This window comes from Alligator mississippiensis, chromosome 7 (genome assembly GCF_030867095.1).
Source record: "Alligator mississippiensis isolate rAllMis1 chromosome 7, rAllMis1, whole genome shotgun sequence".
Taxonomy (NCBI): Eukaryota; Metazoa; Chordata; order Crocodylia; family Alligatoridae; genus Alligator; species Alligator mississippiensis.
Genome location: NC_081830.1, coordinates 48,582,597 through 48,654,685, shown reverse-complemented (window position 1 = coordinate 48,654,685; position 72,089 = coordinate 48,582,597). Strand labels below are relative to the sequence as shown.

Here is a 72,089-nt window from a genome sequence, read left to right as displayed (position 1 = left end):
GGAAGAGCTGTCTGTCATACAGCCCACACACCTTGCCACTAATTGCCCATGCAGCCAATCAGTGGTTGGGGCAGGGGTGGGAGCCATCTTGTTGTGCAGGCAGCTCTTTCCCTTTGCCCCCCAGTGGGCTATGCAGCTGGACCACAGCAGCCACAAGGTTCACTGGCTCCCCATAGGGAGGCAGCATTTTATTTTCGGTAATTTTTTTTCAGGGAGGCCCCCAAAAGTTGAAGCCTGCACTTTTATACAGAGCCCAACCAAAATCACAGTTTCTGTGAAAATTGTGAAATCATTATTTCAATAGGTTCCAATCTATAAATAGAAGACACTACCATTCACCATCTTTTTTCCAGTATCTGTGCTCTACCCTGGAACGCAGATTTTTACATTTAAGGTAAAACAGTGCCTAACTTCTAAATACATAGGCACCTTGATTGTAAAGTGACATAGGAGACAAAGACCCTTCAGAAGTGAGTTAGGCACTTAGGCTCCCAAGTCTCCCTCGAAGCTGATAGCAGACTAGCAGTCACATTTTCAGAAGGAGGTTCTCCCCACTTCCACTTCCTTTAAACCAGTTGACTAATGAGTGGAAAAGCAGAATTCTGACTCACCTGTCCCTGAGTTCTAGTCTCAGGGATCTATAGCTAAAGACCAAAAAATATGGACAAGTTTAGTTAGCAGTTACACCTTAGCTCCTGAAGCTCTGTTTTATTCCTTAAAACCAGTTGCTTCTATAGCTGCAGTAATCAATCTTTTACACAAATTATAGCTAGAGTTTTAAAGGTATTTAGATTCCTAAAGACACAGATCAGGGGTATTGGGATTTTCGGAAGCATCTATGTACTAATTCTTTATGCACTGAGCTGCTATTGAAAATCTCACTAGTTATCTCTCCATCTTTAACCCCCAAACAGCTTTGCAAATCTTACCTCCAAATTCTGCAAATAACAATGATTTTATAAAGATACACCTATATCCACATGCAGAGAGAGCTCAGTGAGGAGCTTTTCCCAAACAAGGAGCATAAACATTAAAAAAAAAAAAAAAAAAAAAAAGAAAAGAAACCAAACAATCCTTTGTGCCTCATAAAGCTTTCCAAAGAAATTAACTGTCCTATAATCCTACTGGCAGAAAGCAAGTGCAAGGTCCACACAGTGTTCCAAAGCACAGTAACAAAGAGTAACTGGTCTTTCTCTTCCCCTAACCCATCCCAGGTTCTTGAACTTTTGTCCCTCATTAGAAACATAAAATGCTACAAAAACGGTTACATTTGTCAGATTTCTTGTAATATGCAAGTGGAATTTGAAATCAGTTTAGAGTGAGTAAAGTCAATTGGAAATATTCCATGCAGAGAAATGAGTAAGAAAAGAATTCTCCAAATTCCCTTTGACTAATTCTAGCAACATTACAACATACATATTCCTGATTTGCAGCATTTTCTCCTCTATTTTGGGCCCAGGCTAGCACATTAGCCTGGTACAAAACTGGCTAGGAAAACATCAATGGGTTTTAAAACTGATACAGACAACGGGTATGAATAAGTATTATATTTGGATTACTTTAACCTTGTTTAGAGTGATCTAAATGCCTGGATGTGTAAGTGTTTACAGGGCTTAGGCCACCCTAACAACGGCATGCCCCTTCTGAACTTAGTTCTCATCAGATGAGAATTAATTTTAGATCAGCATGTGTTAATGAATGCTTGCATACATTTTTTACACAGCACAAGGGCTGGGAAAACTCAGGCACTCTCCACAGTCCTGGAGCTGTGCTGTTTTTATCTTCCCCAACCCCCGCCCCTGCCTTCCAACTTGATCAGGCTATTTTTATTTTGCCCCAGCTAGCGCCCCCACTCCAGACCCACCAACCCCCCTCCCACAGACCTGACCCTAGATCCACCAGCCCCTCACCCACACCTCACACTTACTTGTTTCCAGGTCCCTGCACCTCCTCCTGGAAAGCAGCAAACACTTTCAAGTAGAGATCCCAATTCAGGTTTAGGTGGCTTAGACTAAGCTCCCCAAACCTGAGCCAGGTCCTCTGAATGCTTGTTCATACCAGTGTGTTCTGATCTTGGAAACACCATGCAAGTAGTCCTACTTACATGAGTAGCCTTTCTGACTTCAATAACATTCCTTATTTGAGTTGAAAGATTGCATGAGTGAGCAAATATTACTGGATTCAGACCCTGTCATTACTGAAGTAACAGACAAAACTTATATTGACTTCTACGCCTACAGTTTAAAAATAAAATAACCTAATGCATCCTTTAACAAAATACTGCATGTATTAATGTATATTAGTACAGTATAGCTAGATGCTGTGGTAGGAGCAGTATATGAATATTATTATTATTATTATTATTATTATTATTAATAAAGCTTATTTAGTGGGTGTCATTCAAATAACATGTACCACTTCATGGGCACTGCAGTCCCAAAATTACAATATGATATTCAAAGTTCTTGAAGATGTTCCTTGAGTTGTAAATCAACAACAAACCAAACAAATGAGTTGCTGTAAAAGGACACAAGTCAAGGACAAAGAGAGTCATTGCCATTTCAATCTACTGCTCATGAGTAATTTTCTTCTGTGTCTTCTAACTAGTCAGGCAAAAAATTATTGAATATGTAGTTTTTTTCTGCATACACTAAATAGTTTCTTATACAAATGCAGACCTAATTGCTATGACAGATAACGTGGAGATACTATGCAGCAAATTGAAGTGAGGGGGAAAGATTTTTTTTTTAAGATAATTAGAAATTATCCAAATCCCATGAAGTGTCAAAATACTTAGAGAACCCAGAGCAATTTCTAAAGAATGAATGCAAAATTCTAATGTATGTAGGCTGTAGTGTGAATATTTTTACCATTGATTTGCTATTTTCTAAACTACACTGTTACTTAATGGTATTTGACTCCAGAATAAAACCACAGTGAAAAATGTATGCTATCTTGGGTTATTTATAGCATTTTTTCAGAGGGCAAGGCAAAAGGTAAAACAAAACAAGTCTTCATTTATGCTTTTTAGATCTATTTTGTACCCTCTACAGTTTTATTTATGAATATAGTAGCCCACTCCTCTCCCCGTAATGATTCACACAATAAATTGGTACCTTTACATTTAATATCTTGACTATAATATACAATCACTTCTATGAGGAAATTCCTTGATGGCCTTCTTTGGGGATTTTAATTCAGAAATACAGCTAAAAAGCACCAAAAATACCTTCATTTTATTGCAATCACTTCCTATTTTCCCTTTTTTATTACTGAAGGGAGGAGTTTGTTTTTTCAGCGTTCCTTGTTCGACTTTGTATTTGGAATAGAAGGAAAATCAATCAAAATCTCCCTCCCTCCAAAGCAGGGAATGGAGAGAGCTGGAAATGGGGAGCCAGCAGTGCTAAAATACCCACCAGCGCTACTTAAGAATCTTCTGCAAGTGGTATGTCAGGTAGTTTTCATTCTCTCTCTCTCTCATTAAAGCTATCTGACACACACACACACACACACATATATATATCCTTTTGTTTGAAATTAGTGTAAACATTCAGAGGGGTTCTACCAGTCACATAGCATGTATTTTGCTGTATGAGCAATATTAAAACTCACCCATTTATATTCTGGTTTTAAACATGACTTTTACTTTCCCTTTTTAGCTATGAGGTTTCAGAAATATTCCAATACCACTTTGTTCTATTTGACTTCCTCGTTAAAACAGATTAGCAAAGTTTTCTTGTACAAACACTTTCAGTTATGAGGTAATGAAGATATGTTTCTGTGTGGATGCCATAATCAGAGTCTTCAATGGACACAAAGTCTTTTTGCCACAGGGAAAAGTGGTCCCTTACAACTACTCTTTTACAGGAAGGACTCGTGGTTTCTATAGTATGTGGTTACAGACCACCAGTGTAGAAACATTCTTCTTGTCTAGCCTTGTAATTTTTTTCCAGGTACTCTGTACATAAAGCTGTTTAATTTCAGTTGCCCTAAGGGTTTCTTGCTTGCTAACTAATAGGAACATTGATGTTACACAGTTTTAGTGCAATGCAGTATGATAAACCAGCAAGATTCTGCTAAGAAAGAAACTACTGGCTTTGTCTTTAACAGCCCATATTTCATAATCTTCAGCTATACATCAGCAAGGCAATTTTTTTCTTCAACATATATTTTTACTGTTATAAAAATACTGTTACTTCCCTTATAAAACCAATGGTAGTCAGAAAGTCTTTATATTTTCAGGAAAATACACATATTTTTTGTATTTTGTGAATTTTCTTCAATTAAAACAAATGGAATGTTCTTAAACACAAACAATAGGTATTTTTATAATAAAAATCAGCAATCAATATAGATATTCAGCTGCTATAAATCCTAGAGCACCATGAAATCCAGATGATTTCTTTGCCTTGCTAAAGTCCTGGCTCCATGTCATAGCTATATTAGGAATAGACCAACAGATCAGTATGTGTATTTTCAGTTCATGAAATCCATCCAGAGACCTTACAACCAGATATGGTTCATCTCCAAATTCTATTTACCCCAAGTGACAAAGTTTGGAAAGCTGTTGGACAAGCTTTTTGGGCATTAAATGCCTTTCTGCAGGCAATCTCAAGAAGGTGACTTGATGCCCAAAAGCTTTTCCAACAGCTCTCCCAACCAAACAATTGGTCCAGTAAAAGACATGACGAGAAATCCTTGTCCCTTGGACATTTCCTGAACCATCACAGAGACAACAGCATTCCAAAATTTGGAAAGTTCATGTAAAAGGCTCCAGTTTTTAGATATTTCACTTTTTATCACATACACCTGTTTGGGACAGTTTAAATTTCAGACCACATGCTTATCTGTATACAGTGGCAGTCCCAGAGGGGATGCAGTAGTGTGGTCACATCCCTCTACTCCCTACCCCCGTCATTTGGTTACTTGCTGCTTGCACAGTGAGATCTCAGAGCTCACTGGCATATTAGCTTAGCTCTTGCTGTGAGCTCTGTATGGACTGTGAGTTTTACAAGGTTGGCACAGAGTTTGCCTGGATCCCTTGGTTTCAAACAGCTCTGGAGCCCAGGGGGTCAGCATTGCTGCTGCTCACTCTTCCCCTCTCTCCTCCTCCATCCTCCCACTGAATTCAGCAGCAGGGGAAAGAAATGAGTAGGCAGCATCAATGCTCAATCTTCTACATTGCTTTGAAGCCCACCAGCTTTCCCCTCTCCCCTTTTGCCTAGCTGCTGAATTTTTTGGAAGATGAGGAGGGGAGAACAAACAGCAGCAGTGCTTATGCCCTGGGTTCTAGAGCTGCTTGAAAACAAGAACTTCTGACAGACACTGTGCTAACCAACAGGAGATCTGCTGACATGCTGGTGAACTCAGGGAGCTGACTGGCATCCAGGATCACAGCAAGGGGTTCTGCCCACACCCCCTTTGGCACTATGGCACATACACAATGAGCTGTCTTCACTGTGCATACACCACATTGCCAAAGGGCATGTGGCTACACCCCCACTACTGCAATTCTGGATACCCATGTTTGGATATTATCCATTTAAATCATTTAATAATTACGTCTATCTTTCTTCATGCATCAATCCAGTCAGGGAAAAACCTATCTTAAAAGCTACGCAACAAGGTTGTCTTGTTTGGAGTACTCCTAGGTGTCAGGCATGTGGTTCAGGCTATCTGTAGTGGGGCTTGGGTCAAGGGCTGGGTGGACCTCTCCCTGGTGCCCTTTCACTCTCCATCTCTCTGGATTTGGAGTCTCTCCCTTTTCCTTGCTTGCCATGTCTTCAGTGTTGTTTTAAGAGAAAAGAGTTCAGAGGCTGCCCAATGTCCCAGGGGATCACTGATGTGGCCTTCTTCTTATCCTCACATCAACTCTGGTAACTTAGCCCTGATGGCTACCCACAACCTCCAACTGCCCTTCTAACCACACCTCTATGCCTCACAGGTGTTAACAGCTCATTATTCTGTGGGAGGAGCTCTCGATCACAGTTCAGTATCTTGTCTCATCTAGCTTCTGGCCTTACCTCTTAGGGCTTTGGTCTGCTTCTTCCCAGGTCCAGATTTCCCTTTAAGGGTTTGGCTCTCACCCCTCAAGGCTCTGGTCTTACCATCCCTGGCTTCTTTCTCTTCACCCTTCAAGGGTTCTAGTCTGAGTCCTAAGGCCCTGATAACACCCCTCTAGGGCCCAGCTGTGCCTCTCAAGGCCTCTGGCTGTGCCTTTGGACTGCAGCCTTCCTCAGCTGGTTTCTGAGTTTTGAGTCCAAGCCTTGACAGGGCTTGCAATCTTCATATGCCCTTCTGTGACCTCCTGCTCCCCTGCCAGTCCCAATCCCAGTCCTCCAATTTATAACTGTAACAGAAAAGTCAGCCTCAGGTCATAAATAAAATTAAGTTCTCAGGCTGCAGAAGAAAGTGCCACTCCTACCAACTCTCAATTCCTTACTGATAATCACCCCAGTGTTGGGGTCTCCCTCAACCATCATAGTGTGGCACTCCTTCCCTGGCAGCCTACAGAGGTTCACCCGAGGCTCACACTTTGAGTTTGTATTTAGCTGAAGCTCTGCTCCCCTGGTGTTGTGACCTCCTGGCTACCACAAGTACTTCTTCTTAGGCTAACTGACTGATGTTCAGAGTTGCTACCAGCTGCTGGAGCAGGAGCTAATGCTCTGTTCCCTGATACTACTGTGGTGCAGCTAGTTTTGCAGTAGGCAGACCACGATCCTAAGTAGTCTCTGCCCCATTGAACTATTTCAGCACCACTAGCTCTGCAGTAAGCACTGTCCCAGCCTTAGATGCTCAAGTAGCCTGTTTTTCTGTTACTCTTAGCAAGCAACCTGGCCCTCTGAGGGGTCTCTTAACTGCTAGGTCCCTCTCAATAATAATTGGGACTCCCTGACTTCCTGTTCCTCTATTTATGAAGTGCTCTGATTCATCTGTTTCACCTTATGTTCCAAACATTTCTCTGATCATCTGATAGTGTCTCTGTGTATGTCTGGCATTCCTAATTTTAGGATCTAAATCTCTTCAAATTATTGTGCTTCTCTGTAGATTATTGCTCTTCTTGACCTGCTGCTCACAAACAGGGAAGAATTGGTGGGGAATGTAATAGCTGGCAACTTGGGCAGCAGTGACTATGAGATGATTGAGTTCTTGGCTGGCTTCCTGAGGAAAGGAAGGGTGGAGAGCAGCAAAGGACCCTGGACTTCAGAAAAGCAGACTTGAGCTCACTCAGGGAACTCATGGGCAGGATCCCCTGAGAAGCCAGACTGAGGGGGAGAAGAGTCCAGGAGAGCTGGCTTCAAAGAAGCTTTACTGAAAGTGCAGAAACAAACTATACCGATGTTCAGGAAGACTAACAAGGATGGCAGAAGACCAGTTTGGCTTATCAGGGAACTCTTCAGTAAAGTAAATCACAAAAAGGAAGATTATAAGTAGTGGAAACTTGGACAAAAATCTAGGGAAGAATATAAGAGCATTGCTCAGGCATGCAGTGATGAAGTCAGAAAGGCCAAAGCCAATTGGAGTTGCAGCTTGCAAGAAATGTGAAGGGTAATGAGAAGGGTTTCTACAGGTATGTTGGTAACAAGAGGAGGATCAGGGAAAGTGTGGGTCCCTTACTGAATGGGGAAGGCAACCTTGTGACAGAGCATACAGAAAAGACTGAAGCACTCAATGCCTTTTTTTGCCTCAGTCTTCACAGGCAAGGTCTGCTCCCAGACTTCTGCACTGGAAAGCACAGTTTGGGGAGGAGATGAGTAACCAACAATGCCAACAGGTTAAGGATTACTTAGAAAAGCTGGACGTGTACAAATCTATGGGGCCAGACAGGATGCACCCAAGGGTGCTGAGGGAATTGAGCAATGTGATTGTAGAGTGACTGGCCTTTATCTTTGAAAACTCATGGTGATCAGGAGAGATTCTGGATGATTGGAAAAAGGCAAACATAGTGCTCATATTTAAGAAAAGGAACAAGGAAAATCCAGGGAACTACAAACCAGTCAGCCTCACCTCAGTCCCTGGAAAAATCAAGGAGCAGATCTTCAAGGAAGCCATTTCTAAGCACTTGGCCGAGAAGGTGATTAGGAACAGTCAACATGGATTTACCAGGGGCAAGTCATGCCTGACCAACCTGATTGCCTTCTATGACAAGGTGACTGGCTCTCTGTATGCAGGGGGGCTGGTGGATGTGTACCTTGATTTTCGCAAGGTTTTTGATATGGTCTATAACAGCATTCTTGCAGGCAAGCTAAGGAAGTATGTGCTGGATGAATAAACTATAAGGTGGATAGAAAACTTGCTGGAGCATTAAGTTTAGATAGTAGTAATCAATAGCTTGATGTCTAGTTGGTAGCCAGTATCAAGTTGAGTGTCCCCAGGGTTGGTCCTGGGGCTGGTTGTGTTCAATGTCTTTATCAATGACTTGGAAGATGTCATAGACTACACCCTCAGCAAGTTTGAAGTAGTAGATATGCTGGAGGATATAGGTAGATATGCTAGGATTCAGAGTGACTTAGACAAATTGGAAGATTGGGTCAAAGGAAATCTCATGAGGTTCAACAAAGACAAGTGCAAAGTCCTGCACTTAGTATGGAACAATCCCATGCACCAGTAGAGGTTGGGGAGCTGACTGACTGGGCAGTAGCTCTGCAGAAAAGGACCTGGGGGTTACAGTCTGTTAAGCTGAATATGAGCTGGCAGTGTGCCCTTGTTGCCAAGTAGGCTAATGGCACACTGGGTTGCATTGGTAGGTGTGTTGCCAGGAGGTCAAGATAAGTGATTATTCCTCTCTATTCAACACTGGTGAGGCCACCTCTGGACTACTGTGCTCAGTTTTGGGCTCTCCACTACAGAAAGGATGTGGACAAACTGGAGAGAGCCCAGTGGAGGGCAACAAAATGGTGAGGGGACTGGGGGACATGACTTATGAGGAAAGACTGAGGAAACTGGTCTTATTTACTCTAGAGAAGAGAAGACTTGGGGGGGTGGGGGGACAAGATTTAATAGTAGCCTTCAACTACCTGAAGGCAGATTGAAAAGAGGATGGAGCTAGACTGTTCTCAGTGGTGACCGATGACAGAACAAGGAGCAATGGTCTCAAGTTGCAGCAAAGGAAGTTTAGGTTAGATACTAGGAAGACTTTTCTCACTAGAAGGGTAGTAAAACACTGGAACAGGTTACCCAGAGAGGTGGTGGGAGGTCTATCCTCAAAGGTTTTTAAAACCCAGCTAAACAAAACTTTGGCTGGGATGATCTAGTTGGGGATGGTCCTGCTCTGAACAGGAGATTGGACTAGATGACCTCCTGAGGTCCCTTCCACCCCTAACCTTCTGTGATTCTATTGTTTGCATCACTGTAGATGGTCATACAGAGCTAAGTGATAAACTTGAGATAGTTACATTGCTTGCAACCAATATCTTACACTTAATTTGGAGTCAAAATATTGGCCTGATGGGACAATGTTAACATGTATCCAAATATTCACTGACATTTATGTTCAATGCACCATTTTTTCTTATTTAGATTCATATTTGTTCTCACAAATAATTGGATATACAGTAAATTCTTTAGACTAGTATATAAAAATGTTTGCCATTAGATCATATTTCCTGCCATAAATATTTGCTTTACAACATAATTACTGATTCTTTTAATGAAAATTAAATGGAGTTGTGGTTATTATCTATGTCTGGAAAGGAAATATATTAGCTTCTACAGTTCAGACCATTAGGTATTTAATAAGATATTTGGGGACATTTGAACAATAATTCTGTAAGTCAATATGGTCCAGTGGCCTAAACTGGACTGATAAGCATTAGACCTAAGTTATACTCTGACTGTGTTCCTAATCTGCTATGTGACCTGAGACCAGATATTTTTACCCTTTGTTCCACAGCTTCCCAACCTGCAAAATGGAAAGAATGATGCTGACCTCCTTCAGAAAATGATCTGCAGCTGAATAGTCCTATTCAAAAGCATTGAGAGCTATCATTGCAAGAATAGTAATAAAATATTATTATGAAGATATTTCCTCACAAGGTAGATATCTTGTCTCTCTTTTTTCTGTGTACTAAGGTTCTGATCCTACCCCAGTGATGAAATCAATGTAAACTTTGTTACTGAGTGTACGTGGAGCAGGACTGATCTCTAAATACAACTCACTGAAATTTACTTGCAAATTATTCTTCCCACTATTGAATAAAAAGCATAGTAGTAGTTAAATAAGAGAATATGGTAATAATATTACATAACAGAGCCTGCTGGATATGTTCTTGTGGAATTCACACAGGGAAAATGGTAAAGATGATATTTGCCAATCAGTATGTAGAGGGAGTTTATATAAAGTACATAAAACCACTTCAGATACATAACCATAAATCTTTTTTAACAACAAGAGGAGGGAGACTCAAATGTAAAATTAAAGACACCTTTTTTAGAGACCTGAAGTAAGATTGACTTATCTTTTCTTAACCATGGGTTTTACATAGTTCTAACTAGATTATTAAAAATAACAGGCCTGAATATTTAAGTATGTTTTTCTCTCTTTTTTAAATGCAGCCTATATCTTGATTAATGGAATACTTCTTGCTTAATGAAACATTGCTGGAGTTCTTCGCAGAAACATGTCACGTTAATAAGAAGATGCTTTTAATACAGATTTTTAAATGTTTTCATAGATGACGTTCATATAGATCTTAGTCTTGCATGATCCATTTATATTCATGGATTAAAAATGACAGCATATCCTTTCCATGGTAGGCTGTCTCATGTGTCTACCCACAATGACTGCAAAGCATAGTCAGGCAGTTCTCAGAGTAGAACAATCTACAGATAAAATGACCTATTAATGCAATAGGTTATATGCCACCGAAGACAGCATATAAATATTTTATAATGCGGAGTACCTGAAAAGGCATCTTTGCTTTTATTATATATTGTCTCATGCCAAGGATAGCAGAGATGATAAGGACACTGATTCTGCAGGAGTGTGTGTGCGCGCATGCATGTGCATAATATACATACACATTATATATATAACAAAGATAAAGAAATGTAGTCAGTCCTGTGTTAATAAATCTCATTCTATAGTGAATTTGTTGGCAAGAAAGTATTTTCCCAATAAGAGTTCTGCAGGAGATAAATTCTTCATGATGGAAAGTAGGCTAACACCTTGGAATTCTGTTTACATATGACCTTATTTTTTTCCCTTTTGCTTAACTGCTATCCTGCCACTTTAGTCCAAATTGGTTATATAAACTCCAGTCCCAAAGAGAAGCCAGTGCAAAGCATTTAAATTCCTAAACAAACAGCATGGAGTCAATGTAAAAATTACCTTTCTGATTTGAGAACTTCTTTGAAAATTCAACATGACACATATAAAATCTTTATTGTCTGCTGCAAAGCAGTTCAGAGCTAGCTCTGTAATCCCTGTGTGGAGCCTAAAGTGCACACAGGAAACTGGATTCAATTTTTCACTTAATTCCAGAAGTTATCCATTATCCTCCTTCACTGAGTAAAAAACGTTACTTTTCCTTGACATACTCCTCAGTATGCAGAGCTAAAATTGGGGTTCGGTCACAAAAGTCCTGCCAGAAGACATTATATTATCTAATTAAAGCTGAATGCATTATTGTAGAAGTCATATTTAAACTATGAATGACATGAGTCAAAAATCTTTTCTTGAAATAAGCCTAAATGATACATGTACCCCAGTACAGTTTAGTGTTCTGCTAATGCCCCAGTGTATGAGATAACAGAATTAATCATCATAATGGTATGCATTCAATTGTTTCACAAGTGTCATAATATTTTATGACTTAATAAGGGATCTGCCTTGTAGCAATACAGGAAGAATAAATCTCACCAAATCAGCATCCATGTTTTGTTTTTCTTTCCCCTCTGTTTTCTTTTAGAGAGAAAGAAAATCTCAGCCCATAGGGTTTTATTCATCAATAACAATTAAAATGAAACCTGACAGAAAAGGTAGATCTTTAATATCAATAACATAAAACACAACATCGCTAATGAAGATATATTAGTGTATTGATTGGTTGTGCAAGAAAGTTTATGCTTGTTTTGTTTCCATTTGCTATTATGTATGAACTGGCATTGCATTGCTTCAGCTACACATATTCCAAAATCTCTCTCTCCCCCTTCCTGCCCCACATTTGGACTTTACTGATATATAATAAGTATATGAAGAATAAATACCTAGTTTATAGAATTTCAGCTCCCTTTAACAAAGAGGACCAAGCACTGGCAAGTTCAGTGATTTCTCTCAGCCACTATAAACTTGACAGTTTTTTAATTGATCTTTTAAACAAACTCTTATTTTTCAGCTATCAAAATATCTGCATATTCTACTGAAGAGAGTGACAGTAAAAACAATTGACCTTGAAACAGTAATTTTAAAAAATCATAGATCATGCAAATCTATTCTAATGTGGCTAATGCACGCAAGCCTAAGAGTTGGTTCTGCAAAGGAAGTGGTCCTGACTTCTCAATTCTCAGAATAGATCTGGCTGGGTCACAGGCTAGCTTAGAGCAGGGGATGGAGCCTCCCAGTAATAACCTCTAAGGCTAGGTAGAGACATTACACATAAACTAGGCTAAGTGATCAGAAATTGATCTAAACCAGTAAGCACATAGGGCATGTCCACACATGCAAGCACGTGCGCTAGCAGCAGCTCAAATAGAAGCGGTGCTAATTTGAGCCAGGGCTTTTTGCTTCAGCACACGTGCTCAGACATGCACTTTGGTGTGGAGCAAATTGTTCCACTTGGGGCAAAATAACCCTGCCTGGCTCCTCCCAGATCTGCAGCCAGGGGGAGCTAGAGCCCAGGGCCAGCACCTGTGCTGTCCCCAGCAGAATAAAAAGCTGCCCTGTCCTGGCCCCAGCAGTATAAAAAGCCACCCTGGCAAGTAGCTTAGGGTTACTCACTCTCAGGAGGCTCTGGGGCCCAACCAATTGGTACCTGGGGACACTACCCCTTCTGCCAGCTGGACTGCCGAAGCAGCCCTGGGAGTTCCCTGCCCCCTCTACCCACTGCAGCGGTCTGGCAGTGGGGGCTGCTGCCTGGCTGTGACCTGCTGTGCACCTGCCAGACCTGGATGGGGACTGCATAGCCAGTAGACGCATCTGCCCCTCTGGGCCAGCTGCCAGTGGACTGTGGTTGCAGGGTTGGCCTCTGTGCAGAACTACTGCCATGTGTGCCCCCTGCCCAGCCATCTGGGCAGCTATCGCCCAGATGTTCTGGGTGTGGTGGCCTGCTTTGAACTGTCAAACCATGTGCTCCTGGCCCCATTTGGCCAGGAGGTCAGTCCAAGGTGCCAGCTCTGAGCAGGCAGAGACCTGCCACTGGCCGCCCTAGCAGGAATTCTGGTGTTCCCTGTTGGAAAACTGAAAAATCCCTGATAAAAATATCCCAAAGTCACTCTGTAAAATACCCCCAAATCCATGTTTCTCCACAAGTAAAACAAAAGACCACTATAAAGAGAGAGAGAGAGAGAGAGACAGTGAGACAGAGGCAGCGATCAGTTGGACAATGTTTTATTCATATATCTTACAGTGTTAAAGCAAGTTTCTTTTCATAATAATAAAGTGAACTCTAAGTTCAGCCATGGCCCTGTGCTTAGGCACAGCCCCACAGAGCCTGACCCTGGTTTCTGCACACTCACACAGGAGCCCCCATGCTCAGGCACAGACCCACAGAGCCTGACTCTGGCTCCTGCACACCACATCTCAGTGACCAGAGCCAGACACCCTACCATCAGGATCCCAGTATGGACTTTCCCCCACACCTGGTGTGGGTGGCTCACCTCTGGTGGATCAGGAAGAACAGCAGAACTGGGCCTCCATAGAGGCACCCATGTGACCTTCACAGCTCGGTCACTGCTGGCAGGTATCCAGGCCATGGGCACCTGGGGTGCTGCAAATCTTTTTTTCACCTGCAGCTACAGGGTCCCAGAGTAATAGGGTGGTGGGTGTAGGAGTGTGCTTGCCCATGCCTGGCAGCCAATCAGGGGTGGCCTGGGTGCTCAGCTGCATTTAGCACTCCCCAGCAGCTTGGAGAGCATGCAGGGCATACTGGGAGGCATGCAGGAGTGTCTCCAGCCTGCAGGTATTGGCCAGTGCAGGCAACCAAAAGGAAAACATGTATACTGTTTGCTATCACTCTAATCTAGACTGCTTACAAAAAACCACGTAACTTAGATCGAATCTGCCTTGGGCTTTATGAATGCTTGTACATAGCCTAAAAGAATATCATGTCAGCTGAGTGTCTGTTCCTGCCCCTTTTGTCTTTCCTATCCTACGCCAACACAAAGAGATAAAGGGTTGCTATGTCAGTTTTGTGCCAGTTGAGAAAACATCCAGGGGGAAGCAGATTTTCACTCAGTGGAATTCAGACATTTTCAACCCTATTGCTATAACAGAGTTGCAGAGAGAAGTCAGAGCAGGGCAGAGCATTTGGATTGTTAACTTTATTATATGGATGTCCTTGAGTCAGCCCCATTAGAACAGCCTTGTAAGGGACATGATTCACAGATACTTACCTGTAGCCTTTACAAATGAACTATCTGCAACAAACCTATAACTGGTTACCCCAGCTCTATCTACTCAGAGGGTAAGAGTTGGAAACTGAAATACTAGGAATAAATAGCATAAGCTAGTCTGAACTAGATAAGATTTAATGTATACATGTCTTTCTGATTTGGCCCAGATTTTTCACTTGGCCTTATTCTATTGAAGTAGGTCAGCTGCAAAGTTTGCATCACGATCCAGCTCTTGACTTTCCCGATTTCATAGGACCTAGGATCCAAATTTCAGTACTGGCTTACTTCTTGAAAAAATATCAAGTTTTTCTTTAACTATGAACAGCTGCCTTTAATAGCATTGCCAACGACAAATTACTGGATTTGTACCTTTATAGGAACAAAAGGAAAAAGAATAAATGATCATTTTTGGTTAACTTTCTTATCTTGTTATTGAAGTCCACAGAGAAAAAGAAGGAACAGGAGAAAGAGCAAGAGAACCTTTTAATTATAATATGTTTTCTTCCATGTTGGCTGCTTAGAATCTTAATGCCTGTAGGCTAGTAGAGAATTAGCATGAGAGATTTTTCTATATCCCAAATCAAAAACAAAAAAAAACTAGAGCTCAATGCTCTATTCAAAACTTCAGCACATAAACAATTTCACACTACAGCGTAAGTGTTTTTTATTATTTTAAAACTATATGTATTTCACTTCAAGTATATCCAAATCTGATCTACTAAATCTCCACATTTCATCAGTTACATCTGCTAATCCCATTACAGGTGGATCCAAGATTTTTTAGTTTTAAGCCAGCCAAGCACTCAATCATATGCTTAAATCTAAGTGTGTACTTGACTTCTCTGAAAATATTATGCTCATTTCAACGGGGCTGAGCTACCTAGAGTTTTTTGAAAATCCTAGAATAAACAAGGACTGTACTAAACTAGTGCTGGTACAGGAGACTGTTTTTCTCTGACCTGAAGTGCATGGAAACAAACAAAAGATTAAATTGTTGCAATTGATTGTAGACATCATTTGTATTTAATTAGTAAGAAAATAGCTTTGTGCAGAACAGCTTGGAAACTCTTAGTAAGAGGTGTGAAGGTGAATTCAATAAGTCTACCTTTACGTATTGTTCTCTAAAAATGGTCTGAGACTTACATTTCTGTCTACATTTTTTTTTAAAAGGTAAACTTTGGGTCTGAGAAGGAAAGAAATCTCAGAGACAATCCAATACAGAACAGATAAGGGTTTCTGAAATAGATACCTATGTTCTTTTGTCCATGTTCATGTAACTCATAATACTTCAAATTTAGTCTACACTTAACAGAATGAGAATGCTGCGCACAGGATGCCCTCCTTGAATCAACTTTCCTTGAAAGATCAGTTGAAGGGTGACTGCCAGCCTTAACAGACCACTTCAGTTATTTTGTCCATTGACATGAAAAAGATTAAATGTTTACATAAATATTTCATTAATATTTGTTTCCTTTTTTACCACATGGCATGGGGACCCATGACAACTTTTTACAAACTAAACAGTTTTATATTAACTTGAAACTAGAAGCCAGGAGAGGAAAAACATTGGATTCTAAGGGAGAAAATGTTAGAGTTAAAAAAAAAATTACATCTTTTTTTGGAGGATGAGATCCTTTCAGGACCATTTTAAGCTAGAACTGGTCAAAACTGCACTGTCATTTCACAAAAAGATAACATTTAAAAATGTATTTCAAAATGTTTTTCTTTCAAAAATGTCATTTAAAATGTTTAAACAGTTTGTGTTACTACTACTAACAGGTCAGGGAATGTTGTAAAAGTAATAATACAAACAAAATAAAAGTTTTGAAGAAAAAAAAATCAGATTTTCAAAGTATTTGAAAAACAAATATTTTCTTAACCAGTTTTTATTGGGAAATATTTTGACCGGGAATATTCATTGTAATAGTTATGATTTCACAAAACACATTAGACTTTTTCCCCTATACCAGTGAAAAACACTGAGGTGGAGGGGAATGTTTGTGGCCTATTTTCCATAGGGGGGAAAAACCCAGCACAACTTCATACCAGGTACATGAAAACTGAGCTAAACAAATTCTTTAAAGGCCAAATATCCAGAGATGCAGCTTTTTAAAAAAATACAATTTATATACACACACACAAATAAACACACTGTTCAAACCTTATAAAATATATTCCATACATAAAGAAGCTAAAACACGTGGCAGATATACTGAATTACTGTGAAAGAATTAGCATTATAGCTTCATAAGAAAAAAAAAAAAAAGAGGTAACTGGCAAAGATCACTCAATATAAAGATTTCAGATTTCCATTTTGTGAGTTTTAGGGTCTCACATGAATAAGTCTATTTAAAAAAGTGTAAAAACTATTCCCTTGCCCCTTACTTCTATTATGTATATACTTTGTATGTTTATTCTGTGTTATTTGCAAGCATCAGTCATATTTGTGGACAAAAGATTTACCTTAGCCCTACAGATGGCACCAAAATAGGAAGGGAAATAGGAAAACATAAGAAGCACAGATCTCCCTTATTTTACAATGCCAGTCAATTAATTATTTTCCCTGATATCAATGGAGCATTAAATCTGTAACTAATTCCATATGTGCGAAAGCTATACAGATCAGACATGTAGAGGGATGTTGTAGAATATATCAAAACCATAGCAAATTGTGCAAGTTTGCTGAAGTGAGCCACTGCAGGCAATCAGAATATGAAAATGAAATCCATTTACTATGGGCCAAATCCTGCTTATCCTTCGAGTAGTAATTACTTGTATATGAGTAGGACTGAGAGGCTTTCACCTTATTTTGCCTTGCAATATACACATTTATATAAAGAGGAGCAGTCCTTGACCTAAAGATCTTCCAATTTCAGCAGAACCCTTTCATGATCAAAAGGTTTGAAAAAATTCAGCACTGACACTACTGGGGCAGTGTTTCCTTAGATGAAAAAAAAAAATAACAAAAACCCAAAGACCAGAGAGGAAGTACAGAAAAAGCAAGGAAAGAAATTTAAACAGTGGGTTAAATCTTTGCATTATTCATAGATTGTAAGACTGGAAGAGATCTTCCTGTTCATTGGCCTGCTCTTCTGCATAAAACATGGAAAAGAACCTCATCCAATAATTCCTGCACTAAGCTCATAACTTATGGTTGAGATATAATAGTGTCTCTCTTTAGACTGTCTTAATTTAAGGACTGCAAGTGATGTAGAATCCACCATAACCCTAGGTAAATTGTTCAGATGATTGATTACCTGCATTATTAGACCTGTTCTCCATGACCAATATAGCCCACTTATCCATCAGGATTAGTTCTCTTCTTCCATCCCTTCAATGCCACTCCCTAGCAAATTGATTTGCTTATAAGTTATATATTTATTTGACTATCATTCACCTGGTATCACCTTAACCTATCTGAATAGCACCTAACTTAGAGAGGCCCCTGTCTGTATTGATACCTCAGGGCACTATTGTAATCATGCACTGATGAGAATAGCTAATGAAATCACTTGTTTTCTGTCCATCCTATCTCTCCAGATTTTTCCTGTGCTTGTGACTTTTTCAGTGCTGCCCATCCATTAATAGCTGCTGCTACAGAATTGCTCACCACTCCTCAAGTTTTCATACAAGTCCTCTAAGTGGTGGTTCCATTTCCCCCACTAACTGAGGCATGTTCTCTCTTTTCCATCTCAGGAACAATACATTATCAAGCTCTCTGGACCAGGTCCTTCATTGGTATGAATCAATACAGAACAATTACATTCATTGCTTCTAAACCAGTTTGGGTTGACTGAAACCTTCTGTCTTTACCAGTCATGTGGTAAACCTATAGATTTAAGTTCACTACAAAAACCTGAGTATCCTTGTATCCCAAGGTCGATACAACAGGCCTTCCTTTAGAACAGTCAAATAAATTTCTTTAGCTGTCTTCTGGTGTACTTCGGCTCTGTAAGTCAAATAACTGAGGAAGGCTCATAAAAATAAGTAAACAAACATAAAAGACTGGATCTGAGTGCTATTGTATTTCAGAGCTGGCTCAGTGCTCCTGTTAAAGGCTGCTGCAGACATATACAAAGAATCATATGAATAATGCTGGAGCCATCTACCTACAGCACGGAAATGTGATCTTTTCTGCTTAAATGTGGTTGAAATTTGTTGGAACTGGAAAATAGATTATTCTTTCCTTAAAAGGACATCGTCTCATGCATTCTGCCTTTTTTGTTACAGGGCTAGACAGAGAGGGGGAGGGAATATTTTGCCTTTGCTTAATAGTTTTAACATACTCCTTTCTGATGAAGATGAAAAACTTAAGGTTTCAAAAATGGAGCATAGAAGAAAATGTAGATGTGTAACTAACAGAGGGAAAAGGAAAGTGGGTGACCCAGCTAGATACTAACTGATACTTAGGTGTTGTATTAGTACAGTACAAAAGCCTGATGCCTTTAATTCATGAATTGAGGTAGTTTTGCTTTGTTTCAGGTTATTGAGTTTTGCTTTGTTTCAGGTTATTGATGCTGTTTTTAATTTTCTCTGAACAGGAGTTTGCTTGTTTATTTGGGTGGGGATTTTCTTCTTAAAATAACAATCTGGACTTCAGATGATTCACAACAAAGCTGCACACTGGCAAAAAGGGGTTCTTCAAAAAGAGATCAGTCTGAGAAAAGATATTTTAGTAAGTTAGTAACCACTTTCAACAGTTACAGACTCAGGGTTGAAAGATCCCTTTGAATTATCTGCTAAAGGAATAGGTTGGGATCCTTTATAACTTGAGAATACATATTAAGATAAGTTGCTTGACGAGGACAAGCTAAACTTGCTGTCTTGAGAGAAAACAGGGACAATAGAAAATGTTGAAACTGAGGAGTGGGGGGGGGGGGAATTCTTTGCATCTGCTAAAAAAAACACTACCTAATTCTATATATACTTTGAATTTGTTTTCCACAGACAGGGGAGATGTTGGTGTCCTGACCTAAAAATACACTCAATTTTTGTAATACGAAAAAAGATTAAAGAAATTTAAGTTTTGTCTGCTGATTGGCTACAGAGCATACTGAGTAGGTAGCTAAAAGTAAGATGTCTCAACTTAAACTCTAAACTAAGCCTTCCTCAAACTGAATCTAAATTTATTACCCAGCACTTATTGATTAACACCTTTATGCATCATGACTATTTCCACATACTTTAGATGTCTAGGAACATTTTGAAGCTGTTCCTTTGGATAGATTTTGAATTTGAAAAATATTATTTGAGATGGATGGCATGGGACAGGTCATATAGTATTGCTCTGATGTGTTTAATTGACTGAACCTACATCACTCTTTATTTGGCCTGTCAGAGGAAGAGTCTGTATTCCAGCTCAACTCAACTCTGTGATCCAGCTGGAAAAGGCAGAAAACATTAAGTCATTTTTCTCCTAGCTACTGTTTGTGACAAGCACTGGTCTAATTACATTATCACCTGCTGCAATTCACCTTGTTAGCCAGAGCTGTTTTATTTAATGATTTGACCTAAATAAATATATTCCACTTTTACAAGGCAAAATTGTGGTTTTTTTGAGATCATGAATTCTGTTTTCACATTGGAGCAGAAGTCTAGGCTGTGTATTCTTGCCAGGGGCTTGCACTTATTGCACCTCCTGGAATTCCCTCAGTTGGTGGGAACTGTTTCATTATTTAATATATAGCTTCAAAGTCAAAACTAAGTTTACAAGTGACATGACTTCCTTTTATCCCATACTTTATTTTACTGTGAACAGTAGCTAGAAACACTTCATAATCTTTGGGGTAACAAGAGATGAAAGAAGGATGAAGGGAAAGGCAAGATCCATGTTACCATCTCTGGCCTAACAATAGTGTAACACTGTAGAGCAGTAAGAAGCGTTCTGTACTGTTTGTTTCAGGGGTCTCTTGCAGGGTCTTCAGTTTCTCATGCTATTTACTGGTAAGTTCTTCTCCCTCCCAATATCCATAGTGTGAACTGATTTAATTTATTCAAGCCAGTGTAAATCTGAATCTTAAAAGTTTAGCAAGAGTCAAATATGAGAAAGCAGGTTAAGTAGAAGACAGAAACCTGAGGCCTTTCAAATTTCAAAAATAGGATCATATGTACTCTTCCCAGCAATAAAAACAAGTATCCATAGTAGATGATTACAGTTGGAAGAGAGCACCTAATAGTTAAAAAAAAATGGATGCATCTACACACACGCTTTACTGTGGAGTTGACTAATTAGTCACCCTTTACACACACACTAGCATTAGGGTTCATTACATCAATTAACTCCACCAAAATGCACATGCAAGGGCTGGATAGGGCATCAGGGTGCTAAAGTTTGGGGGTTGCCTGCCACCTAGTCCCTCACTTTAGCACCCTCATGCCCCATCCAGCCCCTCTGCCACCTAATGCTGCCACCCAGAGCCTAAGACTGACCTCCTGGGCCCCCTGCCAGCCCAGGGCTGCACCACCCTGTTCAAACTTCTGTGGTCCCAGGAGCCCGGGTAGATGCTGAGCCTGGGAGTTTATCCTGGTGCCTTAATGGCATGTGTAGATGTACCCAGTGACCTCTTCAGGGGTCTAACTGCTTGGCTTTACCAAATAAAAAAGGTATGCCTCACAAAAGTATGATGCAGAGAAAAGGACTGCATCAAGAGCTATTAGTAAGTAGGCAGGCAGTAAGGAACTGTTTTGCTTATCTTGAAGAAACACCTAGATTTTGAGAAGATGTGTTACTGTTATTATAACTAGGCCTAGCCTGAATAGAATAGATATCTGGGTGCGTATGACACAGTGTAAAGGAGTTACACTTATAGAAAGCTAAAAAGCTGTTTCTTGTTGCCATACCACAACATCAAAGGCTAGTTTTGCAAACATATAAAATTGAAATGAAGCATCCTCCACCAATAATTTGAGAATTTTGCCTCTTCCAAAAAAAAAAGTGTGCTTACGTGTGTGTATTTATTTGTACATATTCCTGATATATATAAATTGTGTCTGTCTGTAGATAGATATTTATGCACGCGCACGTACACACACACACAATGTTTTGTTTTGTTTTGTTTTTTGGAAGAGGCAAAATGTATCATGTACATCTATATAGTGTATATATACTAGGAGCATGTACAAATACACACAAACTTCCCCCGCCACCACTTTTTTTTTTGAAAGAGACAAAATTCTCAACTTTATTGGTGGAGGATGTTTAGGTTATGTATATACACACACCTACACCAGGAACATATACAAAAATATCAGAGGCATTGCTTGAAATGGGGCACTCCAACTTACTCATGATTTCTACAGTTAGCTTCCAGTATGCAGGAAAACTAACATTTTCAGAATACTCTATGACCTGTACCAAATGTAGCAGCTGGCATGAATATAGAAAAGTACATAATTGTATTGAAGGTGAACTGCACAGCCCCACACAAATAATTTTTTTAAACTGTTTAGAACTCAAATCAGCTAAGCACCACAAATAGATTTAGCAATTAAAAATTAATACAGTTTGAAAGTTTAAATAAAAATCAGGTTTTGCACTTACCTACCAAGACCCGGATTCACAATGTTTTTTTAAAAACTTACACAAAATGTGATAGTAGATACTTAAGGCCTCAAAACACCAATTTCTGAATTAAAGCATTTTAAGTAGCTATCAAGATGTCATCCACATCAGCAGGAAAACAGAATGCAGAAGTCCAGACAGAGGTTATGATTTGGGTTTGCTGTTTCATGAAAAATGTTGAGGTGTCTGCATTTTTGTTCTACAGTGGAATGAAAGTGAAATATTTATTGTGAAATAAGGTGATAAAAACATTGAAGTGACTAACACACCCAATAGACCACTGGGTAATTCCTAGACATACCCAAGAAAAACACTGAGGATGGATGTGCAAGATGACAGATTCAAGATCTTGCTCTACTCTACCTGGAACAGGAACCAGAAAATGGATCTCTAAATCCAAGTGCTGTTGGCTGGCTAATCACTGGTCTGTGGGCTACTCCAGGCTTTTTTGCTTTCCTGCAAGTCACAGAGAAATTACATCCCAGACTTAAGAAGTCAATACATTTTCACAAAATATTTTGGTCTTGATGGAAAAGAGTCTAATTAAATAGTTGCTTTTTTTTTAAACCAGGTTTTTTCAGAAGCATAATTCAACCTTCAGCACATAGAATTGCTTGCATCATTAAGGGCTGCAGGAGCTTTCCATTGGCAGGTGCTACGAATGAAGGGACTGATTTTCAGATTATTTGTTTTAAAACAGAAGGGCTTAATCATGGCTCCAGTGAGGCTGAGCCACACTGATCAGAATTGTCAGAATCAGTTGGCTATCAACACCAACAAAAGATGAATTACATCTGAAAGCTTCCTGTTCAAGGAACCACATTACGAAGTGTTTAAAAAAACCTGTAGTAAGCAACTCCCACAGCAAGGGTGCAGAGAAGCTCTGGCTACATTATGCTTCCACCCTGCCTAACTTTTCTTTCTAATTAAGCCACATAGGACTAACCACATGTAATCTAGTTCTGTCTGTATTCGGGATCATTGGACCATCATCTCTATTTATTCCAGATTGGGATATAAAACAACTGGAACAAAATATATGAGGCTTCCCCATTCACTTTCAGGGAACCCATTTAAAAGAGTATATATTCAATCTTAATCACTTTCCAGAGACACAAGCAGCTTCTGTGCACCTCAAAATCCAATGGTACAGAGGTATAAAGAGTATATAGTCCACTTCCTTAATTGAGAGTGTTAATTTATCCTATGGAGTTCTCACAATCTTTTTAAAGCCAATACAACTACACAGAATAGCAAATATTACAGGCATACGATTCATCACTTGATTGTATCTTTAAAAGTATTCTGTCTAATATTTAATACAAGTGGTTGCTTATTATTCAAGATATTATTAGCATATATGCATTTAGCCAATTACTAGCTGTCAAAACCCAATGATTTTAGTGCCTCGGCACGGTGGAATTTTCCCGCCACATGAGAGTCTCTGTGCACAGCAAAAGTTTTCTGTTGCAACAGAAAACTCCGGTGCAAGAGAGTTCCCGCCATTCGTATGCAAATTTGTGTCCCACTATTGGCCAGTTCTAAATTATTCCTACGTGGCGGCTAGCAATTGGCTTGTTAGCCACATAAAATTCTGTGCAACTTCTGCCCAAGTCGGAGAACTTTGAGCACGCTGCAGAGTGACTTTGAAGATTCCTGACTCGTGGCTGAGCTGATTGATAGGCTGATCAACTATCAATTTTCCTCCCCGTCGCTGAGCGCCATCCCTTGACGTACCCTTTTCCTGCATGCCTAGTTCGTTTACGGATTCGCTGGCCTGGGTCTTGCCAGCTGGAGCAACTCGTGTAATTATTTAAGCGATCGGCCCACCTGCGTCACGGCTACTAGCAGTGTAAGTAAAGCTTTTTTGCAACCAATACGTTTTGTCTGCCTCTCCATTCACCAGCCCACCCAATAACCGAGCAATTTCTAGATCACGTCAAGTCGGCTCCGGCCGTCTGAGACAAGGTGACGAGAATGGGATTTAAGGGCACGGTGATGGAGACGAACCTAATTGGGTGCTGCCCTTGGTGCACCGGGATCCGCCGCGTGGAAAATGCAAACAATCTATGGGCGCATATCGCCTACTACCAGGCGGTAGAAGGGGATGAACGAAATATTGACGGCTACTTCTCTGTAAAGAAAGCAGAAGCGGTCATAAAAGAGTGGAGAACAAAGCTATCCCTTGGGGAGTTCGAGTGTATAATGGGGAGCGACCGGGTCTACTATCGACCCCCGGAGGAAACATCGACCATATCCCTAGCTGGGGTGAAGGCGCAGAAGGCAGAAAAGCTGACCCCCGCTCAGGAGTTTGCTCAATGCACCCGATACCTGAGGGAAGGAGGGGAACCCACCCCAACAGACTGGTTCAACTCTCCGGATTTGGTGCCTGGGTTGCGGGGTCATGAGCTTCTCGTTCAGCTCCGGGAGGACCTGGAGACCAAGGGCCGTCACGTGCCCAGGTGGGGTTTAACCAAGTGGAAAAAGGGAAAAATGATGAATGTGTTGTTCCATTCAGTAGCGGGTCTACTAAGGGAATATGCAAATTTAGAGGTTCAACTGCATACGGCAGGCAAGGAGTCGCTGGAGCGGACGGCAGAGAACTCCAAAGCGACGCTTATCAATAGTGCCGGCCGCATGATGCCGCTGATAGAAAATGGCGCCGAAAGAAACGTGAGCCATCTGGAGAACCCGGAAAAGAGGAGCGGAGCTTTGGAAGAACCGGCGGGGATCCGCCTAGCGACCCCGCCCCCTGAGGTGACGTCGTACCCAATGGCCCCGCCTCCTTGCCACGGGGAGGGGGCAATGGGAGGAGGGATGTATCCAACGCTCCCACCTGCTGAATTTAACTCTCTCTCTGCCGCAGCTCACCCAATAGCTGTGATGAAGCGTGTTGTGGATGAAGAAGGTACCACATGTACCACTGTTACCTCTCGCACATGCACCCGACCAGAAATACAGGAACTTTGCAGAGAATCTAAAATAAAACCAGAAGAGACTTTGGCCATGTGGCTGGGGCGATTGATAGTAGAATTCAGATCTGACATCTTAGACAAGGAAGAAGCAAGTGCCCTGACCCGACAAGCGGCGTGGAGCGGAGGGCGTGCTACTGATCTGAACGTGGTCACGGACAGTGCACACTGACCCATCCCTCTCCCGGCGCTTGTAGTGGGACAGGTAACCCACAAATTCCATGCCTGGCATGAGGGTCGCCCGCAGAAGGCCACTGCGGAACAACTCCTCTTGGCCATAATTGGAGTGTCATACCTTTCATGGAACCCAAGAGCGAATCCCATGAGGCTAACGGCAGCCCAGCGCAAGGAAAGATGGGCTCATCGTCACTTATCAGATCCCGGAGCAATTCCAACGCCTCTGGAAGCTATAGACGCCTGTGTAGAGGTATATGAAGGGACAAATGCTCTTACGCTCCGACTCTTTCTGAACCCAATGGCGGGTCAGCCGGTAGGAAATCTCTTAGGCCATCTTCCACGACTGCAGGCGCTCATGAACCAAAGTGAAGGAACTTCTACTGATGTAAAAGACCGATCTTCGGCGTATCCAGTCAAAGCACCGAGACCAAGACACCAAGAACTTAACCCCCGGCGAGAGCTATGGTGGTCACTTCAAAGAACATTGGAGGAAAGGAATATGTTCGGATTCCTCCTTGGCCACTCCAGACTTTCAAAGCATCAGTTGCGTATTTTGGGAAAAAAGAGCCAACATCGTCTAGCCGACACACTGGGATTCAAATTCGGGGACCAACCAAAAAATGAGTAATGGCTGTCGGCTCCGCCGACGGCCTTCTCCAACTCAAACATGACCCCACTGACCCTCATCCTTACGCCAAACTTACTGTCTATGACCCTGCTGATCTAGCTGACCAACAACAAGTACTCTTCCTCCTCGATACTGGAGCTCAGGTTAATGTAATTACCTCAACGATACCCCACCAGAAAACCACCAAAATGATTAAGGTACAAGGACTTAACGCTATTGCAGTCACAACAAAAGTCAAATTCTTAGTCCAAGGTCATCGATACACTCTAGAGGCCGTGCTAGGGGGCATCAACATTCTAGGAATCCCGGGGATTAAAGCGCTTGACCTTAAAGAACAAGTGCTACAAGTGTTACTCATTATTACCATTATTATTCCAGAACAGGATTGGCATCGACCAACGCTTCATAATACCTCTACCTGGTGGTATCGACCAATCCCAACCAAGGGTCCCCTAAAAAAGTCCCTTACTGACCTCCTGCGGCGACTCGAGCAACGAGGTTGTATTAAAACTGTAACTGCTAGCACCTACCTGTCACCAGGATGGGGAGTCGCGAAACCTGGAAAACCCAACAAAGCCTGGTTAGTCGTCGATTATAGGGAGGTCAACAAAAGATGTCAAGTACTTCAACAACCTAATCCTTCTACCTTACCACGATGCATGTTTGAGATGGCACAATTCCAGCGAAGTAAGTGGATCGGGGTCACACTGGACTTAAAAAACATGTTCTTTTCAATTCCGATAACTGACCCTGAAGGAGTACTAAATATGTGCATTGATGGCACTATGTACAGATGGACGGTTTGCCCGCAAGGGTATTGCAACGCTCCGTCGCTGGCTACTGGTGCCATGAACAATACCCTGAAGAATTTTCAAGCTTCGCATTCTCTTCCCCCAGAGGAGGAATTAAGAATCTGGAGTTATGTCGATGACATTGCTATCATGGGTCGTGATAGTTCCGTAGTTACTAGTATAGTCAACCAACTAGTTGCTCACCTTCAAAGTGAGGGATGGACGATCAACGAGGAAAAGTCGTGCCTACATCCTGTAGATGACATCACGTTCCTCGGCACCCGATATATTGGTTCCATCCGCCACGGAATCTCACATGATGGTCCTAACATCGATCCATTAAAGACATTCCTCCCTGTTACTAAGAGACACTTCCAACAGCTTTTAGGTCATTTAAACTGGTACCGGCATTATGTTAAACCCAGTCATTTGGTGCTTCTTACTAAATTACAGTGACAGATCTGTGACAAATCCCGAAAATCCATGCCTTGGACGGAAGGAGATCAGCGAAACCTGCTTCGCCTGCTAGCCACGGTTAAAAACACACAGCTCCACGCCATCGATCTGAGTGAGCCGTTAACCATAACCCTTGGGTTCACCACAAACCACGTGTGGGCTGTTGTGCACAACCCTTGCGATGAGCTAGTATACACTGCCCATAAGATGCTTCAGGTGGCACAACATCAGTATGGAGCTATAGGGAAAATCCTCCTAGCTGGACAACTAGTGGAGCCACTAGCAAGGGGGCATGGGACATTACGTGCTCCCAGTGCCACATTGTTACCCTTGCTGGATGCGGAAAAAGTCAACCCGCATTTTCAGGGGGAGCCTAAAACGTGGAATACGTTGGTGCTTACTCACCATTACAACTGGCACTGCTGGAAGTTTGAAGATACAACGCCTAATCCTAGCCCAGGAGATGAGAAAAAGGTCCCTACACTGTATGGAACCTCTGCCCCGGCATGGATGGCTTCAGATGGAACCTCCTGACATGGCGGAGGCTATGGGTACTATTGCAAGGCTTGTCACGATAAGGAAATATTTCAAGCTACCCGGATGACAACTCAGCCCAAAAATGTGAATTGTTAGGATTCCTCAAGGTACTGGAGCATTGTCTGACACATCATGACGATACGCTCCCAGTTCCAATTATTGCAATCGACTCGTAGTACATTTACAAAATTCTTACTGGTACATCCCTTCCTACCAAAAATTTGAATGATTGGCAAGACATCTGGAAAACGTTAACTAAATTTGCATGGCTCCCGTTGGTTAGGCACACTAAGTCACACCGTCCGGATACTGATCCAGTACATGAGGTCATCGATAAACTCTTAGAAGACCCAATCCGGACCGATGTAGTTTTGCCTATCACATCTACCTCCGGTCCTGAAGTAAACTCATTCCTCGCGTGGCTTCATGAAAATTGGGGCCACCCGGGACTGCGAGCTTGCCATCAACGTTGACGCCACACCATTACGGAGCCGGCCTCTTATGGAGTTCGGCGCGATTGGGAAAAGGTAGCTCAGGCCTGTGAGATATGTGCTAAGGAGAAGTGTCATCGAACCAAACATCAGCTCAGAGCTTTCGACTCTTCGCAGTTCCAGGCAGGAAAAATCTGGCAGGTAGATCTGCTACGACTCCTCCCAGGGTCTAAGCCGCCAAATAAAGGATTAGTCGTTGTCGACTTGGGAACAAGACAGTTACAAGTCATTCCCTTACGGAAAAGCAATGCCACTGCTGTTGTTTCTGCTTTAACTGCTGTATTTGCCACCTGGCAACCTCCTTATGAGATTCAGTCTGATGGGGGACCCCGGTTTAACTCTAACGCTCTAGACAAATTTGCTCGTCTTCACAATGTAGCATGGCATCTACATCTGCTGTACCACCCGCAGTCCAATGGCGTTGTAGAAAGACATATAGGCCTGTACAAAGAACAACTTCATCTCAGAGGAGGAGGGACGTTTAAAAACTGGACTAAATTCAATCATGATGTTCTCATCTCACTGAACACCGCAAAACCGTTATGGGATGAAGCTAATGTCAAAAAACCTCTACCTTGGGAACCTAAGTTCCAACCAGATGAGTTAGTGTGGGTCTCAATACTGCACCCCCGCCAAGCTCACCCGCAAGTTCACAAGGGAACAGTTCAATGGTCGGGACAGTATCCTAATACTTATTCTGTACTATTAGAGGAAAAGCCCGATCGTCCCCCTATTATCATTCATCACAACTGGATGACTAGTCATTCCGACGTTCACCTAGTATCTTTATAGTAAATTAAATTATGATTTTCTTTTGTTTTGTTTTGTTGATGTTTTCTTTCTTTACAGGCCTAACCTCAACAAAGCAGTAATCTACAACCGCTCGATTGTGAGATCCATCGAGCACCAAACTGCGGTTCCTTCAAGTCAATGGAGTGACGGCCATGGAGGGGGCACCGAGGCAGCGAATGTCCGTCGGGTCAGAACTCACTCTGGCATTGCTCCTCTCTCATTTCTGCTGCAGTGTGTTAGTTAGACCTATTGTTGATCCGTACGTAACAGCAGTTTGGGGGAAGAATGTCACATTAAAGTGTATAATTGACATGAATGAAACCATAATACAAGTTTCATGGGAAAAGATATATGATAAAAGTGCACAAACTATTGTTGTGCATCATCATATAGGGTCTCTATTCAAAGAAAATACCACGGGAGGGTGTTGTCTAGAAGTTCTTCGCCCATTGATGCGATGATTACTCTGCATAATGTGAGTTTCTATGATGAAAGAAAGTATATATGCAAGGCAGTTACATTCCCATTAGGAAATACAGTCATTAACAACTATAACTGTACTGGTTGAGCCCACTGTAAGTTTTACCAAGGGGCCAAATTCTCTAATAGTTGATGGAAAGTGGGCAGTGGCAGCCACTTGTACAGCAGCCACTGGGAAACCCGCTGCAAATATAAGTTGGGAAGGAGACTTTGGTGAAATGGAGTGTAGTTCAATCTCCTTTCCAAATAGAACGGTAACAGTTATAAGCCAATATAAGATCATTCCCACTAAATTTGCGAGGGGAAGGCGTATAACTTGTATTGTGAAACACCCAGCTTTAAACCAGGAAATAAGATACTTTTACGTACTAGACATTCAATATGCCCCTGAAGTATCAATAACTGGTTATGACGGAAATTGGGTTTTCGGCGGAAAAACTGTTCAGCTTAAGTACAATGTTAATTCCAATCCACCACCTATAAAAGTCACCTGGACCAGGCTAGATGAACAGTGGCCTACGGGTTTAGTGTCCATGAGTGATAAGCTATATTTTAACGGCCCGTTAATCTACGAGTACACTGGAACCTATATTTGTAGGGTGACAAATTCCATTGGTCAAAGAAGCGATCAACAAACTATCCATATATTAGATCTTTCTATCATTACTACAAAATTACCCACGGTTCCACGGTATCCTTTAACTAATAGCACTACAAGTTTGACATCAATCTTAACCTGGACAGCGATGCAGGAAGGCAATTGGGGTACCATTATTGGTAGTCCAATGGGTGGAGCTTTCTTTCTAGTATTTGTAAGCATTTTAGTTGGAGTTATTTGTTATGGAAGAAGGCGAATGTTCCGTGGCAACTATGTCATTGAGGACCACACTCCGTCGACTGACATAGAGGAAGAGTCTCAAGTAGATGTTTCCCAGTCAATTGATAATTAATAATTATTGTTATCAGTTCAAGCTGTTATATGTTTAAGTTATTGTGTTTTGTAGTTTGTTAAAAAGACCGGTCTGCAAAAATTGTTTGTTTGTATATATATATATTTGTTGGTTGCTTGAGCTTTGTAAAGCCAATGAGTTCTTAAACAAAAATTCCTTATAACATACTCATGTGTCTAAAATTCCAGTTGTGCCGTCGGCAAGGGGGCATGTCACAACCCAATGATTTTAGTGCCTCGGCACGGTGGAATTTTCCCGCCACATGGGAGTCTCTTGCACAGCAAAAGTTTTCTGTTGCAACAGAAAACTCCGGTGCAAGAGAGTTCCCGCCATTCGTATGCAAATTTGTGTCCCACTATTGGCCAGTTCTAAATTATTCCTACGTGGCAGCTAGCGATTGGCTTGTTAGCCGTATAAAATTCTGTGTGACTTCCGCCCAAGTTGGAGAACTTAGAGCACGCTGCAGAGTGACTTTGAAGATTCCTGACTCGTGCCTGAGCTGATCGATAGCCTGATCAACTATCGATTTTCCTCCCCGTCGCCGAGCACCATCCCTCGACATACCCTTTTCCTGCATGCCTAGTTCATTTACGGATTCGCTGGCCTGAGTCTTGCTAGCTGGAGCAACTCATGTAATTATTTAAGCAATCAGACCACCTGCATTGCGGCTACTAGCGGCGTAAGTAAAGCTTTTTTGCAACCAATACGTTTTGTCTGCCTCTCCATTCACCAGCCCGCCCAATAACCGAGCAATTTCTAGATCACCTCAAGTTGGCTCCTGCCATCTGAGACACTAGCAAACATTTTTTTAAAAACCTCCTGCAGTTGCATTTGGCTAATGTCTGAGATTTAAGCAATGTTTAACCTAAGTGTCTAATAGATTTGCAATGTGAAGCTCCAATAGCTATATAGAAAAGTGATTTAAGACTAAACCTTTGATCCTGCACCTCTCAGTAGGTATTTAATACTATACAGAATCAAACCCAGTGCGAAGAAGAAATGTAGATAAGATGTACTGAATATTGGTCTTGTCTTGCATTCACTTATGATGGTGAATTCCCATTAACATCAGAAGAGCAGTGCTGGGTCTCACATTCATTTCGTACAGTGACTCAGTGCAGTGCTATCTTTTATTATAAATATTTATAAACTCTTAATGAAAATGGCTTATTCTCAGGTGCACATCCAGAGTCAGGACTGTCTACCTAGTCTGGCTTCATAGTGGGAAGATGTACTTCCTGTAACCATACACAAAGCAGTTGTAGAGCAGATTCTACTGTAGGCCAGTGTACCATCAGCTCTTCGATATAGCCTTTATTACATGATTGATTTAAGAATTCTCTGACCTTGTTTTCACCTCTCCTCCTCCAAACTGCCATGACCCTCCCTCAGTCATCTCTACATTTCCACCTGTGGAATCTGCCAAAAGCTAAAAGAAAAAGGAATTATGTGTATTTCCATCCCTCATAGCTGCTACCCTTTTCCCCTTCTTATGCAATGGGCTTTAAAGTTAAATGCTATTTAACTATTCAACTGAAAAATTAAAGAAAGATTACAGTATATTTTAAATCAATATAATTCCCTAGTCTCTGTAAATAAAAGCACAGGTACAGCACTATAGGGAGAACATGCAACAATGTTTGAATAATTCTATAAAAAGTATATGTATAAATCCTCCTCCCTTCTACTAATAGCCAGCCACAATAAACTGAAATTAAAATGTAATTAGGGACATAATATGGCTCTAGGTATTGGTAAAAGGATATGTAGCACTTCACATCAGGTTACGTAGAATCCAGCCTAGGGATTGAATGTCTTTACTATTTAATGGGTGTTGGATTATCCATTTGAAATAAGGTTTTTGGTCTTGGTTCACTTCCAAGAGAATACATATCCATTCCAAGGCACATCCTCCAATCTCACACTGTGGCTAGCACGCATAGCAGAGAGGAGAAGGAATGAACAACCATGAAGACTAAGTTACCACATTGGTGGTCCGTTCAGTTAAGGCAGTAATACTTAGCAATGGGGCAGGGTGACGGCACTGTCTCTTCCCATTCAGTATTATCTGGAGATTTCATTTTCAGTGCCATCCACCTGGTATTTTAGCAGGCATGGAAAGTCTTATTCAAAGTCTGAATGTCAAGACTTCAGAGAACACAGCAAGATACAGTGGTAAAACAACCAATGCAAATAAAAACCTACCCTAAGAATTATCGAAAGCAAACATCAATAGGGAAATGAAGGGGGATATCCATGGCAGCAGCCGAGGTTGCTGCCTTTGAGTGGGGGGAAGAGGAGGTTGAACAGGCATAAATAGCTGCTGCTTTGTCAGTGTGTGGCCACTGCCCAAGGCTGCCCTGTTCTGCCTCTGACAAACATCAAAATTGTTCATCTGAACACTGTTTTGTTTTCTTCAATACTTTCATTTCTTTACTTTCAGCCTTTTCCCATCTTCTATTCATGACTTCTGTCTGCTCTTCAGGATGTGGAGCTATCCACATCAGTATTCATTAAGAGGATCTATAGTAGCTCAAAATTCTTAAATCTAATGCTACAATATAAAAATATATACAAATTGAATTCACATCAGTAATGACAATTACACAATTGAATTCTTATGTATTTATAGGACCAGGCTCCAGAAAGTCCCAGGCAAAACAGTAGTAACAGCAGTCAAGATGGCCTTTATAATTGTGCGTTGCCTTTTTCATGTCAGTTATGAGTCTGTCTACAGTACTTGGGGTAAGGATGACCAAATGTTTAAAAAAGATGCCTGAAAGAGGAGTCTGTAACCATCAGAAAAGGAATATATATTTCTATTTATACACTCTTAATTGTCTCTTAATTTTGCTGTCTGTTGTATATGCTCTGATTCCTATTTTAAAAAGTATTAAGGAAAATGATTAAATTAATAATTAACATAGAACAAAATGTCCTCTAGATTTGGATTTTCCTTGCAAGACAGACTCATTCTATTTTCCTACTTGATAGTGACACTAATGTTTCAGTGCCACTGTTACATTGTTAAAATTTTAGGTGCACATAATATAAATGGGGAACTGCTATCTATAAGCCTTTTAAATAGCTATTGCCCTGAAACTGAATCTAAATGCAGATCATATGGGAACTATTGCAAAAGTATGCAATAAGTTAGTTGCATGCATCCTGCAGCCCCCAGCCACAGCTTCCTGGATGGAGAGAGATAACCTTTGATATCTGTTGTACACAATGCATACTTACATAATAATTGCATTTTTTTCCACATAGTTCTACAGTATACAATTCAAGCATCGGCCTTAATTGTGCAAGACTATTTCAGGCAGGATCTGTTATTGGTAGCATACTCATGATACGGGTTGCAGGGAAGTAGAAACAGCTACAATAGTTGTGATCCGATATGAATTTTACAGACAGCTGAATTTGCTGTGCTGTTCTCATAAAATACCTTCTGTGATTTGAACATATTGACGACTTCTTGGTCTTCTCTGTTCCTTTGAGCCCAATTCAGCAAATCACTTGAGGACATGCTTAGACTCCAACTATATAACAATATTGACTTAATAGAACAACTCACACTTCAAGTGTAGTGTGAATTTTTTACTGTATCAGGGCCTGTTATAGAGTTAATCTCTCCTGTCCTATCTAATTTGCATCTTTAAAAATGAAAGTTCAAAACCTTGATCATTTACTCAGCTACGGGTCACCCCCTTAGCTTGGAAAATCAATGGTTTCTCAATATTACAACCCACATGGTGCTGCTTTTAAAAGATACTTGGTAACATATGCTAGCAGTATGTGTACTTGAGGAAAAGATCAAACCCTGAATGTTTTCAGTTACATCAATAGAGCCATAATTTCCCTCAAATTCCTAAAACCAGGCAAGTTGTTTGACTAATATGAAGGCCTACAACTTCCTCACTTCCCAATCACTTTATTGCAGAACATCAACATAGCGTTTTGCTTGTAATTAATTTGCCTCTAGAAAACAAAATGCTAATGACTTAAGAGCATTCTCTAGCTAATACTCTATACTCTCTTTGTTTTAATATTGCATATTGAAGCCAAAAATACCCACCAGGAATTATTTTTAAGTGTATCATTAAAATTCTCTATGATTATAAAATTCTTTGAGCTTTGGGCACAATCTTGTGACATCCTGTGAATCTTACAGAAATTAATGGGCACTTTTGACTGCTAATAGAAATCAACTGGCCTGGAAGATGTTCAGTACCTTGCAGGGCTGGGCTATAAGTCATTATACATAATTGTTTAAATTGAAATGCAATTTGCAACCTACCTAAAAAGACAATAAAATATAGATTTTTCAAACATTAGGAAAAGAAAATAAATAAGTAAAAGCTCATTCTTCCTTGTTTCTGAAAGAAGTACTAAATGCACTGAGATAAATTCATATTGGAATAATTTAATGTGGCATTCATGTGTAATTTCTATAAAAAAGAAAACATAAAGAGCTGAACTTTTAGGAGAGAAAATTGCCTTGAAGTATAAATAACTATTTACATTTGCATTCCTTTCAATCCCTATTGGAATGCATGTTCTTTAGAGGCATAATCAGAAGGCAAACCAAAAGCAAATCCTTCCTGTAACCAATAGTAGGTTTTTAGTATATACATTTCTTTTAATCTTAAATTCAGTAATGCTAATTTCTCCCCTCATTCCTGTCCAGCTTTTACAAAATCTAAACAGGAAATTATTTCTAGTCACAAAAGGAGCTTTTAGGGGAAAAGAAAAAGTTTTGCTTTTATGCAGAAGTACATTATTTTAGAAGGTTTATTTCTTTTCCACCATAACCTGTTTGCAAAAATGGTGCCATGCACAGCCAAATGAGGCACCATTCAGAAAATCATTGTACTTTAGCCATTGGTATATTTATTGGATTATTCATTTTGATTTTGTTTAATTAGACAGTGATGTAAATGGGTTTCAGCATTTATATACAGTACAGATCTGTCTGACTTCAGTCTGACTTTCAAACACTGAGGAGCAATGCCTTTATAAGAATGTATGTAGCTCTGTCAAATACAAATAGGGGGAGGATCACCTCCTTGGACCTGCTCATGATGCATCTGTGGATGCATGACAAGGTTCAGTTAGCCTTCCTGACTGCATCCCCACATTGGCGGCCCATGTTCATTTTGGAATCAATAATGACTCCAAGATCCTTTTCTGCCTCTGAGATAGTACAATTCTGCCTTTGACTCCATTTGAAAAAATAAGTGTTAATGCTGAAAATAGGTGCTGGGTATTGGAAATTAACACCCTTTATGTATCCCAGTGCCAGTATAAATTGCATGGGAATTAATCATGAGCACTATCTACTTAAAACCCCAAAGAGGCCTCAACCCTAACCTTAAAGCCACCTCTGTGTGTTAAATTTCCACATTCACTCAGTCTGTGGTTTCTCTGCTGGAACAATCAATACCAATGCTAATTAGGAAAGGAAGGTTAAGACATAATCACAGATCTCAGAATACCCAGGTTTAATTCCCTTTGCCACCAAGGACTTCTTATGTAACCTTGGATAAGTCAATTAGACCCAGAAGGTATAGGCCTAATTTCCTAGGCACATGCACACCTTTAAAGATCTGAGATGTAATCTCTCTGTGCCTCAGTTCCTTGTCTGTCTAATGGAGAAAATAGTACTTTTCTGTCTTAGGGGCATATGGTGGTTAAATATATTTAAAATTTTGAGGTGCACAGATGGTTTGATAATTAGGGGCATAGAAGAAAGTAAGATGTGATTGTAGAGCTTGACTCCTTGAAGTTTATTGGAATTGTAGCCTTGACTTCAATAGGATTGTGTCTTTTTATGACCAGATCCGTTACAATAAGAATAAACCCCTTTGCCAGAGGCATAGCTAGTGGCACCCAGGGCAGAGCTGTTTAGGGGAAAGTGGTTATTATAATAAGTGCCAGAGGGGACATGGGGGGCCAGTCTCACCTGCCACAGGCTCACTATGCTCTGGTTCCTACTGCTGCAGGAAGGGCTCCCTGCACATTGGCTGCAGAAACCCCCACAGGGCAAGCTCCTTGGCAGCCACCACTTTGTTGTTCTGTCTAAATTAGTGCCTAGGGCTGTATTAAATCTTACTTGTGCAAGGTTTTATCACTGCATTTCCACCAGGGAGCTGCATTTTGAGGCATTACTGTCTTTTAAGCAGATTTAATTAAAAAGTAAGATACTTAAATCGCTAACTTGTATTCTAGTGTTTACAACCGACCTTAAAAATGTGTCATTTGCTTTAAATAACTTGGTGTTGGAATCTTGGATCTAATTCACCCAGGAAATACAACTGGTAAGGAAATGAGGAACATTCACCTGCCCTTGTATGACCCTTGTAAGCAGCAAGCTCGGTTTTCCCCATGAGTACACCAAGCTCCAAAAGGTTCAGAGTGTATTGGAGGGGAAACTGACCCATGACACTGACCCACTTTTTGATACCAATCTGACATCTATTCAGTGAATCTGGCTGTCTGCATCAGGGGTCATACACTGAATGCTGAAAATATGCTTCCTGCTACAGGAAGGATCCCATGTCACATGAGGTCTACTGTCTGCCCGGAGAGAGGATTCAGAATGTGACAGAAATGATCCCAGCCATTATCCGGCCCACCGATTACTACCCCATGGTCCTAATCCATGTGGGCACTAATGATGTGGCCAGGAGCAGCTCTGATTGCCTCATGAAGGACTACCAAGCTCTGGGGAGCAAGCTGATGGGGGCAGGGGCACAGGTGGTCTTTTCATCTGTCCTTCCAGTGAGTGGATGTGGATGACACCATGAGACCTGCAACAGGGAGATCCACCTGTGGCTTCAGAAATGGTGTCTCAAGGTGGGCTTTGGCTTTTTGGACCACGATCCATACTTCAGGATAAGAGACATGCTCGGGTGGGATGGGATCCACCTCTCCCCCAAAGGTAAGCGTTTGTTCTCTTTCCAGTTGGCCAACCTCCTCTGGTGGGCTTTAAACTAGGCTTATCAGGAGAGGTGGAAGATGAGGATGGAGGGAGCCACAGAACACCAAACCAAGAGCCACCCACAAGAACAGTCCATCCAAGACAAGCAATGAGTACAAGAAATACCCAGGTAAGAGACAGGGGCCCAGATAGTCCTAAGATTAGGGGGGTGGTGCATACACCTCCAGGAGGCCTTAAATGCCTTTACACTAATGCTCGTAGCATGGGGAACAAGCAGGAGGAGCTTGCCCTCCTGTTAGCTAACACTAACCTGGACATAGTGGGACTCACTGAAACTTGGTTGGATCCAGTGCATAACTGGGCAGTAAACATAAAGGGCTATAGGCTGTACAGGAGGGATAGAACAGGGAGGAAAGGTGGGGGTGTGGTGCTCTACATCAAAGAGCAATACACATCCTCAACAAACAGCACTGGGTCAGAGGAGGGGTAGATTGAAGTGCTCTGGGTCCCTATACAAGGGGATTGGGGGGAAAGGGACTTATTGGTAGGGGTTTACTACAGGTGATCCAACCAGGGAGAAGAGCTGGACAGAGAATTCTCAGGTCAGCTCACGGAGGCAGTTAAGTCAAGGGACATGGTCTCATGGGTGACCTAAACTACTCGGACATCTTCTGGGAAGAGCAGTCAGCCAGGTCTGACCACTCATGTAGGATCCTAGCCAAGTTACAGGACCTCCATCTATCCCAGGAGGTGCACAGTCCCACCAGGGGAAATGCCTTGTTGGACCCAGGCCTGGCCATGGTCAACCTGGTGAGTGGACTGAAGGTTCTCGACCACCTGGGCAATAGTGATCATCGCCTACTGGAATTCAACATCCAGCACAGGGTGTCAAAGGCCTGCAGCAAGGCAACAGCCCTAGACTTCAAGAGGGTGGATTTCAATGAGGTAAGGTGACTAGTCAGGGAGGCACTGAGGTCTTGGAGGGGAGGGGAGTTGGGAGTCCAGGAAGAGCAGTCATTTCTTAAGGAGACAATGCTTCAAGCCCAAAGAGTGACAATCCCAACATGGATCAAAGGGGGAAAGAGTGCTCAGAAGCCCCCATGGCTCACCAAAAGCATCCAGGAATGTTTCAAAGACAAAAAGGAGGTGTACACCCAGTGGAAGGGAAGGGCCATCACCAAGGAGGATTATACCTCCATTGCTGAAGACTGAAGGGGGGCTGTTAGGAAGGCTGAGGCAGAGATGGAACTGGGACTAGCAACTTGGATCAAGGATAACAAGAAGTCCTTTTTTAAATACATATGGAGTAAAAAGAAGGTACTGGGTAACACAGGGCCTCTGCAGGATACGCTAGGAAATCTAGTGGTCACGCCAGATGACAAAGCTAACCTCTTTAACAATTTCTTTGCCTCCATCTTTTTGAGCAGGGACCAGGGCATCCCCACCACTGGGATCCCTGACAGACCCAGGGGAGCCACTACCAGGCCCAGGGTCAGTGAGGACCTAGTCAGGGAACTTCTGGTGGGACTAGACGTGTTCAAATCATCAGGTCCTGATGATCTCCACCCCAGAGTACTGAGGGAATTAGCAGAGGTTAGTGCAGGACCCCTGGCACAGCTTTACAAGCACTCATTGTGCTCTGGTGAGGTGCCGGAAGACTGGAAAAGGGCCAATGTGGTCCCCATTTTCAAAAAAGGGAGGAAGGAGGACCCAGGAAACTATAAGCCTGTTGGTCTTACCTTGGTCCTGGGGAAGTTCTTTGAGAAAATTATCCAGGATCACATCTGTGAGGGACCAGCAGGGGGGATCATGCTTAGGGGCAACCAACATGGGTTCATTTGAGGCAGGTCCTGTCAGACCAACCTGGTGGCCTTCTATGACCAGGTCACAAAATCCTTAGATGTAGGTGTTACAGTGGACATAGTCTTTCTGGACTTTAGGAAGGCCTTTGACACTGTCTCTAACCCCATTCTCATTAAGAAACTAGGTGACTGTGGCTTCAATGCCTACACAGTCAGATGGGTTACAAAGTGGCTGAAGGGCCGCACCCAGAGAGTGGTGGTGGGCGGGTCTTTTCGACTTGGAGGGATGTGGGAAGTGGGGTCCCCAAAGGCTTGGTCCTCAGGCCCACACTGTTCAACATCTTCATCAGTGACTTGGACGAGGGGGTGAAAAGCACCTTGTTCAAATTCACAGATGACACTAAGATGTGGGGAGAAGTGGGCACACTGGAGGAGAGGGACAGGCTGCAACTGGATCTAGACAGGTTACAGGGGTGGGTGGGTGAGAACAGGATGGGATTCAATACTGACAAGTTCAGGGTACTGCACCTAGGGAGGAAGAACCAGCAGCATACCTACAGGCTGGGGAACTCCCTTCTCATCAGCACAGAGGCAGAAAAGGATCTTGGTGTCATTATTGATTCCAAAATGAACATGGGCCGCCAATGTGGGGACGCAGTCAGGAAGGCTAACTGTACCTTGTCATGCATCCACAGATGCATCATGAGCAGGTCCAAGAAGGTGATAATCCCCATCTATGCAACACTGGTTAGGCCGCAGTTGGAGTACTGTGTCCAGTTCTGGATGCCACACTTCAGGAGGGATGGGGACAGCATTGAGAGGGTCCAGAGGAGGGCTACTCACATGATCGGGGGCAGCAAGGCAGGCCCTACGAGCAGAAGCTCTGGGACCTGAACCTGTTCAGCCTCCACAAGAGAAGGCTGAGGGGGGATCTGGTGGCTATCTACAAACTGGCCAAGAGGGACCAGCAGGCTATGGGAAAGTCTCTGTTCCCCTGAGCACTACCGGGAGAAATGGCTATAAGTTGACTGAGAGTAGATTCAGGCTAGATATCAGGAGGCACTACTTCACAGTCAGGGCAGCTAGGATCTGGAACCAACTTCCAAAGGAAGTGGTGCTCGCTCCTACCCTGGGGGTCTTCAAAAGGAGGTTAGATAATCACCTAGTTGGGGTCGTTTGACCCCAGCATCCTTTCCTGCCCATGGCAGAGGGTCAGACTTGGTGATCTGCTTAGGCCCCTTCGAACCCTACCAACTATGAAACTATGAAACTACAGCTATGATTTAATTTTGGGGGGGGAAATTTAAAGAGAATCCCCCCAGATTTTATATCAATCATGTAGAATTGGGTAAATAAGGATTGTTTTGCTTTTTCTTCCCTCAAAATTAAGCAAAATGAAGCCACCTTGTCCCATAAAATAGCTGACTATTGGCTGAACACCAAAACATTTAAGTTTTATATGGTTCCTTGAAAAATAGAATTTTTGCAAACACTGAACATTAAAAATGCTTGTAAGCATCTATTAAGGTTTCCACGGTTCCTAAATAAGCATTGGGAATGATGTGACATTATGCAAGAACTAAGTACAGCACTTAGATTTTTCTATCCTGGCATACTGAACAAAATGAACTGCATACTGAGATGCTGTTCTACTATCATATACCTTGAAGTTGATTGAGGGATCCCCTATATTGCCTCATAAAGACACTAAGAAAAGAACTCTGAAACTCTGCTAAGAAAATAAGAAACCATGCACTGAGCGCATTTTTTAGCTAACAGTTTTAGGTTTACTACATTTTTGTTATATTTTTGACCTTCAGATTTTAAATACGTCCTCTTTTTGAGAAAGTGGAACAAAAGCTGAAGTGAAATTGTGTAAATATAATTTTACATTGCACTTTGCACTCATATTTGTAACAAAGACTTATGAACTTCAAAATCTACAGGGACCATGTAGGAGCCACCTATTTGCTAAATTAACTTGGTATCATGTTATATCCTCCTTTTGTCTATGCAAGCAGAAGCAAATCATGATGAAACTATATAGTGGAACAGTGCCCTAGCTATATTACCATTCACAAAGCTTGATCAACCTATGTTCTAGCAGCTGAAAAATGACTATTATAACTCAAAAGGGTAAGTTCTTCAAATCAGCATTAGTGACATTATTAATCTTGAAAAATTCTTGCTTTCCTCCTAGCCTCCCTTCTTTTTCTAGGATTACTTACAGAATAAGTTACCTTTCAGTCTGATCAAGCATGGCACAATTTTGCCCTAAACATCAAAACATAAAATATCTCTTACGGAATTCTACATATAATCCATTTAGTTGGATTATTATGGTTGATGTATATTTAACATGATATATTTTTAGATGGTATATCTTTCAAATTCTCAGTCATTTCTGAGTCACCTTTGAAGAAAAAACAGTGGAAAAGAATATTTTTTAAGAAGAAGAACTGGTCTGGAAAAAAATTTTTTTTCTATCTCACAGAACTGACACTTAAATAAAAATGTCATCCTACTTTGGGATGAAACCAAGCCCTTCCAAGATTTTTGTGAGGAGAAAAACAGGGAAAAAAACTCATCCCTTCCTCAAGTTGCCAATAGTCAGGTGATTAAATACTCAATGAACCATGGACGTGAGCCTGAGTTTTGTACAAACCAAGTGAGTGCTATAATCGACAGGCTACAGAACAAGTATTTCATTCACTCTCTCTGGCCAAAGGAATACTTGGTTATTTATACAAAATGAAACCAGCTGCCACAGGGATTTACCTCAGCATAACAAATAGCTGGTGGTTTGGGCACTCACCTGTGAAATAAGAAAGCTAGGTTGATATATCTTGCCTGAATTGGGCAGAGCTCAGCTCTGGCCCTGGGTGCTACACTAATTCCTGGACTATTGGCTATTCTGAGATGGGTAGGATTCGCTAGTTTGGCATTCTCTGGAGTCTCAAGAAACCTTTCCTAATGAAAGTTTTTTGAAACTACCACATTTACACAAAAAAGTTTTGGTTTTGATGAATCAGTGTCTCTTGACAAAAGAAAGTTTATCAAAAAAAATTCCAGCTAGTTCTATTAATAAGTCTGAATCAGACTGGCAATTTAAAGCAGTGATATTTGTAAACTTTCTTTTGTTTGTTTTCCTACAAATACACATGCAAGTACTATTCAAAAATTGTTTTGGTAGGAACTTTCATTTACATGAAGAAGACTTGGTTCATGAACAAGAGTATTAAACTATGAACAATCCCATTTGTGCCAGAAGTGCAAGTCTGGCAAAATTTTATTTTAATCTATACATGTAATCATTTAGTAAGAATGTGATGAGCTAAAAATGAATACATACCACCAATAAATTGGAATTTTACCTTTGTTCCTTTCTGAGAGAAAAATAAACAGTTATTAAAATATGGTATCCAATTAGTGGTTAAATATTATGTGCTACTTTTGTGTAAGAACATGGTTAAGGACAACTTATCCTACATTTTAAGGCTGACCAAAGTCCTACAGTTTACCCCATTCTCTTTCCAAATGATTTCTTCAGTCTAATATCTTTTCTAATCAGAGAGCAGGAGCTTCAGTTTTTCACTTAGATGACCAATTTGACATGTATGCAATTTGAATTCAGAATGTCAAGTTAGGAACAAAAGAATATAGGACTATAAGGAGTCTCCAGTGCCATTGGGTCAAGTCTTCTGCATTCACAAGCAAACATTCACCTACTGAATTATCAAATACCCACTTCAAACCTCACTTTGAAGTAACATGAGGTCCACGTTATGAAGGTAAAATTGAGACAAATAGACTCATAAAAGGTTTTTTGTTAAAGATCTACAAATGACAAAACAAATAGATAAAAAATGTGATTATTTGTAGAACAGGAAAAAGATCAAAGATGATAAGGAGTTCATACTGTTTTGGTTATCAGCAAATGCCTACTGCTCCTGATTTATTATTGGATCCATGTTCTTCCTAGAACTTCTTTTATCATTATACTGTAATAAGGAAGACTTCAGAAATTTAGAATGTAAAACTAAGTGACACTATCCAACCAGATTTCTGTTGCAGTATAAATATTTAGACACCATCATGTGCCCTATATTTGTTTGGGTTGTCCACAATGATCAAAGTTTTTAAGAGTGTCTGAAACCAAGATCATTACCTTAAGTGATAGATAGATAGATGAAAAAACAGACATAGAGATGTTGCCCACCTCTTTTACTTTTGTAACCCAAAACAGTTTTGTTGTGTTCCTAACTGTAGTCTTTAACCAAACTCATTGAAATAAATGAGAGTTATTTAATTGATTTTAGAGGCCTGACCCTGTAACCTTGACTTAAAAGGCAGCTGGAAAAAATTGTCTGACTGGCCTGAATGAAACAAAGGAGATGAGATGTGCATGTGCAGAAACATATGAAAGCTATGGAGGAACAATCATGCTCTCTAAAAAGTGAGGCAGCTTGGTTTTCCAGATATTAAGAACTTGAAGCTTCTTGAAGAACTTTCTTGCAGCTGATTGCCAAATCAACTGCATCATCAAGAACTTGTGCCCTGATAGGACAAATGAGAAGAGAAAGCAAACCCTAATTCATGGTCATCTTCATAATTACATATCCAGAGAACTACAGAGCTACCTTTGGAAACTTGGCTCAAATTCTATTGCTTGGGAATTGGTGGGAATTGGACTGTACACAAATTCTTCCAATCGTATGGCTGGAGAGCTTTACAGCAAGCTCTCCAGCCAAAGGACACTAGAGAGCTGCTCGCTGGGCCATCCTTCCCCTTAAGGGAGCCCATTAATTGACAGTGGGTGTGCCTACATGAGATGCTAGCCTTGCAGTAGCCTAAACCCACTGCACAGTAGTGTGCTAGGCAAAACCTGTGCTAATATGCTATTGCATAGTGGTATTAGGTTACTACGCAGTAAGCATCTGTAAAAACTCATGCATCGGTGCTACTGCCCAGTAGTGCCAGTTTCTGCATATTGTTTTAGTATTTGGTTATCCAAGTACTAAACTTAATGTGCAGTAACTATGGAACATTAATGAAAGTTTAGGCACACCTCCTGGAGAACGTGTGCCCTCTCCCCTCCTGGACTTGGTAGGTACATAGCTTGGGCAAGGCCATATTAGGGTACAAAGCCACTGTTAAAGCCAGGCATAACTAGCTACCTTAAACCAAGGCTGTGTACACATGTTCAAAACATGTGGGAGAATTCTCCCTGGTTTGTTTTGCTGGTAGAAAAAACTTACCCAGGAATGCCTGAACAGACATTCAATTCCTGAGCCCTTGAAGAGCAGAGAGCTTGCAGTGCTGATGCTGTGCATCCAGGGGGGCCCTGTGCATACATCTCAGTGTTCTCTGCAGGCTCCCTCAATCTGCCTGGAGACAGATGGCAGCAGTGCAAAGGGCACCCCTGACTGGCTGACTCAGACTGTTTAAACCCAGCCTGTATCTCCCCGCAGCACAATGTGGGGATTGTGAAGGAGACATATTCTGCTCCTTGCTGAGCTGGAGAAGTAGAGTCCACTAAGAGCCACACTGTCTCTCTGGGGGTGCTGAAGGGGAAAGTAAAACACCCTCAGAGGCTGGAGGAGTGAATTGGGACTTCTCTCAGAAGTAAATATGTACAGACATTTGTGCTCTCAGGATAAACTCTCCAGGGACACATTTAACCCTGGTTGTTTCTGAATTATTTTTCTCTTGAAGTGACCACTTTTGCTCTGGGAGAAAAATCCTGAACAGCTGTACCCTCATGGTTTCTCCTGGGAAACTTGCAACTCTTCCAGGAGAAACTGAATGTCTGTATATAGCCCAAGTCAGGTAGGAAAACCAACTCTCATTTTGCACCAGACATTGTTTCCTCTGATCTATACAAATATGATCTTTTTGGGGGATAGGGGAAACCTTATGATTCTTTTAAACATTGCTGTCTTTATAAAATGCAAGCAAGCATTTTGTGGCATTAGGTCCTTCAAGCCCCTCTGAACCTGCAAAGACAAAATGACCTACATTACACTAAAGACTAAGACTCATGCAGAGCTTTAAATATCTTCTTTGCTTTAACAGGTTTACGTCATCCCCTTAACATTATTAGCATATATTTGTTGTGCTTTGGTAAACAGCAAATAGCTGTATAGATTCCCTCAGAAAATGTTTCACACAGTCATGATTTAAACTGTGTCATTAGCACATTTCACATGGGGAGAGGGGCTACTTCCACCTGGATCATGCACATTTATGGTACAGTGAAATTTCCTTAAGTAAAGGTGACTGTGGGGGTGAGAGGAAGAAGCCTATTAATAAAAGGTGGGGAGGAGAGGGGGAGAAGAAAACAAAGCAAATCTTCCAGGATCTGCCATGAAGGCTGCTTACTTTGCAGTTTGTTTCCACAGTGCTCTGGAGCCTCCTCCTTGCATCAAGTTCATCTGAAATTCTTTTCACATTGCATGTTCTCAGGATGTACAGTGCCTACCCTTTGGAATGAGATCCTTGCAAGTGAACAAACAGCATTAGAACATACACTTGAATTTTTAGAACTGCATATATAAAGAGTGGAATGGACAGGGGAATTAATTACCTAAGATGGTAGATAGCTACAGTCACCATTTCAAATATAGCATGTTAATGCTTCATGGCTAGTAGACAGTCCTGAATTACTGACATAAATGAAGAGTGCAGTAAACAAAGGCTTCTCCTTAGGAGAGCTAAGGAAAATAGTCCTCGTGAAAGATTAGAAGGGACTCCTTCCTCCCCCAAACCTTGCCAGAGTGTGTGAAATCACAGTATTTTTTGCACTCCATGGAGGTTTGTCTTTATGCAGAAGTGCAAGCGCAGCATGGTCCAGCTGACTGAGCAGAAGCCTGGGAGCCAGTAACATAACTAGGGTAGAGTGAGTGGAGCAACAGCCCTGGGTTGCAAGGGGGTGCCAGTATGGCCCCCTCCCCTCCAGAAGTGTTTGCTATGGCAGCCCATAGAAGCAGGAGGTGGAATTCCATGGGAGGTATGGCTCTGTACCGAGGGGTGGAGGGTGAACAGGGCACCAGAAACAGCCCTGTACTGTTTCCTGTGCCTCCAGCTCATGCTGTAATGGCAGCAGCAGTAACTACCATTCAAGTGAGAAGAGCTGAAAGTCTCAATAGGTAAGAATCTTCTGCCTCTTCCATTCCTTTCCCCCACCCCTCCCACTCCTTGCTTTTCAGTGATTATCATTCTCCCCCACTCTCCCTCACAGAACTGGGCCCTGAAAAAGCATGCAATGCCCTTGCTAAAAGCCAAGTACTTAGTAAAGTTCTTTCCCCATCTCTAGTATACAGCATAGAAAGAAGTTTGTGGCATTCCAGCAAATAAACCTTATGAATTAGCCTACGCTCAAGAGCACTACATGAAAAAGAATGTAGGTGTAGCAGGGCATACCAGAGGAGGCAGTGGTCCTTTGCATACAAATAAGATCTGTATCTCCACATTTCCTTTTTTACTCCTATACTTGTTATTATGTCAATGTGCAATTCTGTGTTTTCCTGAGTTCACCATTTCACCTGTCACTTAGCTTAGGTTCAGACATTCAAAAACCCCCATGTGGATTCAAACTAACATGGATTTCTCTAAGTGGACTATGTTAATTCAGGAGTGAACAGAACACAAGTTCACCCTTTCATGGGAGAGTGTGACGGGGGTGGGGGGGGAGGACATGGAGAAAAAGGATACTTGCATTGACCTCCCAGCATGCCAGAGACTGCCAAGGGCAGCTGAATGCAGCTGAGTGGAGGCCCAAACTGGTTGGATGCTGGGAAATGCCTGCCCCTGCTGCCTTGTTATCTGTCAGCCAGTAGAGGGAGGCATGTTTGCCCCTGCTTGTGGTAGCATGGGGGACTCTGGGCTTTATTCAGAGTGGGGGAAGGACAGATGCTGGGGGGAGGTGGGGGGAAGGGCTCACAAGCTGTTTGGGGGAGTTGGTGCCAATGGCACACCCTGCATTCCTGGCCAGTGTCAGCAAGGCAAAATGTATCCCTCCCCTGTCCCATATCGATCAAAGCCCCAAGACCATGTGCTGGAGCAGCTCTGGGAAGGGCTCAGAGGATTTTGCCCCACCAGGGCAAGCACCAATTTCCCAGCTAAAGCCCCTCCTCCTATAGCCACAAGAGCATAGCTGCCCCGCCCCAGGTACCAGAGCCTTGCAGCTGCGGGGGAAGGGGCTTCAGCTGGGAACTCAGTACTGGAGACAGGGGGAGAGGAGGAAATCCTCTGAGTCATTCCTGAAACCTCTCCTGCGCATGGTCCCAGGGCTTAGATGGATCTGGAATGTGTGGGACACTCTGTGCTTTGCTGACCCTTGCTGGAAATGTGAGGTGTGCTGTGGAACTGCCTCCCCCAAGTAGTTAACAAGCTTTGCTCTCCTTTCCATCTCTGTCTTTCTTGCAGTTGACAGAAAGAGAGCTCAGGGTAACCTATGATTAGGTCTGATACTACGTCCATCCAGGTATATCTTAGATCATGTTCTGCCATTTCTAAACCAGCCTATGTGCGCTGAACTTCTATTCTTTTACACATTTAGACCAATTTCCAATCACTTATATGACTTCAGCAAGTCTTTTGATATAGTCTCCCACAACATTCTTGCAAACAAGCTAAGGAAGTACAGGTTGGATGAATGAACTATAAGGTGGGTAAAAAAAATGGTTGGATCATTGGGCTCAAAGAGTAGTAATCAATGGTTCAATGCCTAGTTGGCAGCTGATATCAAGTGGAGTGCCCCAGGCCTTGGTTCTGGGGCTCGTTTTGTTCACTATCTTCTACAATGACCTGGAGGATGGGATGGAATGCACCCTCAGCAAGTTTGCAGATGACACCAAGCTGAGGGGAGGAGTAGATACACTGGAGGGTAGGGCAAAGATTCAGAGAGGCCTCAAGAAAGTGGATGATTGGACTAAAAGAAATCTCCTGAGGTTCACTAAGAACAAATGCAAAGTCCTGCACTTAGGACAGAACAATCCCATGTATCAATACAGGTTGGGGACTGACTGTTTAAGCAGAAGCCCTGCAGAAAAGGACCTGGGGCTTACAGTGGATAAGAAACTGAATATGAGTCAGCAGTGTGCCCTTGTTGCCAAGAAAGCTAATGGCATACTGGGCTGGGCTGCACCAGTAGGATCAATGCCAGCAGATCAAGGGAAGTGATTATTCCCCTCTATTTGACCCTAGTGAGACCATATCTGGAGTACTGGGAGCATCTACATGTTGCCTTATGGCAATGTAGTGATGTGCGACATTGCCATATGGAGAGCTATGGTAATGTAGCAATTACATGGGTCTAGTCATAATCAGCAGCTACATAGCCATAGTGGTGCATTTCCCCAGTATAGCACACTACTACAGTGACATAGCGGTGAAATATAACTGTGCACCATGCACACGGTACAGTAACCACCTGTACTGCACTGTGCTTTAGTAATTCCAAAAGGAAGTACAGGAAACCCTCGCTATTCACGGATTTGCGATTTCAAATATTCATGGTGCGCTGCACCAACCCATGCTCTCTCCACAGGCAGCGTGATGACACTTTGTTACAGCACTGGTGGCATCTGCGGGAGCTCCATGCTTGCCACTGCTGGGCTTTCGCCGCTGTGTTTCCGCCACCGCCAGCGCAACTATGCTGCCCCAGCTGCCAGGGCTCACACCGTTCATGAATGCAGACAATGCAGTACAGGTATTCACAGGTTTCCCCATTCGTGGGGATCTCTAGAACATATCCCCCATGAATGGTGAGGGTCTTCTGTATTAAAGTACAGCACCAGAGCAACGTCACTATATGGTGACAGGTAGACATGCCCACAGTGTCCAGTTTTGGGCTCCTCACTACAAAAAGGATGTAGACAAATTGGAAAGAGTCCAGTGGAGGCCTCCAAAAATGGTGAGTGGACTGGGGCACATGACTTATGAGGAGAGGCTGGGGGAATTGGGCTTATTTAGTCTAGAAAAGAGAAGAGAAGACTGAGAGGGGATTTAATAACAGCCTTCGACTACCTGAAGGGGGGTTGCAAAGAGGATGGAGCTAGACTGTTCTAAGTGGTAGCCGATGACAGAACAAGGAGCAATGGTCTCAAGTTGCAGTGAGGGAAGTTTAGGTTGGATATTGGGAAGAATTTTCTCACTAGGAGGCTAGTAAAACACTGAAACAGGTTACACAGAGAGGCTGTAGAATCTTCATCCTTGGAGGTTTTTAAGATCCAGCTGGACAAAGCCTTGGCTGGGATAATCTATTTGGGAGTGGTCCTCCTTTATGTAGAGGGTTGAACTAAATGATCTCCTGAGGTCCCTTCCAAACCTAATTTTCTATGATTCTATACTGATTTACGTGTAATGTCTGTACTTGGCCTTAGTTTTTTGCAAGACTCCAGAGAGTAAAGTTGGATTCTTTTCCCCATTAGATATAAGAATATTTTATCCTGCAGAATGACACTCAGAGTCTATGATGCATCTTCTATACAGAAAGGGATTTTAGTTCAAGCAATTTCCCTAAGTGGAGCTGTGGCAGTATCTCATGACTAGAGAGAGTTTATCCAGGCAGCTGGCTCTCAAGTCTTTTAAGGCTTTACAGGCCAGGGCTCTCTCCTTAAAATTAACCTGACTATACAGGAGTAAGTAATATAGGTTTTAGAGCACTAATATCAAGGGTTCCCCACTCTGCTTTAACAAGCAAGTTGCTGTTTCCTACATCATCTTCAGTTTCCAGGATGATTTTAGGCACAACCAAATGTAGGTTATATGGCAATGATCATTTTCTGAGGTGACACAGGCACTTGAGGAAACTATTTCATTCTCTCAGATGTACCTTCAAAATTGGAAAACCTTATTACCATCATTTGATACCACCTCCCACAGCATTCTTGCAAGCAAGCTAAGGAAGTATGAGTTGAATGAATGGACTGTAAGATGGATAGGAAGCTGGCTGGATCATTGGATTCAATGGGTAGTGATCAATGGCTCAATGTCTAGTTGACATCTGGTATCAAGCGGAGTGCCCCAGGGGGTGGTCCTGGGGTCAGTTTTTTTCAATATCTTCATTAACGATCCGCACAATGGGATGGATTGCATCCTCAGCAAGTTTGTAGATGACACCAAACTGGGTGGTAGGCGGATGTAGTAGGTATGCTGAAGGGTAGGGCTAGGATTCGGAGTGACCTAAACAAATTGAAGGATTGGACCAAAAGAAATGTCATGCACTTCAACAAGGACAAGTGCAAAGTCCTGTACTTAGGATGAAGGAATCCCATGCACTGGTACAGCCTGTAGACTGACTGGCTAAGCAGCAGCTCTGCAGAAAAGGACTTGGGGGCTTACAGTGGACAATAAGATGCATATGAGGCAGTGGTGTGCCCTTGTTGCCATAAAGTCTAACAGCACACTGGGCTGCATTAGTAGGAGCATTGCCAGCAGATTGAGGGGAGTAATTATTCCATTCTATTTGGCACTGGTGAGGCCACATCTGGAGTATTGTGCCCAGTTTTGGACCCTCTGCTATAGAAAGGATGTGAACAAGTTGGAGTGAGTCCAGGGGAGAGCAACAAAAATGGTTCAGAGGCTTGAACACATGACTTATGAGAAGAGGCTAAGGAAACTGGACTTATTTAGTTTGGAAAAGAGAAGATTGAGGCGGGGATTTCATAGCAGCCTTCAACTACCTGAAGGGTGGTTCCAAACAGGATGGAGCTAAACTGTTCCCAGTGGTGACAGATGCAGAATAAGGAGCAACAATTTCAAGTTTCTGCAAAGGAGGTTTAGCTTTGATATTAGGAAAAACTTTATCACTAGGAGGGTGGTAAAGCACTGGAAGAGGTTACCCAGAGAGGCTGTGGAATTTCCATCCTTGGAGGTTTTTAAGACCCAGCTAGACAAAGCCCTGACTGCAATGATCTAGTTAGGGATGGTCCTGCTTTGAGCAGGGGGTTGGACTAGAGGACCTCCTGAGGTCCCTTCCACCCCTAGTTTTCTATGATTCTATCAGCTCAGATCATATTCGAGGAAGTTAAAATTACATGACTTCACTCTGTATCTTGATTTAAATTGACAAAATTACTTCAGTTTTATAAAACCCCAAGTCAAAAAAGCAAGAAAACCTGCAGAGAAGAAATGTAGATCACAGTGGCATATTTTAATAGATTGCTTCTTGTTATCCCCTAGTGCCACCTCTGGTTGAAACTCAGTGAATATGAAAAGCTAACAAGCATTTCTAGGAGAAAATGAAGTGTAATGTGCTTGACAACTCCTCGCAGGGGGGAGACTGTAAGGGAATCCTGCTGGATTCATCACCTTTTCAAACTGATAATCAAATCCTGAATTCTACTAGTCTTCTGTCTGTACAAATGTCTCCTATTCCCATATTATTATTATGCATGATGAAGTGTTAGCTGTAAGAGGACAGATTGATTTTCATAACTCTTTCTCCTGTATATATACCACAGATAAGGAACACAAACAGGAGTTTCTTTCAAAAGACTCATATAGTATACTCAGAAAAAGGTGGCATTTTTTTCCTGTTGTTTAGTTCAGGAATCACAATTTCTTTCAAATATCACCCTGCCATAACATATGCCAAACACCTAGGGCCTGATTCTTAGCTGATATGAAATACCCAGACAAAGCTGACTTTAAGGGAGTTTTGTCAATGTATACAAGCCAAAGATTTGCTGCTGATATTTAAAGGGCCAGGGCACTATTTAAACCTATTAACATACATTACATTCTACTGCTCTACCTGCACAGTATATGTTAAACATACATGTGTATGTAGGAAGGAGGAGGTCTATGTCATAGTGTCTGTCACAGAGAAAAAAACAAATGTCCTGGAAAAACAAAGCAAAATATCAGTGCACAATATAAATGTACAGTATATGCAGGTACATCTCTACCCATATATACATGTATAGGCAGGCACAGACACAGATGAAGATGCATGACTATTTATGTTTATACATGTAAACATATATACATACAAATATATATGTGTGCATTTTTACTGTCATAAGTTATTTTTCTCTCAAGTACATACAAATGAATGTGTGTATATAGTTACTGCTATAAAGTCATTTTTCTTATATTTGCAACTGTTTTATTATCAAATGTATCCCCTTACATTAGAAACCATACAAGTTGAAACATATTGTAAAGTGTTAAACAGACCTTAAAATGGTTGCAAGTTATTAATGTACAAAAAAATCCCTGTGGTATCACATCAAACAGCTGCAAGAAGCTTAGAGACCTACCAGCTGCTGCCTTAAAACTTCAGGTTGATGTTTGCTGCAGGAGGCCATTCCGATTTCCTTTCCCATGCTGAGTGCTAGACTAACTTTACTTCTGAGATGTTGTGAGCCATGGTGTTGCTCCTGGGTGCTTATTTAGGGTGACTATGCGGGATGATGTGAAATCCAGGAAACTGCCCCTCCCCCCCACCAACTCCCTTCCCCCACAAGTCAGGGGCACTCCTGCAGGCAGAGGCAGTGTGGTATAGTTCTGGAATTACTATTTAGGCAGTTAAGGGAGTCAATGGCCCATTAATGGCCCACTGCTCTTTACTTTGTAGGTGTTAACAGTTATCTCCCCATTTTAATGGTCATTCCACTAATCAAGCTAACCTATTTTAGGGCAATTTTGCTGTCTTCTAGGGCTTTCTATTTCACAGCTCATGCCTCTCCACCTCCCCACCCCATGCCCCATACCCAGGATACTCATTTTACTTTTTACTGGCTGGTGGGAACCAGTTTTCAAAATGCAGGACTGTCCTGGCCAAACCAGGACATGTAGTCACCCAAGGCTTACTGCATTACTAAAACAAATGTTTTGTACTCCAAAGTTGGCACAATTCACTATTTAGAAAGAGAAATTGCATCTTATAGAACTATGTGGTCATTATCTTCCTGGAGTTGCTGTAACCTGATTTGTGGTTTCTATAAGAACAGCCATTCTGCAACATGGGATTTTCAAGCTTAGGGTCAGCTCCTCATCTTTCTCTCCCTGATTCCAGTCCTAGCATTACTAAACCTAATGGGGAAAAAGAAAAATTTTACACATTAATATTAGTAATGGACTGTAAATTATTCACAATGTTATAATGGTGAAAATGTAAATGCTGGGGTTCAGGTGCCCAAGGGGGGTGTCATGACAGAAGCATTTCTGCCTCCCAGTATTTTCCCCTATGTCCATTACTAACTGAAGCCCTGCAGGTTTCTGTCTTGTATTTTATTATTTATTTATGCAATTAAGAGAATAGATAACTTACAAAAAAGAAAAATGACAAGAAACTAAAACAACGTATATAGGAGCTAGAATAACAATATAAAACAGAGAACATCTCACCTAAACAACATCTGAACCTACCTTTGTTTGCTAAACACCTGCCCAAATAGGAAGGTCTTACAGAACTTCTAAAAGATGCCCAGGCTCATGCTCTGTCAGGCCTCAAGAGGGAGGGAGTTCCAGAGCTGAGGAGAGACTGCAGAGGATGACTTCTGTAAGTCTTTGCCAAGTAGACCTAGCATACTAATGGGACTTGCAGAAGGTTGCTCTCAGCTGGCCTTGGGGGGGGGGGGTACACCCGTGCTATCATCATAGGGTAAATTTACAGTGTTCTTGTCACTCTCCCCAGCACCCTGCCCATCATGCCTGTTCACATCTATCAAACTCAGAAATGTGGCATGGAAGCCACCATGGGGATGCTCCCATACAGTTGCTCTCACAACCTCTCTCTCAGGCATACACAACAGGCGTGCTCAACCCCCAGGCTATAGGCCATTTCAGCCCCAGTCTTATGTCATCTGGACCATGGGGCTCCCCATAAGACTGGGCATTTGGTGGCAGGGGAGTGGTGGCACTGTTCCCCTTCTGCCAAATTTTCAGACCTATGGGGGGCCCCACAGTTTTGGATAGCATGATCCTGGTCCTGTATGCCGGATTGGTTGTGCAGGGTGATGTGGGGCTAATCCTCAGTGCATGGCTTGGTGTGGTGGTCCAGGGATCCAGGGCCCAGTCCTGGGGTAAGGGCCAGCTGAGGCAGTGCAGGGGCCTGATTCAACTGACTGACTGGCCTGTGCCACTCCTTTGGACTGTGGGGCAAGAAGAGGGTGAGCACAACTGATATACAAGAGTAGCTGGGGATGCCCCAGAGGATCTTCTTACCCACATTTCTGGGTTCAGTGCATGCTAGCAGAGTGGGTGGACAGGAAGGCTTGAGTGAGTCTCTTCTCTGGAGAATGTCATAAGAGTGCCTAATCCAGCCATCTTCTATTCCCTTCCACCCTGTTTCATGCTTCTCTGGCAATGTGGAAAGAATTAAACCTAAAGAAGCTTCAGGCTGTTTTACTTGGCACCCCAGTAATGCTGCTCCATTGCACAAGCCATTGAAAGATGTCACTTTCACTCTATTCTACCCCAACAAGCAGCTTTCTGTATGTTAATTAACCCTTTCTAGAGATGTTTCTTTAGGGTCAATCCTCTTGGAATTTGAATTAAAGGAAACCAACTATCCCATTATCTAATTCTCTGTGTGAGAGATGAATTCTTGACAAAGTCATTTGGCGCAGATTTCTAAGAAGAGATGGGGGCAAACAACATAACACTTGATACATTTAGGAATGGGATTGTGTAACATGGTTAGCAGCAACAGCAGGATCCTGACCATGATGATCAAGGATGCCCCTTCCAGTCCTGTGTTCCTCTGATGTGCTATTGGACTATGTTATGTTTCCTTTGCTGATATTGTCCCAGATCATTTTTAAATAGCCCTTTTCACTCCTGAGACATAGTTGGTCTACCAAAGGAGTACAGTACTGTGAACAGGCCATGCAGAACAGAATCAAGCTGAATCTCTTTGATATACTTTGACACATGTTGCCACTTGATTGACAAGTTGACAGATTTACAGTCTTCAGGTCCATTTATATTTCAGGGAATGACTGGATTTTATGGATAAGATTTTCAAAATATGATTAACACTTAGAAGTGGGACTGAATTTATGACATAGTTCAGATTCCACTGAGGTATCAAAAAAGACAATAGAATTTAAGAAAGACGAGTGTCAAACTGCATCGTAAAATCTGGCAATTAGAGCCCAGACACATGACATTTTTACCCACTATAAACTATCTTTTATAATGTCTGCAAAACACAAGCAGATATAAGGAAAACACCTTTTCTATTTTTGCAGAGGAGGATGAGGATCAATGGCTTGAAGTTGAAGCAAAGTAAATTTAGAATGGATATTTAGAAAAATGTCTTCACTGTGAGAATAGTGAGGTACAGATTGTCTTGAGAAGTTGTGGTCTCTCCATCACTCAAGCCGTTCAAGAAAAGATTGGATGGCCACTGGTCAGGGATAATCTAGGCATAGCTATGCCTATTTTCTACCATGGGTTTTTCCCATGCTTCTGGGCTTTGCTGGTTGCCCCTGCCCACTCTTAACCCCACTCTTTTTTTTCTGATATACATGTCAAGATGTTTTTCAGGTTCCTCAGAGGTATTGGGTCTTGGCTACAGCTAAGGCTGGGGACTTCAACTGGGGTGCTAAATCTCCTGCTAGGAGGAAAGCTGGAGGTTCCTGGGTAAAGGGTCTTGCCGCTCTGCTAAGGGTTCAGCCGATTCCAGTTCTGGGGGTCAGGAGGGAATTTTACTCCATGTTCAGATTGGTATGAACTGTTGGGGACTTTGCCTTCCTCGGTAGCGAGGGGCCCTCTGCCTGGGTTCTCTTGAGAGACCTTGACAACATTTTATAGGAGCAGGATATTGGCTGTCATGGTTCCTCTGCTTTACCTGTGACAGGTTAGGGTGTTAGGTCTATGTTGTGTCACAGTTAAGGGTAGTCTTATGTAGAGTTTAGGTTGTAGTTGTGTGGGATTGTTTGGACAGGGATGATTCTGCTTCAAGGGGTTGAACTAGATGACCTCTGAGTTCCCTTCCAGTCCTACTTCTCTATGACATGATACAAACTCCTCCACTGGATAATTTACCAGGGACTGATGTAGAGATACCCCAGAATAAAACAGCAGTAATAATACATCAATGTAAGTTATACCAGTAGAGACGTGCTATGTCTGACATTATCCTGGAGTAATTGCTTTTGCAATGTAGCCAAGTTATTGTATGTTCCTCACTACTTATTAGTGAGGTGCTGTAATACTGCCTACTATGGCAGCTACCCTGGGTTAAATTTACCTGTATATTCCAGATCCTGTTATAATTTGTATCAGTATATAATACTGATGTAAATAAAACCTGTATTAATAAGTTATGTATTCAGGCCCTTACTAAGATCCCTTACTAATGCCCTTACTAATGCACAAGCTAATTCTATTCCATCTCAGAGGAAAGGCAGCAAGAGAGCACAGCAGCCCCCCCCCCCCCCCCGGCTCTCCAGGGATCTAGCAGACCTCCCGAGGCTAAAAAGAAAGGCCTGCAAAGGATGGAGGATGGGATTCACCTCCAAGGAGTAATATTCTGCACTGGTCCAGTCCTGCAGGGAGCAAACCAGGAAAGCCAAGGCTGCAACTGAACTCCAACTAGCTTCGAGTATCAAGGACAATAAAAAGTCCTTTTTAAGATATGTGGGGAGCCAGAGGAAAAGCAAGGGCAACATTGGACCCCTGCTAAACCAGATGGGACAACTGACACCCAGGAAAAAGCCAACCTACTAAATGGGTACTTTGTGTAGGTTTTTCAACAATCCCATGGGATGCCCCTGCCCATTATGGGACAGGGAGGTCCGGATGAGGGAGATTCCTTGCCCTCCATCAATGCTGACCTTGTGAAGGAACACCTTGAGAGGCTGGACAACTTCAAGTCAGTTGTCCCTGACAATCTACACCCCAGGGTACTCAAGGATCTGGCGAGCATCATAGCCCAGCCTCTGGCACAGATCTTTGAGAACTCCTGGTGCTCTGGTGTAGTGCCCAATGACTGGAAGAAGGCCAATGTGGTGCCTATCTTCAAGAAAGGGAGGAAAGTGGATCTGGCAAACTATAGGCCCATCAGCCTGACCCCTATCCCAGGGAACGTCTTAGAAAAGTTTATTAAAGAGGCCATCCTTAATAGACTGGCTGACATTAACATCCTGAGGGAAAGCCAGCACGGGTTTGTTGCGGGTAGGTCTTGCTTGACCAATCTTATTTCCTTCTATGATCAGGTGACTTATCACCTGGACAAGGGAGAAGAGATTGATGTCGTATATCTTGACTTCAAAAAAGCCTTCAATCTGGTATCCCATGATCACCTCTTGGCAAACCTGGCCAATTGTGGCCTTGGGTCCACCACAATCTGCTAGCTGGGAAATTGGCTCCGTGGTCGGACCCAGAGGGTGGTAATTGATGGAAGTCAATTGTCATGGTGCCCTGTGACCAGTGGGGTCCCCCAAGGCTCTGTCCATGGACCCATATTGTTCAACATCTTCATTAATGATGTGGACATTGGAGTCAGAAGCGGACTGGCCAAGTTTGCTGATGACACCAAACTTTGGAGCAAAGCATCCACACTAGAAGACAGGAGGGTGATCCAGGCTGACCTGGACAGGCTCAGCAAATGGGCAGATGAGAACCTGCTGGTGTTTAATACTGAAAAATGCAAGGTTCTCCACCTTGGGAAGAAAAACCTGCAGCATCTTTATAGCTTTGGCAGTGCTATGCTGGCTAGCACTACAGAAAAAGAGACTTGGGGGTCATCATTGACCACAAGATGAACATGAGCCTTCAATGTGATGCTATGGCTAGTAAAGTGACCAAAATGCTGGCTTGCATCCATAGATGTTTCTCAAGCAAATCCCAGGACATCATTCTCCCCTTGTACTTGGCCTTGGTGAGGCCGCAGCTGGAGTACTGCATCCAGTTTTGGGCCCCACAATTCAAAAAGGATATGGAGAAGCTTGAGAGAGTCCAGAGAAGAGCCACGCGCATGATCAGAGGTCAGGAAAACAGACCTTATGATGACAGGCTGAGAGTTATGGGGCTCTTTAGCCTGGAAAAGTGCAGGCGCAGGGGTGATCTGGTGGCCACCTATAAGTTTATCAGGGGTGACCATCAGCATGTGGGGGAACGTTTGTTCACCAGAGGGATGATGCCAAGGGTTGACGAGGTGGAATGGCTACAAACTACTGCAAGACCATTTCAGGCTGGACATAAGGAAGAATTTCTTTACTGTCTGAGTCCCCAAGGTCTGGAATAGCCTGCCATTGGAGGTGGTTCAAGCACCGACATTGAACACCTTCAAGAGTAAATTGGATGCTTATCTTGCTGGGATCCTATGACCCCAGCTGACTTCTTGCCTTTGGGCAGGGGGCTGGACTCGGTGATCTTCCGAGGTCCCTTCCAGCCCTAATGTCTATGAAATCTATGAAATTCCAACATAGCATATGCTGTGTTCTAAGCTCTTTTGAAATTCTCATGCTAAATGTATTTCTATATTTATGCAGATTTAAGATAAGACATCTTTCCAAAGCTCTACATATACTATAATTCTGAATCTTACAATAGATACAGCAAATTAAGTTTTAGGACCATTGAAATCAGTTCCACAGGAAACTGGCCAACTAATCTACTCCCTTAGTTATCTATGAATCATAACCCTGCCTTTTAAGAGCCCCTCTCAACAGACATTATTTTCAACGTGTCCAAAAAAAGTAACTTAAAAAGTGTGCAATTTCAGGCTGAAGAGAGGATAGAAGTTCCCCCCAAAACACCCTCTTGCCAGCTGCCCCCCTACCCTATCTTTATAACGAAAGGGATCTGGCTAGACTATTAAATATTTGCTGCAATTGTGATACCAGGAAACAAAGGTCATAAAGGATGCTTCAGGTCATAATCAATACCATAATTTCCACACAGAGAAAATGTAGACAGTACACTGAATACAAGAATGGAAGCAGAAATACTGACCCTGCCTCCTCCCTGCTCCATCACACACACATGCCATGCACATACACACACACTTTTGCTGTCACTCTTAATATTAATATTAAACTATGCCACAAACAGGCCATTAAACTATGGCCACAACTTTTTCCACTTGAAGTTTATGAGAAATTTCTACCACTATCTATCTTTCCAGGAGAGGGAGCAGTACAGGTGTTCAACCTGCAGCTGTCCCCTCCCTTCCTGTCTGCACCTTCACCAGACCAAGATGGTCCCAATCTGTAAAAGTCATGAGAAGCAGAAGCTTCTGCACAGATCCTAGTCCCTGGAGGGAGTGAAGTGGTGTGGAAAATCTTTCCTCACCTCCCCCAGACTGGGAAGCAACTTGCTTCATTCTGCTCATAGTCTCTGGGAGTGGAGTAGAAGAAGTAGGGCAAAGCCCCCAGCCCACTCCCCAAACTGAGAAGTCCCTGCAGGCTAGATCAGGCCGACAGACTGGCCCCATGTGCTGGATCTAGCCACAGTGCTCCAGTGCAGGTGCTACATGCAATGTGCAACCTGGACCAGCCATATGTGCTGTTTGCAGTACACGTTCCAGATCCAATTACCCTCGTGCAACACGTAGCACATATGGCCACTCTGGGACATGACCTACATACTACATGTAATGAATGGCACCATTCTGGGGTGCATGCTGAGTGGCTCTCTGCATTGGATCTGACATGTAGAGATAATGTATGGGTCCAAAAAGACTAGTCCTGTATTCAGACTGGCTCTGTACCACATGCAGACCATGTAAGATGAGGGGCCAGTTCTAGCATGTGCTGCATTGCAGCAGGCAGCACTAAAAGCTGGATGGTACAGCTCCATGAGCCAACTCTGGCCTGCAGGCCATATCTTTGATATCACTACCTTAAATGTATGGCAGTTTGAATGTCAAAGGAGAATTAAAGAGGACCACAACACTGAATGCAGATTGATAATGAAAGCAAATGACCAAAAAGATTACATGGAGAAAAGGAGAAATGGGTTTGATGGAAATATACCTATCCTAGAAGCAGCTAGGGTTAAAAAATCATAAATCTACAGGACAGTTAGTGCCTGAGCTTTTGAGGTTCATCTTCCTACTCAAAAGCTCTTGAGCTAGATACAGGCATTCAAAAATCCCACTGCAGAATCTATCTAAGCTACATGTTTTTTTCTAAGCGGCGTAGTTAAGATTGGTAGCAAGCAAAACACATATTTGCTCTTTGGTGGAGGGGGCAAATCTTAGACCAGGTTCCACCATTTTTAAACCAGTTTATGTGAGTCCAACTTCTGTTCTGTTCTGGATACAAATTCATTTTATGTGCTTAATTTTTCTCCTTTTATGGGTATAGACCAGTTTCCAATCACTTATACTGGTGAAAGTGTAATGTCTGTACCTGACCTTGCAATGCAATGTTTAATGTTATGCCTACCAATGGCAGCTATCCCACACTGGAAATCTGATAAGACACCTGGTCAAAATACGGAATCCCTCTCTACATTTCTTAGGGTATCCAGGTTGTAAGATTGTGATACAGCTTGTTCCCTGCAGTGGTACCCTCATTCCCATAAAAGATGAAAATGAGAGTAATGTCTGTCCAGAGTTGTGTAATAATGTGTATTTGCCAGGCACCTTTAAGGGTCTCACTTAAATTCCACCTTCTAACTCATCTCTACTAGTATTTCAAAATTTTGTAAAGGTTGAGAGAGCAGAAATTGATTTTATTTTAGCAGCATCCCCCAACTATGAAATTTCTCTCCCCAAATTACACCAGCCTAACAATCTGGACCAACAATATTGAGTCCTATACAAGGGATGAGTTTAAGTTTCCACATATTGTAACCTGGAGGGCTGGAAATGGGAGATTCATATAGCTAGTTATCAAATATTGTCTGCTTCACACCAGATTTGCTTGTAGTCTGAGAAGGTCCCAAGAGCTCAGATTTTAAAGCTGCATAACTTTTACTGTCTACATAGAAAATCTATAGGAGGTCACATGGAGAAGGTTTTATGGCCCTAGAGAAAACACATACATATTGAACTGTTAATTTCATTAGTGTTAATTGCATTATTAACTGCAAGCACTGAGGCTCAAAGGTACTGAACACAAGGAGCTCCCATTAACTTCAGTTGACATAGGTGTTCGGCACAGTTGAGAACAAGGACTACAGTAAGAATACCTGGCTTGGCAGACAAAAATGTACAAGAAATAGTCTCAATAAAATAACAAAATATGTGTAAAATAGAGGGGGGGGGGAGCATGATAGAGCCTCCTGGTATAGATGTTGCATGTACAAATTGCCTAGTTATATGGTATACACAGTTCTGAAGAGCAGGAGCACAACTCTGAGTACAGGTAAGATTTCCTAAATGTTTCCATTATCTCCAGTTTTCAATAATTTATTCATTAGTAACTTCTTGAAATTTTAACCATTTAGGGTGACATTTTCCAGGTCTGGTCTATACCCAAAGATGAATTGTCTTAGACATTTTTAAATTAAAACAGTTAAATCATTTTTAAGTTAGCTGGAGAAAAACTGTCAAGAAAACCCCCCACTACTATTAATCCTCACTTTGTTCATTATAAAACAAACCATGCAAATATATCTTTAGTGGCTTGTATTCACAATGGATAGCTGAAATCTAACAAAAAAACAAAAAGAAACATGTAGGAAATGAAAAATGCATTACCAAAGAAACAAGAAGAATCCTCTTTAAGAATCTGTTCGACTCCTTTCAGGTATTTCCATGCCAGTGGCATAGTCGTCCATGTTCTACCATCCTTATTTACTGGTGGAAAGAAATACCAGAACTGGTGAGAAAAGTTATTTTTCTGATTATTTTCCCGCAAGTAAAACAAATATTACTTTTCAAGAAAGGCTCCCCTAACTTGAAATATTTTGATTTGTCAAACTTAATCAGTATGATTTTTCAATACTTTTGACTTTACTCTGTCTGTAAGCTTGAGTACCTCAGAAGAGTTATTTAGTAGGTGCCTCTATTCTTCTCAATGGGCTGTGCTCTCTTGCTGGCTTCCATCTTACATAATACCCTGTCAGATCTCTTCAAGGTGAATCTCATAATAACCACATGCCATAGGAAGCACAGGCCCAAGAGAAGCCCAGTCTACTGACTTTAGATATGCTGGGTTCACTGCTGAGCTAAGCCTAAATGAAGACTTGCAGTTTGGTAATGCTGAATTATTGCACCATTCCTGAAAAAAAAAAAAAAAAAAACAAATCCATAACTTTCTGGTCCACAAAAATATATTTTGGTGCCACAACAAAAAAATGAAAATAAATGCTGAAATACTGACATTCCCCGCAGAACAGAAAGGCCAATTTTTGGCCCCACATAATTATTATTAATCTTATATTTATATTCTGTTACAACTATTAACAACTGATCATTGTTTGTAGGCTCATAGCACCAGAAGCTTCCTGAATCAGCAGGATATAGGGAAGCCATAACTATATCTTACAAAGAATTTTAGCACTTTTCTCAAGCCAGTCAACAATTTCCCTGAGGTTAATCCTCAACTGGAGCTGAGTCCAATCATGAGCAAATTTGCTACCACCTTCACATATGTGAATAGGTGGAGATTCCATTTACATCATCTCATTCATGCAAGTTTGCCGAGGACAGGATTTATGGAAGTCTGTCCTAAGCTTACATAAAGATAACTAATAGCTGTCCATGTGTCCTAGGGGGGAAAAAAAGTCGGTGCTCTGTGTCTCTGACCTTCTCACCAATGACAGGATCTTTATTTTTAGGAGTATACCTATGCCTGCTTCATTTGCTGTCTAAACCTGTGATATCTCAGTTGGTTGGTGTGGAGATGATTAAACAATCACAAAAGAAAGATTATGATTTCAGGAAAAGAATAACAAACAAGAATAAATCATCTCTTCTGTAACAAAGCTCTTGTCTTCATGCAAACATCTCTATTAGTATTAAAAAAAACACACACATAAGAGTAAGAAAGTGTGTGTGTGTGTGTGTGTGTGTGTGTGTGTGTGTGTGTGTGTGTGTGTGTGTAATGGCCAGATATCCTATTAGAATATTTTTCAAAGTTGACCTTTAAAAGCATCATATATTGACTATCAATTATATTGAACATCAGTGAGCTTTATATGAGGCCCCAGAAAGATATGTAATCAAAATTAAAAACAGAGAGAAAGAGCTGAAGCTAGTTGTTGCTTATACCTGATGGGTAGAACTAGGAGTCTTAATCCACTTCTACTACTTCCCAGACCTCTGAGAAACTAAGAGAGGTAGTTAGTCATATTAGTCTGAAGTCAGGCAGAAATAAGGGCAAGATGTTGCACTCAGGAAGTGGGTTTTTAAACCTAGTGCTGTGAGAATTGTCACAACACTTGGTTGATGGATACCAGATAGACTTGTTCTAGTAACTACCAACAAGCTACAAAACTAAGTAACAAAAAAAGACTCTTTCCCAGTATAAAACAAGCTATTAGTCCTTAGTATGATCTTAGTTGCACAGAGATCTTTACCCAATACAGGCAGAAAGTAGTTCTTGTGCAGCCTTAAAGCTGTGTTTAGGCAATAGACTAAAGCCATTAGCAGAGTTTGATTTTCTTGCGGCAGTCTTGTTACCACAATCCAGTCTTGCCCCAGCCATTGACTTGTACACTGTCCAAGCTTTCACAGTTTTCATATGCAGCAAAGGTAGCTTGTTGGATTGTAGAATCATATACCTCAGGCTAAGCCAAACAGAAAATAGAGTATATCACTTCATCTGAGTAGACCAGTTTATTAGTTACTCCAATAACGTTTTCTTTCTCCTAAACTTTCTCTTAATCTAGATTACAAACCTAATGAGCAAATAACCCTAAATATAACTCAATTAAAATAGATGATGTTATAATAGAGAGATTTGACCTGGTAACATATTTCTATGAGGATATAAGAGTCTATCACAGCTGTAGGGCATATGAATCTCATAAGTAGATCAGAGGAGGAGAATGTTAATTGTTAGTACATAAACATGGCAATTAGGAATTTAAGCATGTCTAATTTTCTTTTAAGCATTTTCTGTTATATTGGAATTTCTATTCACATTTTTTCAATGAAGTTGACATTTTTTATGGATATCATGACAGGGCTAAATTTTCTAGTTTCTTCATTACAATTTAAAGACAACAAAGTATATAATATTATTGTAAAAGAGTAAGATCTGTTTTGTATTTTAAATTTTACAATTTGTTGTAACCCCCTGGATGCTTTTAAACAGGCTGGATTGTCCCAGGGAACCCACTCCATTGCATTCAATACAATTTGCAAATTTAGTCCCGGGAGAATCATCATGAGATGAGTGGGATATCCCACTAGCAAAAAGCAGGCTGCTTAGACTGCTTCAATTAGGTTCAGGAAAACCTGCATTCAGATTAGAAGACTGAAGTTTGTGTGTACAATGATTGTTTACAGCTCATACACTTCCTTGACTTTTGCTATGTGAAATTCATTTGTGGCTGAGCCACAGCGTCCATACATTCTGAATGGCTAAGATAATTCCATCTGGACACAGTATCAAACTATTCAGTTAATTCCATATGCACAAATCAGCAATAGTATCAGTTAAAGTAATATGTATTCCTGATTATCTCCAAAGATACATTTTGTCCGTACTGCTGTAGCACAAAGACGCTAATCTGAATTACATTTAGCAATTACCCATCACATATATCATTGTTCTACTTTTGATTTATACTCATATGCTCACACTCTAATGATTTTATAGTCACATAGAGGGATATTTTTAACAGCATAAGATCCACCATTAAGTGTTATATTTGTTAGCTCAAACAGTTCATAATTGTCACTGTTATACATTAGGGCTTTAAGCTTTTCCCTCCATAAATGAAATGAGAAACTATAGAAATACATATATAAATGTAATACAGCTAATGTTTGTAAATAGCCTATTAAGTACCATATAGCACCAAATAGCTATTGTTGGCACAGAATCTAAAGGTGAAATCATTTCAGTTGCTGACATTGTTAGTTTGATTTTACTAATTTAACATTTTTTTTTAAAGAATTTTCTAGGGTTACATTTGGGAAATAGCCAGGATAACTGAATGTGATATGCCAACTCAGGAGCATGTTAATTCCAAGATATTTTTAAAAGGGCCCAACAAGAAAGAAGCTTTGCTAGTGAAAAATAATTGCTTTAACTATGAACATCACTATAAATTATACACCCATGTATGCATGTGTATACATAAAATCATAGAACCATTGTGCTTCACCACCCTCCTAGTGATAAAGTTTTCCCTAATATCAAAGCTAAACATCCTTTGCAGCAACTTGAAATTGTTGCTCCTTATTCTGCATCTGTCACCACTGGGAACAGTTTAGCTCCATCCTGTTTGGAACCACTCTTTAGGTAGTTAAAGGCTGCTATCAAATCCCCTCTCAGTCTTCTCCTCTGCAGACTAAATAAGCCCAGTTCCCTCAGTTCTTAAGAGAAGTCATGTGCCCCAGCCCCCAAACCATTTTCATTGCCTTCTGCTGGACTCTCTCCAATTTGTCCACATCCTTTCTGCAGTGGGGGGCCTAAAACTGGACACAGTACTCCACTTGCAGCCTTACCAGTGCTGAATAGAGGAGAATAATAACTGCCCTCAGTCTGCTGGCAATGCTCCTACTAGTGCAGCCCAGTATGCTGTTAACTCTTTTGTCAACGAGGATATATGGTTGACTCATCTTCAGTTTATTGTCTACTTTAACCCTCAGTAGGCTTGAGTGAAGCTTTGGTCCCTGATTTGATTCGGAGGAGATACGGCCTGTTTCAGTGGCTGAATCTCCAAATCCAAATCAAATCAGGAGACCCTTTAATTTCTCCAAATCAATTCGGAAAGATTCAGAAATTTGGACATAGACACAGCTTTAAGTGTTTTTTCTACATACCTCAAGGTAGCAGACAGCTCGTGAATGCTGCAATGGTGGGGCAGATGGAGCATCCCATGGGAGTGCAGGGGGGTCGCCTGCATGCTTGGCAGCAGACCTGGAAGTGGACCAGAAGCACTTCCGGCCCACTTCTGGGTCTGCCAGGGATTGCACTGGGGCCCCCCTCCATGCCTCCCCAGCTCAGCAACTGGTGCCTCCTGGGTCTGGAAGGGTCCCCAGAGTCCCCCCATGGCTGATTGCTGAGCCAGGGGGAGGCATGGGGGGGTTCCCCCAGCATGCTCGGCGGCAGACCTGGAAGTGGACCAGAAGAACTTTTGTATGTGCCCCTCCCCCCCCCCCCCCCACTCCTGTAGGATCCTCCATCTGCCCCAGCATCGCAGCATTCATGAGCTGTGCCTGGTACCTCAAGGTATATAGAAAAAACATTTAAAGCTGTGTCTATGGCCGAATCACTGATTGTCTGAATCAGCATCGAATCTTCAGATTTGGATTCAGCCGAATTGAATCAGGGACAGTGATCTGAATCAATTAATTGAATTACTGTCCCCAATTTGGGCTGAATATGAATCCAAAATGAATACAGCCCATTTTGCATACCCCTAATCCTCAGGTCCTTTTCTGCAGAGTTGCTGCTTAGCCAGATGTTCCCAAGCCTGTAGGGGTGCGTGGAATTGTTCTGTCCTAAGTGCAGGACTTTTCACTTGTCTTTATTGAGCCTCAGAAGATTTATTTTGGCCCAATCCTCTAATTTATCTAGGTCATTCTGAATCCTAGCCCTACCCTCAAGCATATCTACTACTCTCCTCAGCATGGTGGCATCCATGAACTTGCTTACAGTGCAATACATCCCTTTTTCCAAATAGTTAATGAAGATAATAAATAAAACTGGCTCCAGGACCAACTCTTGGGGCACTCCACTTGACACCAGATGCCAACTAGACATCGAGCCATTGATCACTACCTGTTAAGGCCACTTTCTATCCATCTTACTGTCTGTTCATCCAACCCATACTTCCTTAGCTTGCTTGCGAGAATGCTGTGGGAGATTGTATCAAAAGCCTTGCTAAAATTAAGGTATATCATGTTTTTCCCGCATCCACAAAGCCAGTCATCTCATCATAAAGGGCAATCAGATTGGTCAGGCATGACTTGTCTTTGGTGAATCCATAATGATTCCTGATCACACTCTTTTCTTCCAAGTGCTTAGAATTGGATTCCTTGAGGATCTGCTCCATGATTTTTCCAGGGACTGAGGTGAGGCTGATTGGTCCGTAGTTCCCTGGATCCTCCTTCTTGCCATTCTTAAAGAGCAGCAGTATATTTGCCTTTATTGAATCATCCGGGACCTCCCACAAATGCAATGAGTTTTCAAAGATAATGGCCAGTGGCTCTGCAATCACATTGGCCAAATCCCTCTGCACCCTTGGATGCATTGCATCTGGCCCCGTGGACTTATACACATTCAGCTTTTCTAAATAGTTCCTAATGTCTTCTTTCACCACTGAGTACTGCTCACCTTCTTCTGAAACTGTGCTTCCTGGTGCAATAGTCTGGGATCTGACCTTGTCTGTGAAGACCAAGGTATAAAAGGCAATGAGTTCTTCATGTTCTTTGTTAGATGCAGCTCCAATTTCACTTTGGCTTTCCTGATTTCATCACTGCATGCCTGAGCAATATTCTTATCCTCCTTCCTAGTCATCCGTCCAAGATTCCACTTCTTGTGAGCTTCCTTTTTGTGTTTATGTTCACTGAATAGTTGTCTGCTAAGCCAAGCTGGTCACCTGCCATATTTGCTTTTCTTCATTAACATTGGGATAGCTTCTTCCTGCCCCCTGAATAAGGGTTCTTTAAAATACAACCAGCTGTCCTGGACTCCTTTCTCACTTATACTGTCCTTTCAGGGAATCCTGCACCTCACTTCCCTGAGGGAATGAAGGTCTGCTTTTCTGAAGTCCAGAGCCCATACTCTGCTTTTCTCCTTTCTTTGTTTTGTCAAGATCCTGAACTCATCTAATGGTCACTTCTGTCCAAGTTGTCATCCTCTATATTCCCTACTAATTCTTCCCTGTTTGTGAGCAGCTGGTTGAGAAGAGCACGGCCTCTTGCTGGCATCTCCAACACTTGCACCAGGAAGTTGTCCCCAGTGCTCTCCAAAAATTCCGCTATATCTATTGCCCACCCAACAGATGTTAGGCTAACTGAAGTGCCCTATGAGAACCAGGGCCTGTGATTAGGAAACTTCCACTAGCTGTTTGAAGAATGCCTCATCACCTCATCCTCCTGGTCTGGTGGTCTATAGCAGACACCTACTGCAACATCACCCTTGTTGCTCTCCCTTCTGACCCTAACCCATAGATGTTCAACAGGCCTATCTCCAGTCTCATCCTAGAACTCTGAGCAATCATAAACTGAGCAATCATAAAGTTATTTACATACAGCACAACTCCTCCTCCTTTTCTCCCCTGCCTGACCTTCCTGAACAGTTTGTACCCATCTATGACAGTGCTCTAGTCATGCAAGCTCCCACCAAGTCTCTGTTATCCCAATCATGTCATAGATCTTTGACTGTGCAAGTAGTTCCAGTTCTTCCTGATGGTTTCCCAGGCTCCATGTATTTGTGTACAGACATCTGAGGTAATTCATGTTACCTTCTGAGTAACAAGTTAAAAGATACATATATTAAAAAATAATACCTTTGCAAACTCAAGCACTTAAATTTATGCAATGACAGAATTAAAACATGAAATCATGCCCATTTTGCCTGTGCATTATTATAGTTTTTAATTACATGATCATACACTACTTTTTCCACAAAACCCTGTCCTCATTTGTCCCTGTGCCAATCTTATCTCTTCCCTAACCTTTACTTCTTATACCATTCCTTGACTACCTAGTCACATTCTCCACTCTTTGGGCTCTTTGCTCTAGTACCACTTTTCTTGCCTAGCCATTCCTAGTCTCTCCTGCACTTCAAAACATTGTCTCTGATTTTCTTCTTCAGTCAGTCCAAGTTCCAAATCAACTCCATTTAGTCTATCCCTTTCTTTCCTTCTCTTCCTCATATTTATCTTTCAATATGGGCCTCCACTATTAATAATAGCCTGAGCTCCATATTCCCACCACACATGTATTCCTCCCAGCTGCAGTCTCAGGACTCCTTTCCCAGCAAATCCAAGGTCTCAGTACCCATTTACTTGCCCAGTCCCAGTTCCTTTCCCAGCCATCTAGTTCCCAGTCCCCTTCTCATATTTTTCTATTGGCCAAGGTTCAGGTTTCCTTATCCTGTCAGTCTCTCATTCCTTCCCAGGTTCTGGTCTCTATACCTAGCTGGTCCCACTCTCCCTTCCTCAGCTCCCTATCAGTCTCTTATTCCCCTCTCCCATTGCCATTAGAAATATTATTCCAATCTACTCATTTCCCTCCTCCATCTCTTGTCTTTTTCTGTATTTGAAACAGGCAGCTTTCGACTCAACACTGCTCAGGCACTAGCAGAGGAATCAAAGCACAAATGAAAGAGATTCCACGATCTCAAGTCTGTTGACACAGCTAGAACTGCTAGTGCAGACATTTTCACTTGGCTGAAGGGAACATGATCACTTGTTCTGGTGAGTGATGATATATGTAGGCTGCTTGACTTTGCAAACTCTTAAAAATGTTCTTACAGTTTTTGTTTATTATTTCCTAGTGTTAGCAGTAGTGATTGTTTAAAATAAATAGGTAGAAAAATGTTCTACTATAAAACATTTTAATAGGCTGCCTCTGCTCCTCATTTTTTCACATCATGATTTTAATCCTTAAATTACAAAACCAATGTCTTGTATTTGAGTGGCAGGAATAAATACTTCAGCTATTATCTTCATAAGGTTTAAAACCTGGGAAGAAGAGCATGGGCCACTGATGCCAAGTTCTTCACTTCATGGCCCAATCTTGTTTCTTGCCCATCACACCCACCAAGGATGTGGTGTTTTATCTAATGTTGCGCTCAGATGGGGAAGGGTTTTGAATCTCTGTATTGTAGTTAGGGGTTTATGAAAAAAGCCCTTCCCCCTCTCCCTTCCAGGGAGCTCAGGGGCTCCAGAAGCATGTAGTTTTCTCAAGCCAGGGAACCAGGTTTTGTCTTGTATCCCCAGCCTGTTAATACAGCTGCTCAAGTAGAACCCAGGCATTTGTATGTGGTATGTGCTGCTACTGTTTTTGTGGCATGGGCCTAACTTTAGAATATTATTTTGGGATGTCACTGAGAATTTATAAGCAATAAAGATGGAGGGGAAATGCAGAATTTTAAGTTGTTGATAACTCAGTTAAACCTGAATGTCATCAAACAAAGAAAACATATTTTTTTCCTGAGAACTTTCTCACTGAAGAATGTCTAAGTCCCGTGGCAAACAATAAGCGAATTACAGCTCCTCAAAGAGTTTAGAAGAGGCTTTCATAATAGGATGTGTTAAGCAACCTAAATATGGGTATTGTGGCAGCACCTACCAATTCTACTCAGGGAACAGATGCCTGTTTTGCAAACCCTGTTGCAAAAGACAGCAAGACAGTTTCCTCCATTCATGGATATGTAGCTTTAATAACATAGGGCTTAGATGATGTGGATATTCTTAGGGATACATTCTGACAGCAGGTTTTTTTTTTCCCTCAGAGTACCAATAGAAACATGTTAATAACCAATAATATTCATCATTACTCATTAAAATAGATTTGTATTTTGGCTAGTAGTTGTACTAACAGATTTGAAATATCCTGGCCTACACACTGTTTCAACTATGCAATAACCAGCAGTATATTTGTTTGCTGTCTATTTAGTTGGAAAAGTTCCTAGTTCAGCAGTGTAGTCATGACTGTTAATAGGTTCACCAGAGCCTGCAGGCAAAGAAAATGAAGAGGGGAGTCTGGGGACTCTGTTAAATTTAAAGCTAGAGGTATGATTTCCTGCAAGTGCCCTTCTCAGCTTATTACTACTTATTAAAGAAAACGTTCAATCCTGGCCCCTTATTATGGAGGTCTCTTATATAGCTAACCTGACAATAGGGCATATTGCTCTGAATTTCCATTTCTGCCTGACACAAGCTATACAAACCACAGGTCCTGTAGAAACAGAGCATTTGATATTATTAGAATTGATTATGATATATTATTTCTCTTATTTAAACAGATATCTGGTAAGCAGAGCCAAAACAGACTGAAATTCGCTTTCATTTTTTACTCTCTAAATTCCATTCTAATTTCAGCAGAGGCAATTGTAAGAACACAAAGAAGTAAATGTAATTCTGGATTGTAACCTGACTATCACAAGAGGTATTATGACACACAAACAAAGTGAAAATCTTTTTGTATATAACACTGTTATTATTAGCATATTTTAGCATATTACCTACTGTGTATAAATGCCGATAAACTTGGAACACTGCTTATATAGAATGGCTAATATATAAAGATTCTAGTCAATTTACATATGATTCAAGGACTCCCTTGAAAAATTCTCTACCACACTCTCCCTTTGAAATGCACAATATGTTATATTATGGCTAAGAACACAAACACTTCCTATATGTGACAGATATTAATTATGATTTTAAAGTGTTTTTTATATAGGGCATCAAATTCATGCAACACTTTTCTAACAGCATATAACCATCTTAACATGTTTAGCTTCTAAAATAGTACAATGAAAGAAGAAAAGTTATTGCACTACAAAGATAAAGTTTAAAAAAAGAAAGATAGGAGAAAAGATGAGAAAAAAAGATATACTAAATATGTACAGTAGTTTAGAGATGACTTTCTATATGCAGCAAGGTTTGCTGAAGTAAGTATTGTAAAAAGTTTTTAACAACACAAGATAAATAAAAAAGATATGCAGATACTCAGGTACTCGTATTGGTTTCTAAACTTTACATACAGAATCAAGCTTGCAATTTGATCCCATTGCCCTATGCATTACTATATATTTAGTTAGCTTGCTCTTTGATTTTAAATATAAATTTATACTATACAACTAATACACAAAATGTATAGGGCAAACTAAATAACTTGTGCACTGCATAAATTTTGATTTTAAACCCCTACTCCTCTTAATCCAACTCGCTATTAAAAAGAATGTCC

General features: G+C 41.6%; 1 pseudogene; it reads left to right on the top strand.

The window, feature by feature from the left end:
- Positions 1–28,098: 28,098 nt before the first annotated feature.
- Positions 28,099–30,385, top strand: LOC106739502 (nectin-3-like; annotated as a pseudogene).
- The last annotated feature ends 41,704 nt before the right edge of the window (positions 30,386–72,089 follow it).